Source organism: Garra rufa, chromosome 23, assembly GCF_049309525.1.
Source record: "Garra rufa chromosome 23, GarRuf1.0, whole genome shotgun sequence".
In the NCBI taxonomy this organism is placed as follows: Eukaryota; Metazoa; Chordata; class Actinopteri; order Cypriniformes; family Cyprinidae; genus Garra; species Garra rufa.
This window is the reverse complement of record NC_133383.1, coordinates 29,798,228-29,857,507: the sequence shown is the minus strand read 5'-3', so window position 1 is coordinate 29,857,507 and position 59,280 is coordinate 29,798,228. Positions and strand designations below refer to the sequence as shown.

At 38.9% G+C, this 59,280-nt stretch overlaps 3 protein-coding genes across 3 annotated transcripts; 2 read left to right on the top strand and 1 right to left on the bottom strand.

Annotated features, from left to right (window-relative positions):
- Window positions 1-4,449: 4,449 nt before the first annotated feature.
- On the bottom strand, window positions 4,450-13,258 carry LOC141299302 (uncharacterized). The gene is made up of 2 exons (XM_073829658.1): window positions 13,109-13,258; window positions 4,450-5,987 (listed from the first exon to the last, which is right to left on the bottom strand). The coding sequence occupies exons 1-2, from the start codon at window positions 13,230-13,232 to the stop codon at window positions 5,170-5,172; spliced, it is 942 nt and encodes a 313-aa protein (XP_073685759.1). The 5' UTR covers window positions 13,233-13,258; the 3' UTR covers window positions 4,450-5,169.
- A 10,349-nt stretch (window positions 13,259-23,607) lies between these two features.
- LOC141299000 (uncharacterized) lies at window positions 23,608-24,686 on the top strand. Its single transcript, XM_073829283.1, has one exon. The coding sequence runs from the start codon at window positions 23,608-23,610 to the stop codon at window positions 24,658-24,660; it is 1,053 nt and encodes a 350-aa protein (XP_073685384.1). The 3' UTR covers window positions 24,661-24,686.
- Window positions 24,687-30,164: 5,478 nt separating this feature from the next.
- On the top strand, window positions 30,165-37,353 carry LOC141299303 (uncharacterized). The gene is made up of 2 exons (XM_073829659.1): window positions 30,165-30,699; window positions 35,271-37,353. Exons 1-2 carry the CDS (start codon window positions 30,366-30,368, stop codon window positions 35,867-35,869), a joined length of 933 nt encoding a protein of 310 aa, XP_073685760.1. The 5' UTR covers window positions 30,165-30,365; the 3' UTR covers window positions 35,870-37,353.
- Window positions 37,354-59,280: the final 21,927 nt, after the last annotated feature.

Sequence of the window (59,280 nt, the reverse complement as noted above, 5' to 3'; positions counted from 1 at the left end):
TTTCTCAGACTCCACTGCAGCTACCCATTTCAAAATGCACAGGACAAAGTGCACAGAGATGATTAATGGTGTTCTAGCACCATACTTCCTCAAAAAGTTGGTTGCAGATGTGGGTGATCTGCGTTTCAGCCTCCTCCTCGATGAGTCCACAGATATAAGTGTTTCTAAATACTTGGGGGTTGTGATAAGGTACTTCAGTGACACCAAGCAGACAGTTGTCTCAACATTTCTGGGGCTTGTTGAATTGGAGGGAGGAGATGCCAGATCTATAGCCTGTGCTGTTGTGGGTTTCCTCGTGAAGTGTGGTCTAAAAAAAGAGAAAATCCTGGGGATAGGGACTGACAATGCCTCTGTCATGACGGGGGTTAACAATGGGGTCCATAAAGTCCTGAAGGAAGAGTATGGCCTTCAAGATCTTATTCGCTGTGTATGCCACTCTCTGCAGCTTGCTGTAAGTCATGCTTCCAATGACACCATCCCCCGTAGCGTGGAATACCTGGTACGAGAGACTTATAACTGGTTTTCAGTGTCTCCAAAGCGCAGGGAGGCCTACAAGGCCATATATGAGACCATCAACTGTGGGGAAAAACCTTTACAAATAACAAAGGTCTGTGCCACACGTTGGCTCTCCATTGAACCTGCGGTTTCACGCATTTTGGACCAGTGGGAGGAGCTTAGGCTGCATTTCTCAGTCACCAAGTCCACATGGCTGAGGTGTTGTATTCCATGTATAGCGACCCTCAAAACATTTTGTATCTGATATTTTTGAAGTCAGTGCTAGGTGGGGTACAGTTGGCCATCAAGGTGAACAAGTAGATCCTCTTAAGCTACTTGAAAGCTTGGTTAGCCTGATAAAGTCTGTGAGTAGCAGGGTGCTGAATCCACTGGCAAATATTGATGTTCTTAAAGGGCCAATAGATGGACACATCAGTCCCAAACCGTACCTTGGTTACCTTTTTGAATCAAAGGCAGCTGAGCTCCATCTTGTGCCGGAGCATGAAATCAATGTCCGAAAGCGGTGTGTAGCCTTCACCATCTCTCTCACTAATGAGTTGAAGGTGAGACTGCCAGACAACATCGAAGCATTGCAGTACATGTCAGTTTTTAATGTGGAGGAAACTTTAAAGCACAATAAGAGCCCTGGAGAAATAGGAAAAATAGCCAAGCTCCACGGATACTCCCCTGCAGACATAGACAAAATTGTCCAGCAATGGCGTGCCATCCACCTTAGCAGATGGAATGAGACAAAAAACACAATGAGTTTCTGGAGTGAGATTATGAAGTTCAGAGATGCAGCTGATATCAACCCATTTCAAGAACTTGCCATGTCTGCTGTGTCTGTGTTGTCCTTACCACACTCGAATGCTGAAGTCGAGAGAGTTTTCAGCCAGATGAGTGTGGTAAAAAGCAAGCTCAGAAATCGGATGTCCTTGCAGACCCTTAACTCCATCCTGTACATCCGATATCGACTGAAGCTGTCTGGTGAGGCTTGCTATGAGCACCAGCTCCCAGATAATGTTTTGCAGCTTTTTGGCACATCAGCTGCTTACTCATTCAAGTCAGCTCCCTCAGTTGCTGAACCTGCCATAGAGAGCCTTGTCCAAAATGACGATGAGCCACTCTTTCTGTGAGCCAGCACAGCTTGTCTGTATGTGGAGGGGGTTAATACAATTAACCTGAATTAGGGCCAGACTAGTTACCATTTTCCCCGATTTTCTCTACTATATCCCATTTTCTTTCTATTATCTCTTTTGTTAATCTAGATTGTATATATTTTTTTATACATATATACTACAGTTTAAAATGGTAATGTTTTACTGTGACTTCTTGTAGGTTCCTAAGTGGACCATAAGGTTAAACCCCAAACTTAAGAAAAAAAAAAAAAAAAAGATTGTATACAAAAAATGTTTAGTTAAAAATGGTAATGTTTTGCTGCGAGTTTGGACCATAAGGTTAAAACCCAAACTTAAGAAAAAAAGAAAAATAAGATTGTATTCAAAGAAAATGTTATGGTTAAATTTTTTTTATATTTTAGTGTGACTTGTAGATTTCTTAGTGGACCATAGGGTTAAAAACCAAACTTAAAAATAAAATAAAAAGATGGTTAAAAATGTTAATGTTTTACCGTGACTTATATGCTCCTAAGTGGGCCAGGTAAAAAAAAAAAAAAAAAACTTTACTAAATAATTTAAAAATAATTTATATATTAATATATATATATATATATATATATATATATATATATATATATATATATATAAAGAACAAATTAACTCCGCCAGAGTGTCACTTTTGGGTCACTACTGCCGGTCCCAAGCCCGGATAAAGGAGGAGGGTTTTGAATCGTAAATGAAAAAAATAAATAAAATAAAATACATAAAGAATCGACATTAGAAGTTCATTTGTGGTTCTAAACATATTCAGGGTGGTTTTTACTCACCTTTTGTCTCTCCAGCGACGTTACTCCTCTCTCTACAGAGTCCATCACAATTACATGCACAGGGTCAGTTATACAAATTAGGCGATGACGTCATTTAGCGCCTTCTAGCTACTTTTAGGCCAGCCAATAGCTATTTTCCTTACTGAGGAGTTGGCAACACTGCACGAGATTCGGGATTCAAAACAGGGAATCACTTTGCGATGCCGTTCATTCAGTTGACTCGGATTGTTAAAATACTGCGTTTATCCATCACTATTTGTCAGTAACCGATCTCGTGTTAATGATAAACTGATTCACTATATAGAGTATGAATTGAAATGCACCTGTTCTGTTACTCATGTGCCGGAGTGCTTTACACGCATAAAATGCATCATTAATATCAGTGGATAAAGCATAGGTTAATTAATTTAAAAGTTTTATGTAAAATTCTCTTAATGAGTTTACTTAAACACAGAAAGCACCCACCTTTCACCTGTTGTTCTTTTTATGGAAAGATGAACAAAAAGAAATTACACTACCTACATTTTTTTTTTCTGAATGTTTGTATTTATTTTCATAATTACCCCAACAACATAATCACACTTTCTTCTTTATCACCCAGACATATAGGAATATATTGTCAAATGCAACTGACAAACTAGCATTGATGTCGCTGATGTACAATTTCAATACAGACCCTCCAAAGACAGCACTGCTCTGACTATTGACAACATCAATGCCATGGAAACTTTTCAAATGGTGACTATTTTCAATCTGCACAAATCATTTCTTTGTACCTTATTTAGGGATAGATGATATGGCCAAAATGTACATATAAAATTTATATAAGAACAACAATAATAATAATAAAAAACTGTTAAAAATGCCAAAAAAGAGATCTGTCCTTAAAAACTTGACAAATGAATTTTCCAAGCCTATGAAATGTCCTCCTAAAAACTACACAATATAAAAAAAAAAAAAAAAAAAAAAAAAAAAAAAACAGCACAAATAACTTAATGTTCACCTTTTATTTGTATTTAATCTTCAAAGATGTAAAATACATAAAACTGCTAGCCTTTAATTGTACAATAAAATGTTTTTTAAAGAAATTTATTTTGCTCTAGCTATAGCAAAATCTGTAATATTGTACTGTAAGATTTTTACTATTTAGTAGAATGAGTTTTATCACAAAAATATTCAGACAGACCATGGTATAATTTATATTTATTCCATACAGTAAACCGGCTATTACCTTATGCAGCATTGCTTAATTTGTGGTATATTTTTTGAGGTAAATGTTTTTGGGTTTTCAGATCCTCTTTGACTTTGTGGGTTCACATAATGATTCAACAGAGCTTTTCATGATCAGGGAAATGACATCAGCCTTGTCAGTTAAGAGCACTGCCTCTGGTACACTTCTAGACCACAACATAACTTCTCCATTAAATATCCATGTTCAGTGGTTGCACATAGAGGATATGCAGGTGAAAAACATTTTGGTCAGCTTTTGGTTGTTTTGAATGCATTTAAAGGTTGTATCAGCGATTTCTAGCCTGAAACATAAAGTGTCAAATTCAGCTCACCTTTCATCACGGTCCGCTCGCTGCCTGCCCCATAAATTGTCTGTGAAAAAAACGCGTCTGTCTGGTCAGCCTAGGGTCCGAGATATGCCAAAAAAACAATCGGCACTACCAACCTTTCCACAGGAAAACAAACAGTGTTCCAACCAATCAGCGTCAGGGGTTTGGTGTTGTGGACTTTTGCTCCGCCTCCCTCACATCCCTGCACCAGTAGGAAAGTCCACAACACCAAACCCCTGACACTGATTGGTTGGAACACGGTTTGTTTATCTGTGGAAAGGTTGGTAGTGCCGATTGTTTTTTGGCATATCTCGGACCCTAGGCTGACCAGACAGACGCGGTTTTTTCACAGACAATTTATGGGGCAGGCAGCGAGCGGATCGTGAAGAAAGGTCAGCTGAAATTGACACTTTATGTTTTAGGCTAGAAATCGCTGATACAACCTTTAAGAAGCAAATTAATGAGGTTATCTTTTAACTTTAAGTTAAGTTGACTAAAGTTCTGATGTTCATTACTCATGTTAATGTTCATCTTCATACTCATGTTCATCTTCAGAACACAAATTAGTATGTTTTTAATGAAATCCGAAAGTGTTCCCTCCCTGACAACCCACTCAATTAACACATTTAAAGGGATAATTCACCCAAAAAAGAAAATTTGATGTTTATCTGCTTACCCCCAGGGCATTAAAGCTGGAGGTGACTTTGTTTCTTCAGTAGAACACAAACAAAGATTTTTAACTCAAACCACTGCAGTCTGTCAGTCATATAATGGCAGTCAATGGTTACCAAATCTTTACGAGTAAAAAGAACATACACAGACAAAACCAAATTAAACTATGCGGCTTGTGACGATACATTTTTTGCGCTAAACTCATTCAAAGTTTAGTCGGTTTATGTAAACTGCGAAAACTATTGGTTATTAATAGATGCAATGCATAAGTAGAATCCTTCAAAATTCAAGATGAAAGAGAATTTGTATCATTGTAGGAGCCCTGTATTCGATTCTTATTAGATTGTTTTAGGATTGTTTTGGCAACATTTTGCAGATTCTGAAAGGGGGGTGTACATTTTTAATCTCAACTGTAATTGTGGTTGCAGCAATGCGGTAAGCTAGAAACAAAGAGGTGTAAGTTGTATATATAATTTATTTTAACAGCTTTGATTGTGGTCAATCAAAATCAAGGACTGGAACTGTCAGTTCTAGACATTTTGTTTGAAACTCTGTCCATGCTAAGAATCTCTTATTGTGAATCTTCATGTGCCTGTCAAGGCTTCCTTTTTGACGGAAACTGTTTCCACACTGTTGGCAGGCATAAGGTTTCTCTCCAGTGTGAATTCTCATGTGAATGTTAAGGTATCCTTTTTGACTGAAACTCTTTCCACACTGTTGGCAGGTAAAAAGGTTTCCTGTAATGTGAATTTTCTGGTGAACTTTAAGGTTTCTACTTACACTGCAACTCTTTCCAGACTGAGGGGATTTGCAGGGATTTTCTCTATTGTACATTTTCATGTGACTGTCACGTTGTCCTCGTTGACTGAAACTCTTTCCACACTGTTTGCATGAGTAAGGCTTCTCTCCAGTGTGAACTCTCATGTGAACGTTAAGGCATTCTTTACGAGCGAAACTCTTTCCACACTGGATGCATGTGTGCGGCTTCTTTCCAGTGTGAATTCTCATGTGTCTGTTAAGGCTTCCTTTTTCAGTGAAACTCGTTCCACACTGTTTGCATGTGTAAGGCCTCTCTACAGTGTGAATTCTCATGTGCCTTTTAAGGTGTCCTTGTTCTTTGAAACTTTTTCCACACTGACAGCAAGTGAAATTACTCAAAGTTCCAGTCTTCTGAGCTCTTTTTTGTTTGGAAGTCTTTTCAGACTCTAAGGAACAAAAAGATTTTTCTCCAGACACAAAATTATGAAGATTCTCAAACTGATCTTTCTCTTCAGTTTCATTCAGTACTTCTCTCTCCTCTTTCAGCGCTGTTCGGTCTAAGGTGGAAAAACAAAGAGATAAAAGTTAACTCTAGTTTAATGGCACAAAGCAATTAACATCAAAACATGTAGATATGTAATGCATGTATGCTAGATCCTATACCAGGGTGTCCTAACCTGATCCTGGTCGGCTAGTGGCCTACAGTGATTAAGTTGGCTGTTCTACAATTAATTAAATCTAGGACTGATCTCAATTATGATATGACATTTTATGTCTCTTAGGGGATAAAATTCAACAAATTTAGAGAGAGACTAGGAAAAAAGAAAGGGGACAAACTCCCACTCAACCATCAGATGAAAAATTCATCACACAATAATTCCTTCTTTTTTATTAAGGGGGCAATTGTGTTAGCCAATCATAAAAGTTGACTGTTACACTTGACCTTTTCAATGGAAAACACCAAAACTGACTGTCAGAGGATGAGAAATGGTGGAAAATAGTCATTAATTTCTCAAAAATCTTATTTAAAAAATTTCAAATCACTCAATTTTAAATGTTTCTGTCAAAAGCATTAGTAAAATTATAATTACACCTCTGGAAACACAATATTAAAAATACTTTAAAAGAAAACAGGCAATATTTTCAAGCAAAGTCACACGTGCCAACTGCCAAGTATGGTGAATTGTGCTCTGTATTTAATTAATCAAAGCACACACACACCAGGAACATGCAGCCGCTCTGGGCAACTAATGCTCTGTTAAACTAACCTGGTCCGAGGAAGGCTAAGCTGAATCCTGTAACACGGACCAATAGGAATGCACTGATTTTACTTACCACTGACTCAGTCATATACAAATATTTGACTCTTTGACTCTTGTCAGTTTAAATCTAGATTAAAGACACATCTCTTTAACCTGGCCTACACTGAATACATTTCATAATCCCAATCCGTCAAAGGATTGTTAGGCTGCATTAATTAGGATTATAAATACATAGACTTCATATCCGACAATTACCTCAACTTAGCATCAGCAAGCTTGTTAGCTAGGCAGTTAGCATCAGCTAACAATATTTACTTATTTTTCAGTATGGTTATAAATAAACATTTATATCTGTCTACTAGACCAGTTGATCCAAACAATATTAAAAAAAAAAAATTATACCGTTAACAAACAATATAAAAACAGATGTCACATAGGGCTAAATGCGTAGCATTTTAATAAAACTGCTTATGTTACAGCGGTAGGGAATATGAACGTGCATGAGTTATTAGGGGCCAAGCACCGAAGGTGCGTAGGCACCTATTGTATCCGTTCTGTTTCTTATTATTATTATTCCGCCGCAAGTCTATGGCAGCCCATAGAACCGCTTGCGGGAAAGTTGTATAATTTGGCACACTGATAGAGGGCAGTCTCAACATTAACTATAGCAAGTTTGGAGTCTCTAACTCAAACTCTCTAGCGCCACCACTTGTCCAAACTTTCACTTTCTTTTTGCTAATAACTTTTGAACCGTAAGCCACAAAATCAAAATTCCAATTTTCTCTGAATCCTTGGGTCATGCCGAGTCGAATAAACACCAAATTTCAAAAATCGTAAGGTTTAGGGTTTTTTTCTATAATTAATTGTTTGTAATACCTACTTTTTCGAACTCGTCCTAGACGGTTTGTCTGATTTTCACCAAAATTGACTCAGATCATCTTCAGACCATGCTGGCAAAAAGTTATGGAATTCAAGTTGATTGGACAAACCGTTCTCGAATAACGCGCTAATTAATTCTACGAAAACCGTGCAAAAATGGATGTGAGGCCATATCTCCGTAACGCTTTGGAGTATTGAGACCAAACTTGGTTTGTGTTATAACAACCATGACCTGAGGCTACCTGCAGTGTTTCATAATAGTGCCACCTAGTGGTCAGGAGATATGAAAATGGGCTATTTTTGCTAATAACTTCATAGTGATTTGGCCAAAAATCATAAAACCCATCCCGTTAGATTTGGAGGAGCATGCCGAGTCGAACCATATCCAATTTTTCCATGTCAGCCATTTTGGGTGTTGGCCATTTTGGATTTAGCTTTAAAATGCTGTATCTTGAGAACGGATTAGCGTATGGTTTCGACAATAATTACAAAAATGTTCGGCACCATGCCCTGAATGTACATAAAAATTTTGTGGCCAGCGCCACCTCGTGGTCAAAAGTTATAACGAAATTTCGAAAAGTGCTAATAACTTCTGAAAAAAAAAATGGCTTATTGTAATAAAAGTGATCTCAAAATATTCCTTGGGTTAGGCCGAGAACGTTGATACCAATTATGCCAAAATTGGCCCAACTTCCTGTTCGCCATTTTCATTAATGCAGAAAACCTACTGTTTTTGAACTCCTCCTAGACCGTTAGTCAGATTTTCACCAAACTTGACTCGGATCATCTTCAGACCATGCTGACAAAAAGTTATGGATTTCGTGTCAATATTCAAAACCGTTTTCATTTAACGCATCAACGAATTTGCTGGAAAGATGCCAAAGCGCATCGGAAGCTGTATCTCTGCAAAGCTTTGAGATATTTGCACCAAATTTGGTATGTGGCATTACCACCTCACACTGATTACACCACATTAATTTGGTAGCAGCGCCACCTATTGGTCAAGAGTAATAAACCATTCATTAACTATGAATTATAAAATGGACAAAAATGCTAATAACTGTAGATAGCATTAGCCTATTGTAATAAAACTGGTCTCAAAATAATCCTTGGGTCATGCCGACAACATAGATACCAATTATGCCACAGTTGGCCAAACTTCCTGTCCGCCATTTTGATTTATGCTGAAAACCTACTTTTTCGAACTAGTCCTAGACCTTACGTCCGATTTTCACCAAAATCGAGTCAGATCATCTTCAGACTGTGCTGACAAAAAGTTATGGATTTCATGTCGATAGATGAACCCATTTTCGTACAGCGCCTCTACAAATTTTAGGCTTGATGAAAAAATGACTCGAGGCTTTATCTCTGCAAAGCTTTGACATGAAGACATGCTGTTCCTGCCATCCTTAGCTCCTCATTTTGCCCTTTGAATGCTTGGCCCCGTAATTGCTGCTTGCAGTTATATTTTTATTTAATCTTTGTTATTCTAATGTTTCGTTTTTTGGCCTAAAACATTTAGACAACGATATTGATGTGTCTGCATTCAATCATTTCAGTGGACTTAAATATATCACCCTTTACAGCAGATTTAGTTCGTAAACAACTGACAGTTACAATAATTAATCCTAAAATTCGACATTATAACTTACTTTTCACAGCATCAGTCGCGCGCACCCTCACAAGATCTCCCGGTTCTTATTTGTAAATTCAGTTGACTGGAGACACGCTCTAAACAGCTCATTTGAATCAGTGAGTTGTCAACTCGAGAACAGCTGCAATTGGATCAATCCAATTAGTGAATGAATCGTTTGTTACGATTTGCGAACCGATTTAACAGGTTCATTGAAAAGAATCAGTTTGTTCATGAATCAGACACTGCTTCTGCGTCTCGGAACATGTTATATATTAAAAGGAGTAACGACATGTTTTATGAAATGTAGTGAAGTAAAAAGTACAATCTTATGCTTTGGTATGTAGTGAAGTGAAATTAAAAGTTACTCAAAATAAAACTACTCCAGTAAAGTACAGATACTTGAAAAATTTACAGTACAGAAAAAGTACAGTAACGAAGTAAAACTACTTTGTTACTGTCCACCACTGCATTATTGACATTTTATTTTCTTATTTTAATACTGTATCAGTCCAAACATAAAAGTATATTGAATTTTTTTTCCACAAATAAAAAAATAAAACTTAGGCTGCAACCAACTGAATTTAATGTATTGTGCCCCACATTTAATGACGTTGTTTTAAAATATGAAAACAATTTACCATGGTTGCCACTTGCACATTCAGATGATAGGAAGTTTCTAGCCATGCAGCCTTTCTCTCTGGTTTTAAAGGTCCCATATCGTCAAAATCAAAATTTCCTGGCTTTTTTCATGATAACTAAGGTCTAGGGGCTATCTAACTACCATATGAGTTTCAAAACAGTCAATCCACAGTAAACTGCACACAGCCTGCTTAAAGTAGCTGTTCATTTTCACGAGCAGCTGTGACTTCCGTAACGATGTGACGTCCGATCGACTCAAGTCACCGCCTTCAGTCACAAACCAACGTCCCACCCTCCTTTTGTCAAACCCCCAGACAACAACGCATCCATTCCATTGAGCAACAACAACAGGAAAACAAATTGAGAAAACCCTGTTCAGTCGATAGATGTCAAGCTACGATCATTACACAGGCTTCAGAACAACGTTAATATAAGAGACCAGCGGCACGTCAACTTCAGCCTCTTTCACACAGCGGTTCCGGTAAATACACGGATAATGTGTCCCACGATTTGTTCCGGAATTGTTTAATTTGGTTCGTTCACAGTTGTTTTCCGGAATCTGTGCTTGCTTTACACACAAACCATAAAGACATGTGACGTTTGGATGTGAGATGTAATGCGACGCGTACGTTTCACTAAACTGAAACTAACCTGAACAAACTGTGCTTCAGCGCTGATAGTGAGGAGCTGGCTCTGCCTGATGATCGCTGCTTCATTCCACTTTGCACGTAACGTTATTTTTCGTTGTGAAGAGTCGCTTGATAACGTGCATCATCACTACAACACTGCCTTTAGGTTCTGGCTTTGGTTCACACAGTTCCCGTAATTTTCCAGAATCAGCGCGCATTGTGAAAGGGGCTTTACTAAAGCAACAGTTATGTAGCCTACTGCATTCGGTGTTTGTAAAAGAAAAAACATTAATGATCATTCTAAAATATCCTGTTGAGTATCAGCTCTCTCTATTGCTCTGAGCTCGCTTACGCTTACAGCATACATGACCGTAGTTACCTGTGATTGGCCTGGTTGTGCGTCACTCAGAAAACAACAGGCCAATCAGAAGAGAGGCTCATGAATATTAATTAGATGAGCCAAAATCGACCTGTTTTTGACAGAGCTCCTAAAAAAGGAGCTGTAAAAATATATTGAGATGGATTTTGGCACTTATACCGCAAATATATATTCTTAAGGACATCAACAAATAAAATAAACCTCCAGAAATGTGTACGATATGGGACCTTTAAGTTGGAACATGACCATGGCAGGGGGATCTTTAGTGGCCTTTTTATGTAGATTTAGTTTTCAATGAAGATGCTATGGTGAGTAAATAAACGTGAGCCACAAGAAATGGCTCATAGCTTCTGTGTGCACTGAGTGATATATTTTTTCAAATAGTCTGGTGTTTCTAGTTTCCTAGTATGCTTCAGGTTTCATGACATTTGTAGCAGGTCTCAGTTGCTGGCCATGATAAATCATAAATCATAAGTAAATGATTTATGTTTGTTTTGCAGCAAATCAATTTAGGGTTTAAGTGTTACAGAAAGTCATATAGACATATCAATAGAAATAAAGTGCAAGGCACTAAATTTATCACTTTCAAAAGCCATCCCAATCAATGCAAAGTGACCATTTAGAAGGAAAAAAACTTCCTCACTTACTCTTTAACATATTAGGTACAATCAAGATAACATAAATAAAATTTCACATGGCAAGTACAATGTAAAGACATTTACTTTAACAAGTCCTTAATAAAAAAAATTGTTCTTGTTCCCTCTGTTTTGGTCTTCCATCCACATTGAGATGGCACTTATGTTAAGAAAAACTGGGCTTTTTGAAAATGTTCTCCGAAGTGGATAATTGAAAAAGATGGCCTTTTAGTGTTGTTGTTGTCAAACCCTTGGAATTTATGTTTTGGTTTTCCCAATGCCCATATTTGGTTCTTCCGGCTCATCAGCGTCATTCCCATCACCTAAAAAGGGCCTAACAACATGATGAAACATAACATGATGGGAGCTCCAGAGAGCAGCATGCTCATGTCATGATTGACCCTATAATGAGCACAGAGGCGTTCATAAGGGAGGCCAGTTAAGGAAAGGCCTAATACACCTGGGCCCGTATTCATGAAAAATCTTAGTTCAAAGAGTTGCTCCTAGTGACAAAATTCTAAGAAAATTCTTAGAAATGTGGGTGTTTCCTCTTAAAATTAAAGAAAGTATCCTAGTAAAGAAAAAAGCAATTCATATATATATATATATATATATATATATATATATATATATATATATATAACATATGCGTGTGTCCGTGTGCAGTAAAACAAAAATTTACGCCTATAATTTCAAAGTGAAGGCTTATACTAGACCATACACTTAAAAGTGCTCTTTTATTTCCTTCTTGAACAACCAACCAATCACACTCTTCAAAAGGCTGTGTCATAGCTAGCGACGGCGTCAAACCTTTTGTCTTTTCTTTGCTCAGAGTTGCACTTAGACTGGTCCTGAATCACTCTTAAGCTAAGACTCCTACGTAGGAATTTTTAAGCTAAATTAGGAGCTTTCTGAGAGGATTCTTAGAATCTTTAAGAATATAGGCCCTGGTTTGGTTGCCTCACAAAGCGCCATGGAGCAGAGGACTTAACTCTCAGATGAGAGGGGAACCCAGATACTTTTCCTGGCAAGCTCACTGGAGACCCTCGAGAGTCGAGCGACGTGGTGCGACGCGACATGACAAAATACAATAGAACCTATTACGCTGTCTACACTGGATGCGGTGCGACACAGCAAATCCCCGACAGTAATCTGCTGCCGCATTCTATTTATGACGGCCGGTGTAGACACGTTGTAAGTGTTTAATTGTTTATTTGATTACTAAATACTTTAAATGAACATGTAAACAGCATGCAGTAGTCTAACGTGATTACTCACATTTCAAGATTTGCTGTGTGCAAAAAAAAACCCAATTCTTAGTACTTTTACATAATTAGCCAAAGTGCTAGAAATCAATGGTTTTAATATTAGAAACAGATACTAAGTTTAATGTTACAGGGGGAAAAACATATATATATATATTTTTTTTTTCTCCAAATTCCATATTATTGTTACAACTTAAATGCATGATGTCATAATAACAAATGCAGTGTAAAAGCAGGATATTCTCAGCTGCACTTGAAGGCAGTGTTAGCATGTGATCTCAACACTTGTGTGACATTATTCATAAATATCATTCATTTCTGTAATGATTTCAGTTTTTTAAAATAAAATCCCACCTGTTTGTTCCTCAGTATCTTCATGTTTGACTCTAAATGCTTCTTCACTCTCCTCTTTAATAAACACCATCTTTGTTTGTTCCTCAGTATCTTCTTGTTTGATGAATGTTTCTTCAATCTTCATGTCTTCAATCTCCTCTTTAATAAACGCCATCTTTTATAATAGTGTGTCACGTGGATCTCTGTTGATTCTCCAGGAGTTTTTCTGTGTTTGTACACTTTGTCCTGTTTAATATGAGAATAATTAATAGAGAGAAATATCAATGCAAACTAAATCTCAGGGTGAGTCTCAATCAGCTCCTAGTTCAGTAGTCAGTGCACTAGTAAGACAGTCAGAGAGTTAATAAACTTACATATAAAATGTATAAAATATATACAAATTACACCAAAGGCTCATATTTAGATTATAATTTTAGGCTATTTTGATTTATATTTGGTATTCAATTATTTGTTTATCATATCTAATATAATACACAAATCATTCTCGGTTGTGATTCCACTAGTTTGTGTTTGTTGTTGTCGTTTGTAGTCCGCGTGCCGCTGAATCGAACCACTGAATCATTTCACAAATGATTTGATTCAAATGATTCGGATTCTCAGTTTCTCTCATCACTTCTTATCATCACACGATTGATTCATGATATAGAGAGAGAAATGAGAAGCACTTCTCTGTTACTAAAGGCTAACGTTTTAAGTAACACTAAATAAAGCATTGCAATGTTACATTTAATAATGATGCATTTATTTTACATTACTAGTAAAAACGCTTTGCAACAATGTCCACTGGTTTAAAAACTTTAAAACCACAAACCTTTCTTCAGGCGACTCACAACAGATGAGGAGCGCAGCGCAGCTTTATGACGTCACATCATCAGAGCAAAATAAAAGTCCCATTGGTGCACTGCTCTCTAGAATCACAAACACATCATAGAAATGTTGTATATAGAATAGAATGTCGTACACATATGATGATGCTTTTCTAAAGTTATTAACATTGTAAATCTATTAATAATATTCTCTATTTTATTAATGTACATTTATAACACTATGCTTGCTGTTTATATACCTTGACATTACAATATATTCACATAAAACTAGGCAATGCTGCTGTGTAACTGTTACAAAGTTTGTGTGATGGCAAATTTAAAAGGATATAGTCCATTGATTATTACCTTTTCAGTTTCGTTAATTGGCAAAAACATGCAAACATATTCAGCTGTTACTCAATATCTTCTTTTATTAACAGTGAGAAGTTTGGGTAATAAATACAAGACACAATGAACAGTTTATTAGAAACTTTAACTAGAAGTACATCCATCAGATAAAAATAAAATAAAATATGTTATGTTGTATTAGTGTTATGATATTAGTGAAGTTAAATGTTTTGAAAACAAAATAGCTTTAATACACCTGCAGGAAAATAAAGATCAGGAGACTTGTTTGCAGTGGTGGAAAGAACTCAGTTACAAGTAAAAGTACTGGTGTTAAAAAAAGTACTTAAGTAAAAGTACAAATTACTCTTCATAAAAACTACTCAGAGTACGAATTACTTTTTAGTTGGTGGTATTTATTTATTTATTATTATCCATAATTGCTAAATCAGACAAGATCCAGACAATAAAGCACATGCTGCTTTTATGATGTCATCATGGTACTGATCAATCTTAGATGGTTGTTTCCTCTGGGGAAATAAATCATAGAGGAATTATACAAATTAAATTATAGGTTAATCTGTCACGTTGGAGTAAGGAGATCTGGGTCTAAATGCAGGGTAAGGGTTTTAATTAAACAAACAAAATAAACATAAACCAAAAGGCCAACACGGCACAAACTGAAACACTACAAAACAAAATCAAGAATTCAAAGGCCAGGGATTTCCAAGAACATAAAATACACATAACTAGAGACAAGACAATGCAGACCTGAAAACGGAATGAAGAGTGAGTGTTCTTATACAGAGTCCAGATAGTGAACAGCTGTGTGTGAATCAGTGTTAATGACAAAACAGACGTGATGAATCAGAGTGCAGTGCAGGGAAGGGAAAACAGCGACCTCAGGTGGCTGAGGGAAACCCCACAGCCCAGATCATGACATTACCCCCTCTCAAGGGAACGGCTTCCAGACGTTCCCAAAACAAAAACAAAAAATCTGGAGGGAGGAGGAACGGTGGAAGGTGTCTCAGGGGGAGGGATGGCGGGCCAGGCCCGTGCAGCGGAGGAACGTAGGTGGACACTGCCGCCAGAGGAACGTGAGCTGACCTCGCCGCCAGTGGAACGTCCGCGGGCCCCGCAGCCAGAGGAATGCGAGCTGGCCCTGCAGCCAGGGGAACAGGAACAGAGAGCGCGGTCACCGGCGCGTCAGGAACAGAGAGAGCGGTCACCGCCGCGTCCGGAACAGAGAGAGCGGTCACCGCCGCGTCCGGAACAGGGAGAGCGGTCACCGCCGCGTCCGGAACAGAGAGAGCGGTCACCGCCGCGTCCGGAACAGAGAGAGCGGTCACCGCCGCGTCCGGAACAGAGGGCACGGTCACCGCCGCGTCCGGAAAAGAGAGAGCGGTCACCGCCGCGTCCGGAACAGAGACAGCGGTCACCGCCGCGTCCGGAACAGAGACAGCGGTCACCGCCGCGTCCGGAACAGAGACAGCGGTCACCGCCGCGTCCGGAACAGAGACAGCGGTCACCGCCGCGTCCGGAACAGAGAGAGCGGTCACCGCCGCGTCCGGAACAGAGGGCACGGTCACCGCCGCGTCCGGAAAAGAGAGAGCGGTCACCGCCGCGTCCGGAACAGAGACAGCGGTCACCGCCGCGTCCGGAACAGAGACAGCGGTCACCGCCGCGTCCGGAACAGAGACAGCGGTCACCGCCGCGTCCGGAACAGAGACAGCGGTCACCGCCGCGTCCGGAACAGAGACAGCGGTCACCGCCGCGTCCGGAACAGAGAGCGCGGTCACCGCCGCGTCCGGAACAGAGACAGCGGTCACCGCCGCGTCCGGAACAGAGACAGCGGTCACCGCCGCGTCCGGAACAGAGACAGCGGTCACCGCCGCGTCCGGAACAGAGACAGCGGTCACCGCCGCGTCCGGAACAGAGAGCGCGGTCACCGCCGCGTCCGGAACAGAGAGAGCGGTCACCGCCGCGTCCGGAACAGGGAGAGCGGTCAGCGCCGCGTCCGGAACAGAGACAGCGGTCAGCGTCGTGTCCGGAACAGAGAGAGCGGTCACCGCCGCGTCAGGAACAGAGAGAACGGTCACCGCCGCGTCCGGAAAAGAGAGCGCGGTCACCGCCGCGTCCGGAACAGAGAGAGCGGTCACCGCCGCGTCCGGAACAGAGATAACGGTCACCGCCGCGTCCGGAACAGAGAGAGCGGTCACCGCCGCGTCCGGAACAGAGAGAGCGGTCACCGCCGCGTCCGGAACAGAGAGAGCGGTCACCGCCGCGTCCGGAACAGAGAGAGCGGTCACCGCCGCGTCCGGAACAGAGAGAGCGGTCACCGCCGCGTCCGGAAAAGAGAGCGCGGTCACCGCCGCGTCCGGAACAGAGAGAGCGGTCACCGCCGCGTCCGGAACAGAGATAACGGTCACCGCCGCGTCCGGAACAGAGATAACGGTCACCGCCGCGTCCGGAACAGAGAGAGCGGTCACCGCCGCGTCCGGAACAGAGAGAGCGGTCACCGCCGCGTCCGGAACAGAGAGAGCGGTCACCGCCGCGTCCGGAACAGAGAGAGCGGTCACTGCCGCGTCAGGAACAGAGAGAACGGTCACCGCCGCGTCCGGAACAGAGAGAGCGGTCACCGCCGCGTCCGGAACAGAGATAACGGTCACCGCCGCGTCCGGAACAGAGATAACGGTCACCGCCGCGTCCGGAACAGAGAGAGCGGTCACCGCCGCGTCCGGAACAGAGAGAGCGGTCACCGCCGCGTCCGGAACAGAGATAACGGTCACCGCCGCGTCCGGAACAGAGAGAGCGGTCACTGCCGCGTCAGGAACAGAGAGAACGGTCACCGCCGCGTCCGGAACAGAGAGAGCGGTCACCGCCGCGTCCGGAACAGAGAGAGCGGTCAGCGCCGCGTCCGGAACAGCGAGAGCGGTCACCGCCGCGTCAGGAACAGCGAGAGCGGTCACCGCCGCGTCAGGAACAGCGAGAGCGGTCACCGCCGCGTCAGGACTGCGGATGTCCATCGCCGCCAAGCAGGCGTAGATGAATTCAAATCTCTTGGCCGACGCCGCCTCAAACGACATCCCCGCCGTGTCGGGAACAGAGCTGGTGGTCACTGCCCCCAGACAGGTGGACGCCACCTCCTCAAAAAAAAATCTCCCCGCTGGACCCATCAGTGAGGTCTGCATTCTGTCACGTTGGAGTAAGGAGATCTGGGTCTAAATGCAGGGTAAGGGTTTTAATTAAACAAACAAAATAAACATAAACCAAAAGGCCAACACGGCACAAACTGAAACACTACAAAACAAAATCAAGAATTCAAAGGCCAGGGATTTCCAAGAACATAAAATACACATAACTAGAGACAAGACAATGCAGACCTGAAAACGGAATGAAGAGTGAGTGTTCTTATACAGAGTCCAGATAGTGAACAGCTGTGTGTGAATCAGTGTTAATGACAAAACAGACGTGATGAATCAGAGTGCAGTGCAGGGAAGGGAAAACAGCGACCTCAGGTGGCTGAGGGAAACCCCACAGCCCAGATCATGACATAATCAGCCTATATATTTTCCATTCATTACATAACACATACAATAATAAAAAATAAAAAAACAGTATGCCTTACCAATTTATATATATATATATATATATATATATATATATATTAGGGATGTAATGGTATCAAAACTTCACGGTACGGTAATACCTCGGTATCTATGGCACGGTACGGTATTTATTGAATCATATACAGGAAAAACAAAACTATTGAAGAGACTCGAAAAAAAGTGCCAGAAGGGTTTATTAAATAGTTTACATGAACACTGAACATATCAATGGCATACAAATTTCAATGTTGATGGTCGGTTATGTGCCGGCTAGGATGTTATCCTAGTTAAATTCAGATAAATGTTATTCGTTTTTAATGTCCGTAAAAAATAAAATACACATTTTTAAAATGTAATATTTTGTTGAAGCCATGTTATTTGGTTCTTTAATAAACAAAATCTGGATTGTTTTATGGTATGGTACTTCTACATCTTACATTAATGAAATCTAACATAGCATTGTCACGTTAGAGATGTTGTCTGGGTCCAAATGCAGGTGAGCAAGTATTTATTAATAAAACAAACAAACACAACAAAAGGCCAACACGGCACAACACGACTTGAATACAAAACCAAAATAAACAAAACAGGAAACACGGTCTAGGAGCCAGGATCAGTAACACAGAGACAGAACATACAGGAAACAATGCAGCCGGAATGAGGAGTGGGAAGCAAGGTTATTTTCGTAAACGAAAACTGAAACTAAGACGAAAACTTTTGGTTAAAAAACATTTTCGTAAACTGAAATAAAATTAAAAGTTTATAATAACTGAAAAACTAAGACTAAACGAAACTAGCAACAGCTATTAAAAAATAACAGCAAAAATAAATAATGGTTTTTGTATTTAATAAGCATTCATCCACTACGGAAAATCTGACGTGTGTCTGTTTAGTTTAAAGGAACCGTATGTAAGAAATTTATGTCAGTTAATCATAAAATGGCCCTGACATGTCACTAGACATTAAGAAATCATGTTCATTTCAAATACTTATATCACTGACAACAGTGGTCCGGCCAGGATATTGTCATTTAAAAGTGAGAGTTGCAGCCCTCAACTGATGTTATTGTTGTCATTTTGTGTTTTGGTCTGAGGCTCCACCCTCCAGCTATCGACCAATCACGAAGTCAGTAGAGTTTTGTGATCCGGGTTCCCAGCTCTGTTACAGCTGCGGCTATACGAACGTGTCGGATAAAACATGTATAACGTTACGAAACCTAAAGACCTCGTTATGAATCCGAAATACGTCGTGACAAAGTCCGAAATAAAAAGGATTTGTATAGGATATGCCTTTGAAAGATGGAGACGGCTGAAAACGGAGAAGAATTTGAAGATAGACGCCAACATTGCTAATTTTCTCCTGAACAGGTTAGATCCATCTATGTTTGGCTAACTTTGCTTCCGTACACAGTGGATTTTCCACAGTCGCCCGTGCTAAATGCGTTCATAAAAAGCTTTATATCGCACCACTAGCAGGGTATGAAAACAATCTATGTTCCGACTGAAATGTGGTATTACAGTACATCTTTACGAAATATTTGGCTAATCGCCATCTGTAAATTTTTGCGATACATAATTACTTCGCAAAACATCTCTTGTGAAGCATAAACATATAATTAACAGAAGAAAAACAAATTTCTGTGTAGGACTCGTCACTTGCCATTGGAAGCTCCTTGTAGCAGCCTACTCCTGCAGCTTAGCTGGCAACCTCGAGTCAGGGAGGAGCGGGAGGGGATACACAGTTCTACAGTATTTTGAAAGTGATTGCAGTACCAGTTTTGGCCACAATCCTACATACGGTTCCTTTAAATCAACAGGCTGCTTTATTTGTGCATCACCTGTAGATAGCGAATGATGCAACTGAGGCTGACAGCGAGATTAGTTAACTGATAGATAAAGAAGACGGACATTAATGATGGCTGCCGGTAGGAAACGACAGAGTCCTGTTTGGGACTATTTCGAATTCAATTTAGAAACTGGAAAGAGCAAATGCATTGTTATGTTCAACAACACTGTCGGTTGAAATTAAGGGAAAAAACCCCATAAACCTTATTTTCCTATTTACAGTAATGCTGTAAAACTGTAATCTGTATTGTTAAACGTACTATATAAATAATAGTGACTTGACTTGACATGTACAGTAGAGACCTTAAATGTGCTTAACTTCCTTTTATGACAGCCTTGACTGACCTTTTTCAAGATGGGGACTTGAAGTTTCAGCGCATGCCATGCATGGCATTGCAACTTGCCGTTAAGGATGCATTGAAAGTTCCTAGCACAAGTACCATTCTCAGCAAGACAAGGGCAATTGTTCATGCTGTACAGAAGTCTTCAGTGGCAAATGAACGAATGATTCAAAGGTAAGGTTTATATTTTATATTTCACTTTCTTGCACACAAACTAGCATACTTGGATTATGAGGACTCTCCATAGACCATATTTACTCTCTGCAATCACAGTGAAAACAGACCACTGTTAGAGATGACACAATCCACGTGGTATTGCAGTTTTTAGTAATTACATTTGTAACATCAAAGTGTCCTCACAAACCATGGTTGTCAAATCTTACACACAGACACACAACATTTAACATGAATTTACACAATTTACTTAAATCATTTTAAGTTTAAAAAGTAAATATATACATTATTTTATTTATACAATAACTGATATACACCTGATATAAAAGACATCTACAACACTAGTTTGTAGAGAGGAAAACTATTTTTATATTCATTTTTTAAAAGGTGTGGACGAACACTCATCCGTGATTGCCCCACACTGAGGAATAGTTTGTTTGACATGATCAAACGACTGATTGAAACTAGACCTATCCTCAATGAAATCCTACAGGAGCTTGGGATTGACACTCTCCTGACCAGTGAATGGGCAAAGCTAGAAAATCTCCTGAAAATACTGGAACCAGTACACACACCGATCAGCTTCAGACAGATAGCCAGCCCCTATCTGAAGTAGTGCCATCCCTGCTCAATCTGGAAGCACATCTGCAGGCTACCACAGTGGAAAAACAGACCGTTCAAGTCCTTCTTAGGTCGAAGCGGCAGCGCTTTGCAGGCATACTTGATCCCACACATTGATGGAACAGTTTGCATTGATTTAAAAACATAAAACAACAAACCCGTCTTTCCAGACGATGGCGCCCGCAGCTGAATAATCCATCTGTTCATTTTACAACGCGCTCGTCCACTGCGTAATGCAGCGTACAACACAGGTACAAATTTGTTGTAAATTGATTATTAAATTGTTTAACCAGGGTTTAAACGTAAACTCCTTGACATAGTTCAAGATAAATCCTTTAATCTTACTACTGGAACTGTCCGTTTTAAATGATTGTTAAACAGTAAGCAATACTATGCAAAAGCGGCAGTCCTTCCGGTGCACTTAGTGTCCGAATTCACTCACTCGTTTTCATTCACTCCTTCAAGTGAACTATACGAGTGGACTAATGTAGGGAATAGTGAATAGTGTATAGGGGGCGATTTCGGATACAGCCCAGGTGAATCACAACAGATGAGGGGCGCAGCACATCTTTATGACGTCACATCACCAGACCACAATAAAAGTCCATTGGTGCACTGCTCTCTAGAATCACAAATATATCATAGAAATGTATATAGAATCAAAATGAAATTTCATACCCGTATGATGTTGCATTTGCAAAGTTATTAACATCGTAAATCTGAATACATTTCTCTTTTCTTTCTCTTTCTTTTCTCTGCTTTTCTCTTATTTTTTTCCATTTAATGTACATTTAAAACACTATACTTTCTGTTTTTATACCTTGCCATTAAATTCACATAAAACTAGTTAATGCTGTAACTGTTACAAAGGGGGATAGCAAATGTGATCTATCACTCTTTTGACTATTGTAATTAATCTCGGGCTATTTTGTTTGTTCATTTTTTTATTCCTCTTTTGGAAATTAATTGAAACACTAGGGAGTTTTTTCTATTGCTATAAATCATCATTCTGTCGTTGATGGCCCATGTTAATATAGTCAGTTAATATAACTGACCTTATTTCAACGTTACAGGACATGTGCCAGCTGGAAATGTATTAACGCTGCTTTATGAGCTCATACTCCAGCTATTTTTAGCATATTTCTATTTTTCTTTTTGCATTTTAATATGGTTGGCATTAAAGTTTGCGCCTGAACATTAAAACTGTGACTTCTAGACCGAATCTCACACTCTCTCATGATTTCTTAATATGTTCAGCACATTCAGCATGCATTTATGTATGAACTCTGAATTCCTCATTATGATTTTGAACGGGACTTTTATTTTGGTCTCTTGGTGACGTCATGAGGCTGAGCGCGCTCCCGCATCTGTTGTGATTCGGCTGAATAAAGGTTTGTGTTTTTAAGCATTCACAGTGTTTACAGTGAGACGAAATGTTCAGGCAGTTTTGTAGTTTTTTAAAAGCGATATAGTGGCATATTTGTTATTGAATTTAACATTGTAATGAATGTTATTATGTGTAAATAAATGAGTAAAAGGGGCGTCTCGTTTCGCTCCCTATATCATGCAGCATCAGTTTATCGTTATGAGAGAAACGGAGCTTTTCGAGTTCATGGAATCATTTGCGTCAAAAAATGATTCAGTGATTCGAATCGTTCAAATCAGCGCGCGCTCACCGACTCCGGAAATGAAAACAACTGCAAATGTTTTCATGGAAGTGAAACATTCTATATCATGATCTAAATCTAAATCAATTCCTAAAGAAGAAATATCTATAGTTTGTGTGTGTATTTTTATTAATATGTAGCTTTAATGTATTTTTTTTGTGTGTTTTCAGGCAGTTTCACTCTTATTTCAGGGGATGCTGATTGAGACAATCAAATATTTAATTTTTATTTATTTTTCTTTCTGTTAATTATTCTGATATTAAACAGGACAAAACATCTAAACACACAGAAAACTGAGCAACTGAGATCCACGTGACACGCTATTAAAAAGATGGCGTTTATTAAAGAGGAGAGTGAAGACATGAAGATTGAAGAAACATTCAGAGTCAAACAAGAAGAAACTGAGGAACAAACAGGTAAGTTTTCATTCTCAAAGCTGAACTCTCCTTTGTCCAGCTCTTCAGAAATTATGTTTTTGAAGAATGTGAAATGAGTCCTCTTAGATAAACAACACTTTTCTTCGATTGTAAATGGATCATGTAGACAAAACGAACAAAGTACGCTAATATTACGGCACAGAACTGTTTGCGCTCTACTTGTATATATTCAAGAGATTCCAAAAGTCTTTATTAATTGAGACACGGGCTCCTTCCATTTTTTTTTTTTTTTTTTTGACATAAGCAATGAACATTATTTCAGAACCACTAGTAAATTATGTAATTTTGTTTAGATTTCTAATCCTTTTTTTCTTCAGAATCGTGATGTCCAGTTTATAAAAGAAAATAGTTTTCAGTTTACCCAGAATCATGCAGCATTAGTTTACATTTTTATTACTGCATATAATTCATTAAAATATAAGTTCATATCAAAAATGCACCTACATTTTTTAGCATTTTGTGTTTTTTTGTTGAATAAAATACTGTATTTCATCATTGAGTATTTATTTTAAAAAAATTAAATTAAATCTCGACTCGTTCTCGTTCGTGAAACAATGTGTCCTATAAACATTCCCTTAATATATTGTTATCTCTTGTCTTGTGCCATTTAACTGCTGTTTTAAACTTGTATTTGTTTGTTTTTCACCTTAGACCTAATGGCGCTGAAAGAGGAGGAAGTACTAAATGAGATTAAAGAGGAAGATCAATATGAGAATCTTCAGAGTTTCAGTGAACAAGAAAACCTTAAAGTTCACAGAAGAATTCAGACTGGAAAAAAGCCTTTCGCCTGCCAACAGTGTCGTAAAAGTTTCAGTAGTGAAAGAGGTCTTAAAATTCACATGAGAATTCACACTGGAAAGAAAACTTTCACCTGTAAACAGTGTGGAAAAAATTTCACTAGTAAACGAGGTCTTAAAGAGCACATGAGAATTCACACAGAATTGTGTCCCTTTACCTGCCAGCGATGTGGAAAAAGATTCATTCGTAAAAGAGATTTTGTAAGCCACATGAGCATTCACACTGGAAAAAAGCCGTTCACCTGCCAACAGTGTGGAAAAAGTTTCACTCGTAAAACAGGTCTTAAAGAGCACATGAGAATTCACACAATAGAGTGTCCCTTTACCTGCCAACAATGTGGAAAAATATTCACTCGTATAATAGATTTTGTAAGCCACATGAGCATTCACACTGGAAAAAAGCCGTTCACCTGTCAACAGTGTGGAAAAAGTTTCACTCGTGAAAGAGGTCTTAAAGAGCACATGAGAATTCACACTGAAGAGTGTCCCTTTACCTGCCAACTATGTGGAAAAAGTTACACTCGTAAAAGAGATTTTGTAAGCCACATGAGTATTCACTCTGGAAAAAAGCCTTTCACCTGCCAACAGTGTGGAAAAAGTTTCACTCGTGATACAGGTCTTGAAGAGCACACGAGAATTCACACAGGAGAGTGTCCCTTTACCTGCCAACTATGTGGAAAAAGATTCACTCGTAAAGCAGCTCTTGAATGGCACGTGGGAATTCACACTGGGGAGAAGCCTTTTTCCTGCCAACTGTGTAGAAAAAGCTTCACTTGTAAAGTATATCTTAAAAGGCACAAGAGAATTCACACTGGAGAAAAGCCCTACAACTGTCATCATTGTGGAAGAAGTTTCGATCATAGAGTACGTCTTAACAGGCACATGATGACTCACACTGAAGAGAGGCCATGAAATTGCCCTCATTGTGGTAAAAGTTTCAAAAAACATGGAAACCTTAAAGTCCAGATGAAAATTCACACTAGGGCCATGAACGATCCAGTTTGAAGGCTTTTCCATTGATTTGCTGTAGTAACTCTTAACTGCACCCTGGTATTTTAGCCTAAATATGAAATGTGTATGGATATTAATGTAGGCATGTATTTCTGCAATAAAGGGGACCTTTCACTATTTGTTAATACTCCAGTCGATTTCAGACACTCAGAAGCAAACTGAACCGAGACCAAACCAAGAAGTGGGTTTTCGGCTAAAGGTACGGTTTGCTAAAAAACACATTGTACATTGTAAACACAAATTGTCCCGATGTGGTTTGGTCATCAGATGGCGCTGTATAAATCAGCTGTTCATAATGGCTGCTTCAAATTATTTGCTTACAATGTGCACTTAAAACTTTGAGACGCAGCTGTGTGCTTTGCCAGTTTAAACTTTTTAGGCGTTTTTGCCTTTATTTGATAAGACAGTAGTTAGACATTAAGTGATGTTGAAGAGAGGGGATAGTTGGATCAGGAAACATCCACATCCACAGGACACCCGAAGCACAACTGCATTGCATGTTGACACACCGACACCCAGTTTAAACTTTTTGATACTGGCTACTAGTGTTGGGTCGAGTCCACGTAAGTCGAGTCCGAGTCGAGTCCGAGTCTTTAACCAGTCGAGTCCGAGTCAAGTCCGAGTCCAAAATGGGGCGAGTCGGACTCAAGTCCGAGTCCAAATGGGTCGAGTCCGAGTCGAGTCCGACCGAGTCCAACTAAAAACTACTGTTTGTCAGTATCTTAACCTTGTTTTAATTTGTACAACTACAATAAGGCAATGACAATTTAAATGTAACAAAAGGAAACCTCTGTTGCATATTGCCATTTTGATTTTTTTATTTCACACCATCTCATTAGTGTCCTGCTCAGCAAACTTAAAGTCATGTAACAGAAGTTATGACTGACTTGATATTATGACATATTTCAGAGTGAAACAGCTTTTAGAATGTGGGAAGGACAATGTGGGAATTATAAGGGAAGGACAGGACTGTACCTACGAGTAAAAGAATGAATCTGTGATAAAGGGAGGGGTAGGTGAAGAGATGGACAGCTAGTGACATATTTTTCTTAGATGAAAATGAGGCTGTGAGGGTTAATGACATGGAAGTCATGGAATAAAAGAATAAAATTCTGACTTTATTTTCTCAATTTCGAGATTATATCTCACAATTCTGATAAGAAAATACATTCTCCCTTTTCCTCTCAGCTAAAGTCATGAGTTTATTTTTTCCCTCAGAACTGACAAACTTGCTATTGCTGCGTTAAATTGAGTTCTAAAGTCTTAAATACAACATATAAACGACATAAAAAAATTCTGAATTCTGAGATAAAATAGGTAAATGTAAAATGTTATAGGTTTAAATAGTATTTTTTTACTGACATAACTGTAACGTCTACTCCAAATTGGTCTATTGACAACGGGCCATTGAATTATTAGAAAATAATGCACACCCAAGTAAGTAAGTAAAACATTCTCAAGCTTACTGAAGGAAAATAAACAGTCTAATAATTAATTACAAGCAAAAGCATAAATAAATATAATAATCAAAATACAAATGAAATAGTTTTATACGTTTTTCAGATTGATCTATATAGTAAAGTATACCACAGAAATAGTGTACTACAAACATTTAATGAAGTAATAAATGTAAAAATAAAACTCTCTACAATCTTCACCGTATATAATAAATATAGATGATTCTTATTAAAATTGCTAAACTGCTTCAATCAAGAGCAGTGAGTGATTTTCTCTTTTTATTTTGTTGTTTGATTATGACGCAGTCTGTGGCAGGTTTACACTGCTGTCGCTTTAAGACCGGACGCACAGATCATATATTTTGACACATCTGTATTTCTAACTCAACACAAAACCGATAGCATTTACATGAATGCTCTCCAAGACGATGCATTTTGACATTACCTTTCGTGTAAGTGTGTAGCAATAGAGAAAGAGTTTAATTCAGCATTGTGCGCTGACTGAGAGGCAGGCTTTCAAGTACCGGCAAGACTTTAAAACACATGCCAATAATACTGAATGTCACTTTCGTAATAATGCATCGAGTCAGTAAAATTTCCATCAACTGTCCCTGGACTCGGCTGGACTCGGCAATAATTCCCGAGTCCGAAAAGCTCGAGTCCGAGTCAAGTCCGAGTCAAAATGCATCCGAGTCCGTGACAAGTCCGAGTCCGCTAAAAATTGTACTCGAGACCGGACTCGAGTCCGAGTACAAGTCCGAGTACCCCAACTCTACTGGCTACGGCTTCACAAGCCACACATCCTAGTGGTACTAAACTACACTTATGCTGATGATACACTAGGCAACTTTTTGAGCAATTTTATCGGGCAACTTTTTTTGAGCAATGTTGCTTTGGCACTTTCTCATTGAGAATGGGTAAAACATTCCTGTCTGGAAAATTTAGATCTGTTGTGGGCTCTGTATCACACCAGGCTGCCTATTTACAGCAACATTTGCCAAAGTTGCCCAGCGTATCATCAGCATTAGTGTCAATTGTGTTTAAACTGTCAAAAAAACACATGGTTCACGTAAACACAGTTGGTTTTGTCTTTAATTGTCTCAATCTCCCCATATCCTCCCAAAACTTCAGGAACTACTATTATTATTATTATTGAGATGGGTGATGTGAATTATTCAGGCCCACCCATTCTTTTTGAGGCCCACCCACAAACTAATTTCTGTCTCCACCATTGCTCTATCACTGTTTACACATAGAATAACCCACTGCTAAAATCCACCCGCATTTGGTGGGTTGGCTTTAATAGGTTGGGTAATGGTGCTTTCCCATATTTAAGGCTGTATCAGCGATTCTAGGCTGAAACATAAAGTGTCACATTCAGCTGACCTTTCTTCACGATCCGCTCGCTGACTGCCCCATAAATTGGCTGTAAAAAAAAAACACGTCTCTGTGGTCAGCCTTGGCTCCGAGATATGCAAAAAAAAAAAAAAAAACTTTTGGTGCTACCAACCATTCCACAGCAAAACAAACAGTGTTCCAACCAATCAACGTCAGGGTACAACAGTATATTTTAGGTTGCACTCCTTTTGCTCTGCCTCCCTCACATTTCGTCACTTTCTTTGAGCCGGTCACATGAATGAAAGCTATCAATAAGGTGGCATCCATTTATTAATTTGAATTAGAATTATAATTTACACTCAATACGATAATGGCACACCTTAGACACTACAATTAAAATATATGTGTTTTATGTAGCAAATTGTAATGTACGCGCTACCTTGTTACCATTGATAAATACCTTTTAACATTTATTGTAATACATTTTATTAAACAATAAACATTGCATTAATCACTCATTTGCAGCTACTGATGTTTTAATTAGTCTATGTATTCACTGTGTATCTATCCCAAAAATATGTTGAGCCATGGGTAATGATGAATCAATGAATCGTGAAAGCCCTAAATCTGGACTGATTGTATTTCCAAAGACAACGGCTGAAAGAGAAGAGGAATGGGTAGCATTTAAGAGAGATTTCAAGTAATCAGTCAAAAATAAATAAATAAATAAATAATCCATCAGAAAAAACATGAATTTCCATTGTACAATTGTTCACTCTGAGAAGAGTCAGACTGAAATTTTTCCACCACAGTCTTTCAGACGTGATTAGATTTTGTCAGATCTCCGAACATTTGCAAATCAAAGTACGTGAATGATTCATTTCTCAGTGAAACAATATAGTATTTATATAGGCTAGTCTATTAATTAGATGAAATAAAATAAATGTTAAATTCATCCTTTAAACTGCATTTCAGTAAAAATCCCAGTCTATAGCATAATCAAAGCTTTACTGGCACGTCAAGCATTTACAGTGGGCAATTTTTTACATAATTATTAATTATTTACATAATAATAGAGATTGAAATGAGGGGGGGGGGGGTATAAATGAATATAACCAATAATAGGCATTAATAATAATAAGACAACAATGAGTTAATGGACTTACAAGATTATTTATTTAATGTTCACTATGTAACATTTATTCATGATAAACTTCATTTGAATGCTGCCTACAGCATAGACAGAATTGCCTATGGTTAATAATTAAATATATATTTTTTAATTTTTATAATAATTAATATAATAATTTCACAGTGGTTTAAACTGGTCTCCAGCCCTCTAAAACCAACCAAGACCAGTCTAACTAGCATCGACTATGTAATTTATTTATTTATTTGTAGATTTTTCAAGCATTTCCTTCCCAAAAAATAAATACCATATGCTATTGTTGTTGTTTTTGACAATTGTTGTGTATATTTATTTATAATGTACCCTTCAGAAGCAAGGAATATTGCACATTCATGTTAATGGTCATACAGAACCATATTTGAAAGTAAACAATTCCAAACTTTCTAAACAAAGTTGTGGTTATGTTACTCTTTCTTGATGACACTTTATTTTTATTTACTTAAAACTAAGACATGTTAAGACATGACTGAGCAACAACTGCTAATAAATTACAAATACTAGAGTCAACTTTACATATGTTTCTATGCACAACACCCTCAGAAAAAAAACATAAAAGCTGCCGCAGTACCTTTTGGGTACTAATATGTACACTTTATGTACTAATATGTACTAGATAAAAGATCTGGAAAATGTATTTTTTTTTTTTTTTACCAAAATAAAAGGGATCATACATAATGCATATTTTTTGGGTACTGACCTGAAAAGATATTTCACATAAAAGATGCATATAGTCCACAAGAGGAAATAATATTTGAATTTATGAAAAAATCATTTTCAAAAGTTTACATACACTTGGTTCTTAATATTGTGTACACAGCTGTATTTTTATTTTGTTTGTTTTGTTTAGTGATAAGTTGTTCATGAGTCCCTTGTTGCATTAAGAGCCAGGAGTGTAAACTGTTGAACACATTGAAGATGTGTACATTTTTCTTATTTCACCTAAAATGATATTTATTTCATTCAGAACTGCCCTCCAGAAGCTACAGAAGAGACTTGTTTCCCAGAAGACTAAATAAGTTAAATTAACCCTGATCTTTTAATTCAAAAGGTGTTTTTATAAATTCAACTATTATTTTCTCTTGTGGACTATATGTAATTGTCTTTTATGTGAAAATATCTTATTCAGGTCAGTATACCTGAGTATAGCCTACCGTTTGTTTTTCTCCTCTAATCGTCACTCACGAAGACTGTTGATGCTCAACACCATGATGTGAGTCTATCATTTTAAGTCATTTTCATTTATTTGTGCAGATCGGCTTTATAAAGAAAAAACACCAGCGCACCTTATAGACGCACAAAGTCATTTCCCCCGCTTTATTTTCCCTTCTTTCGGCGCTTCACACTCCAGTCCACCAGGAGGCACTAAGACACAAACTTCTGTTTGACAAACACCATTAAACCTAAGAGAAAGAATGGTTTCACTGCGCTCTCTGTTGTTTTGTTGTGATTCTGTTTTAGTTCAGCCTGTTATAAATGTAGTTCCTGTAAACAGAAAAATACAGTTTTTGAATCCGGTCAGTAAATACCTGTAATATTCTCATCCTCACAGCTGTGACTAGGTTTGGAAGCAAGCAGGAAAATCTGGAGAAGTATCTGCTGAACTGAGATCTGCTGCTGTGAAGATGTTTGTTAAAGTGGAGAGTGAGGAGAACACGAGTGAACTAGAAACCTGGAGAATAAAACAGGAACCAGAACCTTTGAGAATAAAACAAGACGAACCAGAACATTTGAGAATAAAACAGGAGGAACCAGAACCTTTGAGAATAAAACAGGAGGAACCAGAACCTTTGAGAATAAAACAAGACGAACCAGAACATTTGAGAATAAAACAGGAGGAACCAGAACCTTTGAGAATAAAACAGGAGGAACCAGAACATTTGAGAATAAAACAAGAGGAACCAGAACCTTTGAGAATAAAACATGAGGAACCAGAACCAAAACATGAGGAACAAGGAGGTTGGTGTTTAATCTTCATTCATCTTTAATGTCTGTTTGTGGTACATCAGGCTTTCAAAGCTTTAATAATACTGACAGCAGTTTTAGATTTAGTTAATTGTAATAGAAACTATCTTTAAAGCAGATCAGTTTGTTGAAAACTATATATGGGGCAGTAACACTTTCGATGAAGCCCCTATTCATAATACATTACAATGGTATTTCTAAGGCATTATGATGAATGCATAATGCATTATGTATATGTGTGTGTATATATATATATATATATATATATATATATATATATATATATATATATATATATATATAAGTATATGTTATATCATCTCATGAATAATCATAATTATAATACACTATAATACTTATAATAATGAGGCTATAACTTTTAAGATTATGATTATTTATAAGACACAATGGACAGCATATTAAATCTACTTAATTTATAATGGATTATATCATTTATTTTTTACATTATATTACGTTTTATTATGATGGGCCCCCTGGTCTATTAACTAGAAGCAACTTTCCAACTACATGACAACTAACACTCCTTTATTAGTAGTAGTAGTATTAGTAGACTTAGGTTAAGGTTAGGTTAGGAAGAAGATTCACATACTTGCAAAGTTACAAATCGGTTTGTCTTTTGGGGAATGATCAAAATTAGAATATATAATAATATATTTAGCATACTACTAATAATAATTCCTGCTAGCTGACATGCAGTTTTAAATTAAAATCAGTTTTGGGAAGTCTGAAAGGACAAGCCCTTTCCAATTATGTTTAACATTTTCTTTGTTGAATTATACAAGGACACTTTGGATCAGTCTAAAATCTGTCTCGATGTGATGTACTTGGACAGCAGAGGTCAATTTGCTGACACTGTGCACAGATTTCAGCAGCATATTTAGCACATTGTGTTCATTTGTCAGCAGCTCTGTAACTGGAAATGGAGGTTTGTTGGAACCAGCTCCTGGGAGAACAAGAGCGTATAACACTGTTTTATCTTGACTGGGTATTATGCTCAATGTTCCTCCAATTGCATCTGGATAGAGGGATGCTTTGTGGTTTTTCTAGAGGTGAGACACAAAGATTTACATTCTCTGTCTTGTGGACATATGCGCCGCAAAAGGATCAACTTGCAAATTTGCAACAGCAAAGAGCTTGTGTGAGTTTTAAACAAGTAGCAATAATAAACTAGATCATAGGGGTGGGCGGTACACCGGTGTCATAGTCAGCACCGGTGTGACATTGCGCCACGACATGGATTTTCTAATACCGTCAATACCGTAATAAATCAATCATGTGCCTCGAACGGCTACATTTACATCAATAATAGCTAATTCTAAATAAGGCATTAAATTTTCTTCAAACGTTCAGTTGTGGTCTGAATACCTGTCCATATACTATATATCTTGTTGTAAGTAAAAAAGTAAAACATATTCATATCAGCTTTGCAGGTGGTAGGTAAAAGGGGAGTGGCCATTAAACGACTGGTGAAACATCGTGAAGAAAGGTCGGGCCTGTAGCCTATACCAGGGGCGGAGTGGCAATCGGGACGACCGGGACTTTTCCCGGCGGCCGGCAGGAGGATTTACACAGCAGATCACAAATTGAGCGGGTGCGAGCGAACGCGACCGGCCTGTTTACTTTTACTTTCGATTTAGCGATAACACACACTCTGTGTAAAGGGAGCAGCACATCTTATAACGTTAGTATATATTTGTCAGTGAGTACAAGATTGCAGCAAATCCTCCAGTCTATGTTTGTAATCTCTCTTTACTTTCGACCCGTGATCATTTTTTTTAGTTTTCTCATATTTGCCATCCTTATCAAAATGCTTATTATGGATGCGAAAATGCAGAAAATCAAACACGATCTGTTTTTTTTTGTGACGGACGAAAGTTTCAGAGGCAGTGTGTAAACTCGATTAACATAGCCTGTATTTTTTTTTAACGTGCAAAAATCTCGGACGAAAATTTCGTACTCATGTGTGCAATGACATTAACTCCAGCAGCTCGTGTTGGATGCAGGGTTGCCAAGTCCGCATTTTTCCCCACAGAATTGGTCTACTTTTAAACTGTTGCCATGGGTTGATTTCCCCCAGTTATTTAAAGGTTTTAAATATTGCAGAAATTAAATAAAAAAAAAAAGTTTTGTTGTACAGTGTTAAGTAAGATCTTTAGGTTTTTTGCAAAATAAATATGTTAAAGGAACACTCCGCTTTTCTTGGAAATAGGCTCATTCTCCAACTCCCCCCGAGTTAATAAGTTGAGTTTTACCGTTTTGAAATCCATTCAGCCGTTCTCCTGTTCTGGCGATATCACTTTTAGCATAGCTTAGCATAGATCATTGAATCCTATTAGACCAATAGCATCACATTCAAAAATGACCAACGAGTTTCCATATTTGTCCTATTTAAAACTTGACCCTTCTGTAGTTATATCGTGTACTAAGACCGGTGGAAATGCAAAGCTTCAATTTTCTAGGCTGATAAGATTAGGAACTACTCTCCCATTCCGGCGTAATAGTCAAGAAAGTTTGCTGCTGCAATAAGGCTGAAGCAGGAGCAGTAATACCACGCAGCACATGTGCAAATGCTAAACTAGCTGGGAACTCATTTCTGATAATACTCCGCCTGCTTCGGCCATATTACGGCAGCAAACTTCCTTGACTATTACGCCGGAATGGAAGTGTAGTTCCTAATCTTATCAGCCTAGAAACTCGCAGCTTTGCATTTCCACCGCTCTTAGTATACGATATAACTACAAAAGAGTCAAGTTTTAAATACAACAAATATGGAAACTCGTTGGTCATTTTTGAACGCGATGCTATTGGTCTAATAGGATTCAATGATCTATGCTAAGCTATGCTAAAAGTGATATCGCCAGAACAGGAGAACGGCTGAATGGATTTCAAAACGGTAAAAATCAACTTATTAACTCGGGGGGGAGTTGGAGAATGATCCTATTTCCAAAAAAAGTGGAGTGTTCCTTTAAGAATACATACTCTCCCATGTCTTTTTTTGATAAGGATACCTACCATTTACTTATTATATTATACAAATATTACCTTTATTCACATACTTAAGGGAAAGGAGAGGCTACTCCTCCCAAAATAAGTAATACCGTGATATTATACCGTCACCGTTCAAAAGATGACAAATACCGTGATATTAATTTTAGGTCATATCGCCCACCCCTACTAGATCATATGGAGATGCCACAAAAAAACTGTCTTGAGCTGACTGGATATACCTACTACAGTATGGATCGATGTGGTCAGCGACAATAGCCTTTTTGTTAGCATGTCGAGATATAGCACATCTGCGACCCAAGTTTGATTCCTGTCTCGAGTCTCCTCTCTTCACCCAGTACTTTTCTGTCATTCCTCAAATGTTCTGTCCCAATAAAAGCATTAAAAGACCATAAATATAACTTACAAACATGCGATTGGCGCATCAAAACATTAACCTGAATGTGTGTGGAAACAACCTGAAGTTGCAGAAATGTGTCTGTGCAGAAATACACTCTGCGATCAGAGTGCTTATGTTTCCTCAAGACTCCTGTACATTACCAATAGCCTTCTCCCAGATGCTCAGTGTGATAAACTCCATGTACCTGTGTGGCATTTTGCGCTTCAAGGGCCTCTTTATCATTTTCTTTTTATATCATTTGGGTCCTGGAGGGCCAGTGTGCTTCTGAGTTTAGCTCAAACTTGACTCAGCACACCTCCTGAGAAGTTTCTATATGCCTAGTAAGAGCTTGGTTAACTGATTCAGGTGTGTCTAATCAGGGTTAGAGCTCAGCTCAGCAGGACAACGGCCCTCCAGGACCGAGTCTGGGCACCACTGCTTTAACCATTTTAAGCTTGTTTTATTATATAAATTAAATTATTTATTTCCAAATTTAGTTATTTAAGAAAACATTAATTGTGGCACCTGTAGAATTATAAATCTTAATATAAATGTATTATTGCAATAGCAGTAAATGAAAATAAATGGCTAATACAGCCATTATTACTAGCTCAAATAAGTAAATGTCAGTTCCATAGAAGGTACAGCTGTCTTAAAACCAGAGAGAAAGGCTGCATGGCTAGAAACTCCTGATCAACTAATTGCACAAGTAGCATCCATGTTAACATGTTTTCATATATTTTAAAACAACATCAATAAATCTTGGGCATTGGGTGTTTTACATTTAAGAGGTCAGTGTAACAACCCACTTTTATGACTGGCTAACAGCATTGCCCCTTTAATAAAACCTCAGGAATTATTTAGTGATACAATTTTCATCTGACGGTTGAGTAGGGAATTTATCCCCTTTTCTTTTTTCCTTGTCTGAGATCACTCTATATCTAGATTTTTTTGGAATTAATTGGTGGTATATCTAAGTGGTATAACGGCCAGCCCAAACTTTAGGATACTGGCTGACGAGGATCAGGTTTGAACAGTCTGGTATAGGATCTAGCATACATGCATTACATATTTACGCATCTTTAGTTATGTTTGGATGTTAATAGTTTTGTGCCTTTAAACTGGGGTTAACTTTTTTTCATTTGCTTTTCCACCTTAGACCTAACAGCGCTGAAAATGGAGAGGGATGTACTGAATGAAGTTGAAGAGAAAGCTCAGAATGAGAGACCTTATAATTTCATAACTGGAGAAAAATCTTGTTGTTCCTTACAATCTGAAAAGACTACACAAAATAGAGCTCAGAAGACAGGAACTGTGAGTTATTTCACTTGCTTTCATTGTGGAAAGACTTTCAATCACCAAGGAAACTTTAAAAACCACGTTAAAATACACACTGGAGAGAAGCCTTTCTTCTGCCAACAGTGTGGAAAGACTTTCAATCAACAAGGAAACTTTAAAGCCCACGTAAAAATACACACTGGAGAGAAGCCTTTCCTCTGCCAACAGTGTGGGAAGAGTTTTATTCAAAAAGGACAACTTACAAAACACATGAAAATTCACAACAGAGACGAGCCTTTCATCTGCCAACAGTGTGGAAAGAGTTTCGCTCGAAAAGGACACCTTAAAGATCACATGAAAATTCACACAGGAGAGAAGTCTTTCACATGCTCTCAGTGTGGCAACAGTTTCAGTAATTCTGGAAATCTTACAGTCCACATGAGAATTCACACTGGAGAGAAGCCTTTCATCTGCAAATAGTGTGGAAGAAGTTTCAGTAATCCTGGAAACCTTAAGGCCCAGTTTCACAGACAGGACTTAGACTAAGCCAGGCCACAGATCAATTAAGACATTTAAGTAATTTTTTTATAAACATGCTTAGAAAAAAACCTTACTGGTGTGCATCTTAAAACAAAAAAGGCATTGATATATTTTTAAGATCAGTCAGTGCAAGTTTATTTCAGTTGAAACAGCTCAGACTTACATTTTAGTCTAGGACTAGGCTTAAGTCATGTCTGTGAAACCAGGGGTAACAGTCCACATGAGATTTAATCCTGCCAGAGATGTTCACAAGTCTCTAACTTAGAGTCTGATCAAAGTGGAAGCCTTGATGTCCACCAGAATATTTACACTATGGAGAGCCTTTTAATCTGCCAAAAGTGTGGACAGAGTTTCACTCAATAAGGAAGCCTTAAGAGGCACATGAATGTTCACACTGGAGAGAAACCTTACACATGCTCTCTGTGTGGAAAGAGTTTTAATCAACGAGAAAACCTTGACCGGCACATGAGAATTCACAATAGAGAAAATTCACAACAGATCCACTCAGTGTGGAAAGAGTTTCAAAACTCACAATTCTAGTCCTTGATTCTGATTGGTTGAGCCCATAGACTGTAAAAAAAGATGGACAACGCGTTTCCGCTTCTTTCCACTATAGAAAAGTGAAGCCAAAACAGCTCAATATGGCCGCTACCATCTTGGGGGAAGTTACGTCATTTGGAGCCAGAGCATGCGCAGTAGAGGTTTGTTTGGAGCCAGAGCATGCGCAGTAGTGTCGTGAGGCGGAGCCGCGGTGTCAAAGTCCCGCCCAAACTCCCGCAGACCCAATCGCACGATCACAATCATGACAACACACCCCGTTTTTATAGCATCAAATAACTACTTAAATGCAAACTTATTAGAAAAACGAACACCTGAGCATGAATCAGCATTATAAGAACTACCTCACACGATGGAAATCATCTTTGGAAAAAAATTATTTGCCGTGTAATTTGATTATTTAGTTTGGCTCACGTCCCATTAGATTACATGGAGAGGGCGGGGTTTATGACCTATACTGCAGCCAGCCACCGGGGGGCGATCGAAAACTTTTGGCTTCACTTTTCAGGACACCTACGGCACGCTTGGTTGAGCCACATTCGAGCTGTTATGCAACTACTTCTAAGGAGCTACAGTTGATGTCAAATTTTTACATCCCCTTTTCCAGAATCTGCTAAATATTCCCTTGTCAAAAAAATCCTAAAGGATCCCAATAAGAACTGTCTTATTGGATTATCTCAGAGGACAAGACATTCTGTAGGATCGTTTCTACATGATTTTTGTGGGAATCAATTTTATCTTGAATCTTTTACAAATTTTGGAGAATAAAGCTTTTTCATTGTATGTATGACTAACTTAAAGTTTTTGCAGTTTACTTAAACTCACCTTGTTAAAAACATAAATAAATAAATAGGCACTGTATTTTATCTTTGAGTGGTAAACTGTATCAATTACCAGAATGTAAGGGGTTTTTCGCAGGAGAGTGAGGTATGTTGCTTTTTGGAACTAGATGATAACTCACCCTGTTTTTTAGGTTCAGTGTTTTTCAGTTGGAAGGTCATCTCTCTCTTTCCCACCACCAGCCTGTTCGTGACTGATCTGCAACAGATATGACACATTTCTTTGTCTATTTGTGCGACATCCTGACAATGTTTTGATCATATTTGTTATTTCTATTGATTGCATTATTTTATTCCACCATGCATGTTGGATTTTGCGTTGCATTTCTTTTCTTGGTGGCCTCTCTGCCATACCTCAACTTTTTCCATGTTGTTCAAATAGCATGCTGTGGCCATTTTCACTGTTTGTCTGTCTTGTCGTGCCAAGACCATCCCATTTTCAGTGTGCCGCATGACTGTTTCCCCAATCCTAAAGTCAGCGTTTCTGAGATCTTGAATGAATGGTGGTTCATTACTGTTTTTCCTAATTGTACTTTATTTGAAAACACATTTCTGTGGTTCAGAGTTGTAAAAACTACCCATAAATAATATGCAACCAACCATGTCTTTCAGGGCAGCTCTTTCTCCACAATAGGGCTTCTTGGTTTTTTTTTAACAGTACCCCGTTTTAGAATCACACAAGATTTAGGATTTTATTCCATTTTGATGGGTTTTTAAGGATTGTACAGCCTGAAAGCTAGGTGCCCACACCACAGCATCCCTTCATCAATGCAAATGTTTGTTCAGCCTGTCAGTGTCATTGGCTGAATTTGTTGTATATATGATTTCAAACCTGTTGTAAGACATGACCTTGCTGATGTAAGGGGTAGCATTTCAACTATAAACCAGTGCATATAGAGATCAGGTTTATGGTATCAACCAGTTAGAAAAAACAGCCCCAGGAAGTGACTGGCTTTCAAGTGGCTTCATAGTCTGAATACAAAGATCTGCATACAGGTTAGTCTGATATACAATGATCTGTATTAGTACATCAGAAATGAACAGCTCAATAAAGTCTTTAGGTTCTATTGAATCAAGAGCAGCAGTATCACCGACAGGCCCAGGATTCTCAGTGAAGGGAAGATTTTTTGGCTGCCAGTTCAATTAATGCCACTCATGAAGATGTTCAGGATCTTCAGCTGGATATTTCACAGTAGCCCCTGTCTGGTCAGCAGCAGGACCAAGTAGATGTGCTTCACATTGGGAAAATAACCAAACAGTGTGTGCTACCAAATTCTAGTTCCACTTCACTGGATCAATGACTATATAGTCTACCGGACATTCAAGAAAAACGTAAGAGACCACAAAGTTTTTGGATGTATTTTTATTTGGGGAGATAAAATAATGATTACACATTGTATTACAATCATGGTCACAGTGTCAACTAAAATAACTTAGTTCTCTTTCTAGTTTCTGGATTTCCAAGTCCAGTTTCCTCAGTGTCTTGTGTTTAATTTCCATCTCAGGGTCCATGTCCTGCAGCTTTCTCTTGTTCACGTTGATCTTGAGTCTGCCAGCTCTATCTGTCTCTTAAAATGCGTGGTGTAGAGAGGTCTGACAGTTGGTGAATTCTGTAAAACACACATCAATTAGCACAGCAGGATTTGTACATCATGTAGAATTACTTTAGGCAATACTCAATATGTTACCAGGCTGCACTGTTATAAATATGATATTTTCTATTAGCACCACATTGCTGACTTCTTATCCATTCAGATCTGTGAAATGGACATGATACCTCAAGCCTTCTGGAGTCCAGCATCTCATCGTCATCAGAAGTGAACTCCACTGCTGCAGATGTGTCTTCCCTCTGCCATATTCAACAGAACTTGTATTAATAGTTTTGTCAGGACATGCCAAGCCTATGAGTTTAATAAAGAGTACTCACCGGATCAGAGTCTGCTGGCTCCAGAAGTGTAAGTGTGTTACCAGACACTGCAAGGTAAGGCAAAGTCAGACAGTCCACATAACAAAATCTAAACATTTGATTGTTTTCATGTGCAGTAGTACAGTGCAGAGTCAGTGGATGTCCCTCCCTGGATCCCTTCCATTACTGGCTTCTCTTTATTCAACACCTCTGCTGTGGTCAAGTCTTGGGTTGGAGAGACACCCCCTGTGCCAGATAGAAATCCTAAAATCAGTACAGACAATAAAATATGTCAGCAAACACTATTCACCTCATTTGTAAAAAAAATAATTGGAAAAAGTGTTTCTGACTCAAGATTATGCAAAAAAACATAAAAGGTGATATACAGTATTCTCCTTTAATTAATTAAGAAAGACACCTGAAGACTTGCTTTGATCAAAATGTTCCGCTACTAGACAACGCAGGTTCATCTGTTAACATCTGTTCGACCCGGTTGTGGTACAGCTCAGACGACACGTCAAACAGACAAGGGTGCTCCTGCCAAATTACCACTAATTTTTCTTCCATTGACCGAAAAGAAGCCCTTTTCTGAACCGAAGCCATGCTTGTTGATATTGTGGTCTATACCTAAGTAACTCCTCCCCACAACTTCCTGCTGGCCTGGATGTTGCTCTCTCATTGGCTGTAGGTAATCGCTGATGTTATTTTCAGTCAGAACACATTTCACAAGGCATGAGTTTGAATCGTCGACAGGTCCAGATATTTAGCATATCAAATATCTCAGATTGAGTCTTTGATAGTTCACACTTAGTGATTGTCACTCGCATGAACCAGCACCAATTTGCCTGTGATTTCGGGCATTTGTCGGGGATTTCTCAAAACCTGTCGGTGAGTCATAATCGGGGCTACAATCATGCAGAATGAACTCGGCATTAGAGTCATTGCTTACATACCATTTTCATCTTTATCACTTTATTCATCTGCTCTTTATTATTACATATTACCATCAATGCACCATCTTCAAGTACTTTTGCACACGTGATGTTGTTTCAACTCATTAATGCAATTACACTTTTAACTTTTGTCTTGTTTCTGTGAGTCTTTCCACGGTGATGGGACAGCAAAGACCTCTCTCTGGTGTTATTACATGACTCACATCACACTGATAACATAAACATACAGTTCTCTTATGTGTGAAACCTCATGTGGTATTTAAGTGTTGCTTTATTTCTGAAACTCTTTCCGCAGTGACCACATATAAATGACTTCTCTCCAGAGTGATCTCTCATGTGTCTGTTAAAGGAACACTCCACTTTTTTTGGAAATAGGCTCATTCTCCAACTCCCCCCGAGTTAATAAGTAGATTTTTACCGTTTTGAAATCCATTCAGCCGTTCTCCTGTTCTGGCGATATCACTTTTAGCATCCCTGCTGAAAAAAAACAGCATATGCTGGTTAGGTATGTTTTGGTGCTGGGATGCTGGTTTTAGCTGGTATATGCTGGTCCTTTGCTGGTTTATGCTGGTCCCTTGCTGGTTTATGCTGGTCCTTAGCTGGTTTATGCTGGTCATGTTGCTGGTCAAAGACCAACATAAACCAGCATTAACCAGCAACATGACCAGCATAAACCAGCAAGGGACCAGCATATACCAGCTAAAACCAGCATCCCAGCACCAAAATATACCTAACCAGCATATGCTGTTTTTTTCAGCAGGGATAGCTTAGCATAAATCATTGAATCCTATTAGACCAATAGCATCACGTTCAAAAATGACCAACGAGTTTCGATATTTTTTCCTGTTTAAAACTTGACTCTTCTGTAGTTATATCGTGTACTAAAACCAGCGGAAATGTAAAGCTGCGGTTTTCTAGGCCGATAATATTAGGAACTACACTTCCATTCCGGCGTAATAGTCAAGGAAGTTTGCTGCCGTAACATGGCCGAAGCAGGCGCAGTAATATCACACAGCGCATGAAATTAGATCCTAGCTAAGTAACTATCAATATGACCGGCACTAAGTTTGTGTAATTCCGGTTGTTGCAGCTGTCAGAGTTGCAGCTGGTAAATTGTTAGTGGCTGGATTTACCTGTGTGTGATTAGCTATGGTTATGTGCATTGTAAGGGGCTGTGATAGTACACTGAAAAAAGTATATCTAAGAATTTGTAGTTATGACATAATTAAGCCTGTGACTCAAAAATGTCCCTGTGAAGTCCCCAGCATAACTGTGTCACCTGGCAAAGCAGTCATTTTAATTTCCATCAATGGTAATATTTCCAAACTCTGATCTTTTTTCTATATTTTGCTTTCCCCCCTTTTTTGGCTTTGCTTTGCAATGAAAATAACAGTACTCAAAAATTGCAGAATACATCTTGTCACTATGATGAATCAAAAGAAATATACTAATTTGAACTATGCTGGTGTGATTCTCCTCAAGATGTAGTCCAAGTGTCTTAAAGTGTGCCAGCTAATTGTTTTATAAAAGCTCAGGTATCCATGGGTTTGTTTTCTTATAATCCAAGGGCGTTATGACATGCACCAGCCATTGTTTGCATGCCAAATATGCCAGCAGCAGTGGGCTCCAGAGTTCATGGACCTCCTAAACAATGGATACTGGCCAGCTTCCACCAGTTCTTCTACTTTGTATTCCCTCAACCTTTTCAGCAGTGTAAGAGAACTGAAAGTCATCGCGCTGGCACTGTCCAGACAAGCCTTTGCAAAGCTGCTGGAGCATCGTACAAAGTGTGGTGGGCGGGTAAGTGTTCACCATATTATAGAATTGTTTAACATATGCAGACATCTCCGAAGTAACAATTAATATAATGCATTTTTCAGTCAGGACCAGTGTGCGGGGACACGCTGCAGCACAGCTTCCTGGAGTTTTCCTATTGTGCTTTTGAGTAAGATAACTTGTCCTGCGGTGCACCTTTTACCTGCCCCGCTTGCATTTCAGACATGCTGGCAATCTCTGTGGATGGCAACAGGAAGCTATACCGGTTTCTCAGAAACGGAAGGTGATATTTTTTTTTTTCTTCCAGTATAGATTGATCTAGATTTTTTTAGATTCAATATTCAGCATGGATAAATTTTCTGTTTCGTTTGTTCCTCAGCTCCAACTCTTCGTTTTTTGAAGAGGCATTTATCGCAGAAGACACATCTGTGTCTGCATTTGTTGATGTCTTGCATAAAGCTGTGAAACAGGCAGGTTTCAAATTATTTGTTAATTAAATTACTATGCTTTGACAGCCCAGATTTTCTTTGCATTGGTGAAAAACTGCCCTCAACTTCAAAATACAAGGTGCATATACAGTATGTTTATAGTGTGTTTCATTTACATCACAGCTACCTGGACAAGGCAGATGTGGGAGCTCCTCGTGGACAGCAGCGAAGGAGACTTCTAGAAGGACCTTCAAGTTGGACGAAGAGGGCATGGAGGTTGCGGTGTGTCGGCATGGTTTCCTCCTTAAAGCGCTTAATATGTTTAGAGGTGAGATTATAATAAATCATTTGCTGTTAAATGTAACTTTGTATTGTTGTTATTTGTATGTCACTTTGGACAAAAGCTAAATAAAATAATAATATGGAGAAGCATCTCAATTATCACTATTAGTGCAGCTTATACCACTGCTTGTTGAGTTTCCCATTATGATGCTCTCTTTAGAATCTACAATAATAGGATATTTGCATTTCTAATACAATTTGTATATCCCTAGGTGAAATCTTTGCCTACCCCATGTATCTGCACAAGGAGTTGATGAATTCAAAGCCAAGGTGTATCGCCATGGATGTAATGTGTAAATACTAGCCATATTTACACAAATCAGCAAACATCCTTCCTGGGGCCTATACCATGATGGTAGTTAAACTAATTCAGAGTTACAGGATTAATTTCGAGTTGACAAAACTAAACCACTCCAATCCGGCTTTGTTGGTACCATGATGCTGATCATCAACTTTCTTTGTCAACTCAGGTTTTGATCCTGAGTTTGTGGAGCACATGCACATGAATATGTGACATCAGTGGCAAACAGCCAATCACAAGCCTTGGTTGAATTTTAACGAGTTAGCTAAAGTTTAAGAGATGAATTTAAACGCATTTAAACTAAAAAAAAAATTACTTGTTTATAAAAGAGTACAGATAAAATAAATTATCTTGCTCTATCAGTGCACTCACAAGTGAAAAGTGTTAAGTAAATATATATATATATATATATATGTATGGGTCAAAATAATTGATTTTTCTTTTATGCCAAAAATCATTAGGAAATTAAGTAAAGATATGTTCCATGAAGATTTTTTGTAAAATTCTTACTATAAATATATCAAAATGTAATTTTTGATTAGTAATATGCATTGTTAAGAACTCAATTTGGAGAACTTTAAAGGTGATTTTCTCAGTATTTAGATTTTTTTGCACCCTCAGATTCCAGATTTTCAAATAGATGTATCTCGACCAAATATTGTCCCATCCTAACATACCATATATCATACCATATACCATATATGTATACATCTCAGTTTGATAAAATTTAACCTTATGACTGGTTTTGTGGTCCAGGGTCACACACACACACACACACACACACACATATATATATATATATATATATAGAGAGAGAGAGAGAGAGAGAGAGAGAGAGAGAGAGAGAGAGAGATTCTACACCTTATTTATATTACATACGATCTGTATATATTAACATAATTTAAAATAAATGATTCATAATAACTCTTAAACTAAAATTGCTTGTGTGTTATGGACTAATAATTATAAATAATATAAAATAACTATAAGTAATTATCATTAAAGCCAGACCATTATTTTTCAAAATTTTATTTACTAATTTATTTTTTTACTAGTGACCTTTAATTTGCAGCACGAGAAACTAGGGAAGTGACTTTTTTGTGTCTGATGTCAGTTTTAGATCTTTAATCCAGAACATAACCTGCCCTGGAGCAGGTTAGCCGTGGAGTGTAAGTTACTATGGCAATGAACGCTGCTAAAAGCCAAGCCACTTTCATGGTACCTAAAACCCAGGATTGGTGCAAACTAAACTGAAATTTACCTGGCTAGCCAGCTAATCCGGCTTCATGGTACAGGCCCCTGATCTCCAGGGGCTAACATCAATCAGGCCTTTCCTAAGAATCATGCATGCTACAGCACATTCCACTAAGTGTGAGGTATGTTCAGTGTTTATTATGTTTAACTGTATCATCTGAAAATAAGTCCCTCTGCTGCACGTCAGTGTCCGTTTTGTCATTACTTATTATCTGATAATGACCGGCGGACATTACAATATCCCTTACATGTCTTCTTACTACTAGATTACATGGAGTGGCAAAAAACCAAGAAGGAGCAGGGTCAACTGCAGGGGGAGGAAGCTGAACAGGTGAACAGCTACCTCTCCCGCTGTGCCCTAACAACTAAATACATGTCGAAAGGAGGTGATTGTAGTATTTCTCTTCTAATGTAATTTGTATTGCTTATTTGCATGACATTCACTCAACATTTACTCTCAACAGCACGTGTGGATATGCTTACAATCCATGCTATGGCCTGGAACTACAAAAAAAAAAACCCCACAACACTACATCGGGCATTGTCTGCAAGATATGTGAAGGTGTGTTCTCTGTAAATGGTTTCAATTTGTGGTTATTGTGTAGCTTTGTGTAACTGCATTGTTTAACTTTCGCATTAGACTTGCCAGAGACTTCAGGAGGAGACTGCAAGTCTAGCTTGGCTTGCACCGATTAAGCAGTGTGGGTGTCTGATGTGAGGGAATGGGCAGCTGGTGGTAAGTTTGAACCAATAACGTGTTTCACTTTGTGCTTCCTCATTGGCGGCGATCATTTAGATCATGATATTTAAGCTGCCTACTGCTTTCTATGCTGCATGCCACTATCTCTGTAATCCTTTTTTGGCACCCACCTCCTCCCAACTCGTCCTTCTTTACACTATTGTGTTTTTGTGTTGTGTTTCCATATACAACAGGTACTTCCCTAGAGCAGTCCAACGAGGGAAGTTACCTTAACGTGAGGCAGCGGAAGCAGGCTCTATACTGCCAAAATGGTAAAATTACATTGTCTATAGATAATTGCTCACTGTATTTTTGGCCATTGTTTTTACCTTCTACTTCATGTCTTTACAGATAGTGGCAAGTACCTTCACCATCTACGGAGGAAAATTGCTGAGAGCAAGAGACTGCTATTGAAAGACATAGAGACTTATAACAGTCATGAGCCTGCCATGCCAATTGATGTTAACGATGTGGAGCAGTTGCTATCAGGAGACAACCCGTCCCCAACATGGCCATGGGAGGTTCATGGCAGCGGTAAGCGGAGTTTCCTGAGGCCTCTGATTTACTTTGTAAAGACTGAAGTCAAAATTGCTATTTCTACATTTTCTTTACCTCTGTTGTAGCACAAATCGAAGACGACCTAAAAAAATTTAACAAAGCCATGCTGAAAATGAGACTGGGGGATGAAAGGACAATACTTGTTCAGGAGATGGCCCAGCAGTGCTCATGGTTGCAGAAGTTGCAGGCAACTCTTAAAAGAAAAACTTCAGAGGAAGCCAAGTTTCATCTTTGTAACCATACCAATCAAACAAGGAAGTGATGGTGATAAGGACACCATACTTTAACTGTACCTAAGAGGAGATATATCTTACTAGAAAACAGTTGAAAAACATTACACTGACCATCTAATTTTGGTGAGTTATAACAAATATTACAAAGCAAGTGGATATGTCATGGTAATTTGGATTTGTTTATTACTTTTCACTTACAGACAAGCAAAACAAGGGCCTTTCCTGTCTCTGCAGAAGACGACTGTCTAAAGTTTTGGATATGTTGAAAGAGGTGCTCCTTCAACACAAGGCTGTTTTAGGCCCTCAGGGCTCTGCTATAGAACTGGAAGATAAACAGGAGAATGTAAGTGATTTCAGCAGTCCAGACACCAGTGAAAATGAATAGGAGGAGTGCAGGTAATGAATATGTGAAAAGTGTCATTTGAATATCCTTAATTTATGTAACATTAATACATTTGTTTTCCAGAGTTTGAATAGGGACATGTTTAATGTCTACTCCTTGGTCTGTTTGTGTCTGTGTCTCTCACCCAGATACCAAAGTGTCGGCGGACCGCCGGTGGCGCTCCGGCGGCAGTAGAAGCGTCAGAATGGCGTAATTGCAAACACGTTTGACGGTGCACCGCCGGCGGCAGCCGCTTTTTAAAAGCGGCAGCCGCCTTCCTACCGCCATCGTTCCGCGGGCCAACCGCCGGCCCGCCGCCGTTATATCAAATGCGGCCCTTCGGAGGCAAACGCTATTTTCGAGCGATCGGTCGGCGCTTATATATATAGGAAAAGAAAGGAAAGGAGGCCAAGTATGGTGACCCATACCAGGAATTTGTGCTCTGCATTTAACCCATCCAAGTGCACACACACACACCTGGAGCAGTGGGCAGCCATTGGAGCAGTTGGGGGATCAGTGCCTTGCTCAAGGGACTCACCTCAGTCGTGGTATTGAGGGTGAAGAGGGTGCTGGTTATTCACTCCCCCCACCTACAATCCCTGCCGGACCTGAGACTCGAACCTGCAACCTTTGGGTTACAAGTCCGACTCTCTAACCATTAGGCCACAGCTGAATAATGATTGATCAAACCAGACAAATTTCCATTTGACGTTTTAATTCCACATTTCAAAGTACAGTAACTGTCATTGAAACATGATGTCAGATCACTGAAATATAAATAACAGAAAAAAAAAATTTTCACCTAAGTGCATAAAATAATTCTATATATTTTACATATAGCCTAGGTTACTCTATCGCTTCAGAGTTTCAAAGTAATTAATTTAAATGTCATTTCCTAAACCTTACCTTATCATGGAAGAGTCAAGAATAAACCCTAATGACTTAAAAAAAAAAAAAAACTAATATGGGATTTAATTCACATATATGATTTTATAATCGCTTCAAATGTGAAAAGTAGTTAAAATGCTGTCAGTTCCACTTCCATTCTAACTCCCATGGCTGCTGGTCAATTTTAGTAGAAATCCTTGTATTTCAAAGCGGCTTGCCGCCAGCCGGCCGCGGTCCATTAGACGGAGGCAACCGCCAAAGAAAATGAAGCAGTCGGCCCGCCGGCTTTTCGCTGGCGGCATCTCGCAAGAAATGGGAGTGACGTATTCGGCGGCAAACGTTTCATCCCCGCCAGCGGGACGCACCTATAGCCGACAGCTTAGGGCCGGCGGCAAAAAGAAGCCGTGCGGATATTTTTTGCTAGCTGGGCAGTGAGGAGCTACCGGGCAGGTGTCTGTAATTGCTTGATTGATCACTGCCTGGGCAGTGTAAAAAGACTTCATGGGTGCCATTCCGGGTTCCTTCTCTCCTGTATCACATTGGGTGCTTTTCATTTCTTATTTTTGCATCCTCGCTTCCTTTCCTCGCGTCTTAGCTCCACCCCCCTAGGATATGAAGGAAAGATTTAAGGAAAGGAAATGAGGACGGAGGAATCAAAGGAGGAACATTGGAATATTCTTGGCCACTCAAGCATCACTTCAAAGCGTCATCAGCTGCGCTAAAGGGATCTGCCCATATGTTGTTAAAGTTTGTTATTTAAGGCATTCATAATAATTATTTACAAAGCAAGATGCCCTGTTTAAATATATGACATTATATACACTGCAAAGGTAAAATATAAATGTAAATTATTATGTTTTGCTTTTTGTTTGCCTTTTTGTCATATGACTAATTACGCCATATCATATACCATATCATTTATACTGATTATTGCTTATTTTTCATCTCACATATGAACTGTAACAAGTCACTATTATTTGTATCTTTTTCCACGTGTGGTCTCCAATTTCATGTTGCCTGGGCAAAAAAGGAGCCTGGTCAGAGTTACACTGTTGTTAAATTTTTTTGGACTTGTAAGGTTTATACATGAGCTATGTAAAATCACACCTTACACATTCACTGATTGTCTAGTGCCTCCTAGAAATCATATTTCTTCCAATCTTATGCTCTGCCTCCTGACAACACACAAGCAGCTGGAGGTCTAATATTAGACTAACAATTTATCATTCCCTGTATCAAAATATGTGCCACATGCTGACATTTCATGAAATAATGGGTGTAACACTTACCTAGGCCTTTCTGGCCAATATGAGTGTCTGAATTGTAGTTTATAAGTATATCCGGTGCATCAAGCTTGCCACCAACATGTCAAAAATATGCTCTCTGAAAAGTAGTTTAAGAAGATTTTTTGTGGATTAAATGCGCATAAAACATACATCAAATGTATATGCTAACACAGAGCAGCACTACAGGCATTAAATAATAATAATACTAATAATACATTTCATTTGTATACTGCTTTTTAAGACCATAGAGCATTGCTCCAGAAGGACCCCCATCACTGCACATTTTCTTTGTCTCCCTAATCAAACACCTGATTCAACTCCTCAGCTCATTAACCCATGTTATAATGAGCTGATGAGTTGAATCAGGTGTGTTTGATTAGGGAGAGAAAGAATACGTGTTGGGAGACCTTCAGGAGCAGGGTTGGGAAACACTGCCATAGAGAGTACAGGTCCATCTCAATTAGAATGTCGTAAAAAAGTTCATTTTTTTCTTGTAAGTTATTTCAAAAAGTGAAACTTACATATATTTTAGATTCATTGCATGTTAAGTAAAACATTTCTACATTTTTTTTTTGATGATTAGAGCTTACAGCTTATGAAAGTCAAAAAGCAGTATCTCAAAATATTAGAATATTTACATTTGAGTTTCAATAAATGACCATCCCTACAGTATAAATTCACTGTATCTCTTGTTCTTTGAAACCACACTAATGGAGAAGACTGCTGGCTTGGCAATGATCCAGAAGACGAACATTGACACCCTCCACAAAGAGAGTAAATCACTGAGGGTCATTACTGAAAGGTGTGGATGTTTACAGAGTGCTGTATCAAAACATATTAAATGCAAAGAATTTGGGTAGGAAAAGGTGCACAAGCAACAGGGATGACTGATTCAAACACTTGTGAGAGCTTCACAAGGAGTGGACTGAAGCTGGAGTCAGTGCATCAAGTTTCCACAATCAGTGATGATTTGGGCTGCCATGTCATCTGCTGGTGTTGTTCCACTGCGTTTTCGGAAGTCCACAGTCGACGCAGCTAAAATTTTAGAGCACTTCATGCGTCCTTCTACTGACAAGCTTTATGGAGATGCAGATTTCATTTTTTCCAGCAGGATTTGGCACCTGCCCACACTGCCAAAGGTACCAAAAGCTGGTTCAATAACCATGGTGTCACTGAGCAAACTCACCTGACCTGAACCCCATAGAGAATCTATGGATATTGTCAAGATAATTAAGCCCTTCTTGTGGCCGATGCCGATACCCAATACATTCATATTTTTATATGATAATTTTGTGCACCCAGGAGAATACTAAATATAAGATAAACTTATGAAATTTATATTATATATTTGGGTCTAACAATCATAGCAAACATCAGTCCTGATTTAATTAAACGCATCCTGTTTAATGAAGATGAAAACTAAATCCAACAAAGGGGCAAATAAAGCACAGTCATTGCAACAGCGGCCTGCCGCAGAAAGCGCACCTACGGATGAGCGTGACACAGCCGGGATGGATGAGCTAAGCTGAAATACTCTCATCGCTACGCAGTGATTTGGCAGAAATATTTCGCTCTGAATTACGGTCCATGTTAGGCGACGACTTGTCAACCATCAAAAGTGAGCTCCAAGCCGTGAAGGCGGAATTCTCTAACACCATGGTCTCGATGCAGTCTGACATGTCGGCACTGAAAAGTACGGTGAAAGATATGGAACAATCTCTTGCCACCTGTTCGGATGATATCACTGTGCTACAGAAAAAGGTGGACTCACTCTCTGCTACTGTGGTGAAATTGGAAGAAAAGTGTGAAGACTTGGAGGCCCGGTCTCATTGGAACAATATAAGAATAATTGGAGTTGAAGATCAACTTCCTTCCACTGCGGTGGTCTCCAAGCTACTTAAGAAGGCACTCAATACTGATAAGGACACAGTAGCGTGTTTAGGCACCATGCAACCCACACAATTGCGTGGGGCCCTGTGGTCCAGAAAACTTTCTGTCAGGGGTTATTTTACAAACAGCAAGAGTGAATCTCTGCAAGCTGTCTGTCTTTCCCTCTCAAAATGCAAAAATGGCTTTAAATTACCACATTGCGTCTGTACTATAAGCAAGCTGCACATTGCACGGATGAAATAGGAATTGTCACAGTTTACATGCATAGTCACTAAAGATTATAATTTGCATTTCTTTACAAGTTCGGCCAGTATTTAAACCATTCAGCACTTCTGCGCTCACCAGAGACGGTGTGCTCATAATTGGCCTATTGTGAAAACAAAAGTAGGCTGCACAGCATGATTAAACATTTAATTACAGATTGAAAAAAAAAAAAAACTCAACCACAAAAAAAAAAAAAAAAAAAATTCCTCCCCCCAACAAGAGTAACTTAAAAGGGGAATTCACCCCAACTTCCAAAATGAAATTCAGGTCCTGAATGAATGGCTGTAAAAATCCTGGTGGGAGTATCATTATAAATAATACTAGATTTTAACAATAAGCCTTTTTTATCATGTAGATAAAATCAGAGATGAAAATGTCCCTATAAGCGGAACACTTAGGAGCAATCACGCCTCCTTCCTCAGAAAGTCAATATGTTGATTTTATTACATAAAAATAGATAGGGACACTATAATTCTCTATTCCATTGTGTTGTGCTCTTATGCATGATGTTCAAACATGCTGAGGAAACCTCTCTCTTTGAAGAGCATTTTTATTTTAAAAAGGTAATTGTAGGAATTTTGTTAGCTCAAAGAATTTGAAATGATCAATATGTGTGTGTACATGTATGAGACTATGTTTCTCTCATCACCTGTGCACTGCAAGTCTCCACCAGGTCATTTTGACCAATGAATAGGATGAAATTAGTTATTTAAAACATACATTTCAGTCAGGGAAAGTAGTTTAACTCACAGGAAATTGTGTATAATAATCGTCATTAAATATGCGCAATTTCCAGTTTCTGATCAGTAACAGTAATGATGATATCGACTTGTTTCTTTGTCCAGCAAATTCTTCAGTGATATCCATTACTCTTACGTTGGCTCGTCGTCACGGCAACGTGTTTTACTAATCAGAACGGAGATAAAACAATTGAACAAAATAGGGCTTAAGGTAGCAATATGAGATCAAAACAGTTTAAGTGACTATTGTAATGTAAGCATTCAGCACAGAGAATCATTACATGTGAATATATGGTTCTTTATTAAGCTATTCTACTTACAAACGATCGCACATAGACAAACATACATAAAACACAAATAGACAGAGAACGCGTGAGAGAGAGAGTATGAGAGAGAGAGAGAGAGAGAGAGAGAGAGAGAGAGTTGCATGGTACAGGAACGAACGGTTCTGAACAACCTGAAATCGTTTTTCATAAAACGCCTTAAACGCAGCTATCCACGTTTGTAGAAAGAACGGATACTTGCAAGCTCTTGTTGTTGTGCATTGGTTCCGTATGTGTTCAGTTCAGAAAGTCCTTTCCAGTTCCTTGAGACCGCATGGCTTCGAAGAAGGGTGAGTAGGCCGCATGGCTTTTCAAGTAAGTTAGGCCTCATCTCCTAATGCTAGGTGAGCCGCTCATCCCCCATGGATATGGGGGAGGTGGCAGGATGACGTGTGTTCAAGTCCAGGAGAGAGGAGAAGAGAGAAGACTTTTTAAACCTGTAGGTCGTTCACGCCCACAGTTGGACCTTGTCCAATCCGGTTGATCTGAGTTTTGGAGGGAAGATTGAAAGTCTTTGTCTCCCACCATGGTGTTTCCATTTGGAAGCTGATTGGTTGTTTTGCCACAAAACTTCCAAAAGTTCAATAATACCTATCAAGCAAGGAGTTATTAAGATGCCACAAACATTAATAATAACACAATAATTCACCTAATGCGGATTAATGTTTGAGACAGACATACATAACAGAAACAACAATATAAGAAAAGGTAAGACATTGGTACGTGTACATTTCTATATAACTGTATGTGGGACTGTATGTCTGAATAAGGAGGGTGTATCTCCCGGCATTCTTGTAGGCTGTAAAGAGTCTTATCTTGATGGTGAGGGGATGAGTTGGATAGAAACCAGAGGTCTGGCTCATAGCAACTAGGTGTTAATCGCAGATCAGGGGAGAAGTTATTTAAGGAATATAACTAGTTATTTCATGTCTGATGGGCTCCATGCGCTACATACTTTATGTGCCATTTTCTGTTTGTTTAGAGGAATTTGTAAACTGCAGTAACTTGAAATTTTCAACATCTTTTTAACATTTATTTTTGCACCAACTTATAGAAGGTAGTATAACGGTATCGATAAGCAGTATTGTATCAGTATTGATACAATGAAAACGATACTCATCCCTACCACAGAAACACCTAGGGGGGCCCCCTGGGACCACTTGCTAAGGGCCCCCAAAACACAAAACACGCCCCTGTAAGGACATCATAATTGACAGATCGCATCGCACATTGCAGCCGAAGCCTAGACCGGGCCAGCGTCCACGAGCTATTGTGGCAAGACTTCATTACCACTCGGACTGTGTCGAGATATTACGGCGCGCGCGCGTGAGATGAAACAAAGTTGGTGGTACGAGAATATCCATCTTCCCTAATCTCACTACAAAAATTGCAAAAGCCCAATCAGCTTTTAATGATGTACAAATTTTACATTTGTTTAATGTGATTAGAACTCAAATTAGGTTTCCATTTTCCCTATTGTTATACTGTAAGTGTGGTGTCATTGGTCAAAGCAGGTTTTCTGTTGTAATGTTTGAACATACGTTTATTTTCATTTTTATATCACTCAGTAGTATATTCTGCAGATCTCAAGCTTTTGTTTGAGGGTTTTCTAATCGTGAGTAGTAATTATGTTAAGGCTCCAGTTGGAGTCGGCACGAGTATGAAGAGATTAATTCCATTTTCAAATCTTTTTATGCTACTCTGTATACATCTGAAGCTCCATCTGATTCACATGTTATGTCTTCTACTTTACATAATTTAAATGTCACAACAGTTGATTCAGCTGATGCCACAATTCTTGATGCCCCTTTAGATATTAAAGAAATTATTCAGGTAATTAAAACTATGCGCTGCAATAAGGCCACTGGGCATGACGGTTTTCCAGTCGAATTTTTTAAGAAATTTCAGAGTAAATTGACCCACCTACTTTTATCAGTGTACATGGAGTCCTTAGAGCGTGGTTCCCTACCAGAGACACAAGCATTCATAATTCTCCTTTAAAAAAACAATAAGAATCCTAAGTTATGTAGTTCCTATAGGCCTCTTTCATTGCAAAATGTAGATGCCAAGATACTGGCCAAAGTATTAGCTTCTCGCCTTGAAAACATACTTTCAAAAATTATATAGGAACAAACTGGTTTTATTAAAGGTAGACAATTATTTTTTTTTAGTGTCCGTACACTATTAAACGTAATTTATTCTAAACACTCTTCAAACACACCTGAGGTTGTGATTTCATTTGATGCTGAAAAGGCATTTGATCGTGTGGAGTGGGGGTACATGTTTGCAGTGCTTAAAAAATTTGGGATTGGGGGGGCACTAGTGAGCACCGCATGGATCAGACGCTTCCTTGAGAGCCTCCTGAACATCCTCGCTAAAATTATGTTTAAAATCAACATTTGCATCACATTAGTTTAACTATGAGCAGCTCCAGCAGATCTCAACATAGGGGGAAAACTATTAACCCAAAAGTACCCACCAAAAAGGACAGCGAAGCTACTTTCACCGCTGAAGAGGGCGACGAAGCTAACATCCGCACTGAGCTAGCTACTTGACCAAGCAACAGAGGACAACATCTCCTCTCTTCTATGTCTTGATGTGGTGTCTTAGGCAACAAAAGTGTAGAAATTAGTAATATTACCCAATAACAATGAAAAATACCAATCAAATAATAATAAATATAATCAAAATACCTGCTGAAAGGCACCCATTTTTTTCTTCAAAATCTGCCAGAGCACTCCTCCTTTGCAGAAAAATCTTGTGAAAAGTTTAGGAGTGTAGAAATCCAACATCTTAATAAATGTTGGCTCAAGATGCAGAGTGATTCTCCTAAGTGCTTCATTAATCTAAAAAATGAAACACAAACACTGATTATAAATATGTTCAGTTGACAACCACATTATTATCTGAGATGGTGTTATATTAGCCTACTATACAGAAAATGTAAAATTTCTACCTGGAGAACATCAAACAGAGCAGGCCAGCGATCTTTAAATTTAATTATTTGTGGACATAGCTGAGATTCCTTCGTGAACACTAATAATGCCTTAATTATCGCAAAGATGTTTGTATTATTCAAACAGTTAAAACGTCTGCAGATATATGCAGCAATTTTCAGCATGGTTTTGTAACGTCGTTTTGCTTCTATGGCTCTATGGCTTTTGCGATTTGCTTTGTGCGAGAGAGCCCCCTCTAACGTCGAGTATGAATGAGAAATTGAAAATAACGCCGGTAAAATCTAATCCTTTTTACAATTTGAAGCGAATATATAAGCACATAAATATTTTTCATAAATAAGTTTTTAAGTTTAATCATAAAAACTGACCAGTATCTTGTTTGATGCATGGTCATAATCAGTAGCGTAGCCAGAAAAGAGACTCTGGGTGTGCATCAGAAAAACTGGGTGTGCCTCGTTTATTGAATAATCTGCAAAAACCCCCGATTCTGCATATTACTATAACGTTACAGAACAGACTGCGCTGATATAGCCTATACTCATAACTCATACGTGCCCCTCGATCATCCACACAGGATACTTATTTATTTTGTGATAGCACACACAATCTAAAAAACGTTACTATCGTCAATCTATGATGAAACTGCGGTTGGGTTTTCTCTGTATCAGAGTAGTTTTGAACTTACTAGGGTAGAGCGGGGCACAAACTAACGCGGGTTAATTGTAACACGCGTGGTTTAAATATTTCCACACATGCTAGCATAACCAAATTTACGGGGTTCACTACTTTTCATTTCAGTTTTTAGTATTCACTTAAGATTAGACAAATCTGCTATTATTTTAATGTCCAGTTTGTTATTTATCAATTTAGATAGTTTATTAATTCTTCGCAAACCAGCAGAAGACACTAACCTGCTTTAAAGTCCAGTCATGCAGATGGGGAACGTTGTAACACTGTGTGACAATATGCCCCGCTGTTATTAAACTATGCTATTCTATGACATTAGCGATGCAATTTACACTATTTACTTCTAAGGATTTTGATAAGAAACCACAAGAAACAGGTGAATAAAGGCTGACAATCAATGTTTACTGTTCAAATCAGAAGTTATTATGAACACTTTATTCGCGACACACACTCTGCCAATTTTAAGTCATAAGTTAAAACTTGCAGAAAAAAGAAAGGAGAAAAACGCATTGCATGTTGCATTTAGTAGGCCTACTGGCCTAAATAAGCTTTTTGCATCATAGGCGTTTACACACAAATTAAGCAGTTTAAAAGTTTACGTGCATTCTCCTTTGAAATTTCTTTTGGTGCAATAAAAATTCCTGAATAGTTGTCTTGCAAGACACATTAGAGAAAGCATTAAACTATTATTTAAATGTATTTTATAACTATGAAATTGAATTACTAAAAGTGAACCATTATGAATTTGCCAAAAAAATGCTCTTTAATTCAACAGTTAATGAATAAATTCTGATCAACCACTGTAAAATAATGCCCCCCACTTACGAAATACTAGTACCTGGTCTATACATAACCATGGAAATATATTAACAATATATAACTATATATTACATTCAGGATCGGCAACAACATAGGACAGTATATTTAATAGTGCCTGTTAGCTGCTTAAAAGGCGAGACGACGTGGCCTGGCTTTGAATGCCTCAATTATGTCATCTGGGTCCAGTGTCTCTGCAAGTTCTCGTTCAAACATCAGCAATGACAGGCTGTTTAGTCTTTCTGTGAGCATGGTTGCTCTGTTGCTGGATTTGATTCGGTTCACTGTTGAAAACAAGCGCTCCACAGAACAGCTTGTAACTGGCAATGTGATCAAAACACGCAGTAAACTGTTCATGTTGGGGAAAACGTCCTTATTAGATGAGTCTAAGACTTCTATTAAGGATGGGTACAGGTGACCCCCATCCACCTTTCGTTTGAGCAGTTGCACAAACACTGTAAGTTCAGGACCTTCCAGTTTAAGTCCATAGTGCTTGCTCGGTACCTGTAATATTCCCATCTGGCCAAACGCATCAGATCCGGGCAGCAAGGAGGCGGCAGCCTTCATTATTCCATAAGAATCACTCTGAAAACGGTTGTTAAGTTCCATCAATTGTCTGTCAAGAATGGAAATCCACAAGGATTGCAAATCCAAGTCACTCCTAATGGGCGCACACCTGCCCACTGTAGAGGTCACATGTGAGTCGGAAAGCCTGGCAGGTAATTTTCTGTTACGTGTGCCCACTGTGTCCCAGTTTTGCACATCATTTTTTTTCATGACGTCACCAGTAAGCTCAATGATTCTCTCAAATTCCCTGTCTGAATTATTCCTAAACAAAGAAAAAGTTTCTTTTAGGCCCTCAATCATGTGGACACAGTCAGTAACAGAAACAGATGGTGACTGTAGGCCTTTTGTTGCAAAATCACTTGCACTGAACAGCTTCGAAAATGCAACAAGGAGAAAGATGAATCTCTTGGTCTGTATTTGTTGCAAAAGAGACTCTGCATCTATTTTGGTCTGGCCTGAGCCTTCTGCAAATTCACTCAGTGTTTCCAGTATGACATCATACAAAGTCAAAACCCGACTCACAGACTCAGATTTTGAACTCCATCTAATATCTGTGGAGCGCACAAGCTCCAGACAGGGTTTTTTGGGGTGTAGCTCTTTCTGAATTTGTAGAAACCGTGCATGTCTGTTGGCTCCAGTCATGAAATGGTGCAGTGAATTTATAACATCAAAAAAAGTGGCCACAGTAGGAGACACTTTTGAGGCTGTTGAAAGAACAAGATTCAGGCGATGCGAGTGGCAGTGTACATACACAGCATGGGGGAAAGTTTTTTTGAGAAGCACCTGCACCCCAGCTCTCCCACCTGACATGACTGCCGCTCCATCAAAACTGAAACCCACACACAATTCAGGATCCAGCTGCAGTGGTTCCAGTACTTCCAAAATTTTGTTAGCGATGGCAGATGATGTCATATCATCTGTTGCCACAAATCCGACAGCTCTCTCCCTTAGATTGCCATTAAATATATACCTCACACAGACAGCAATTAGTTCCTTCTTTGAGTTGTCCTTGTATTCATCAGCTAAAATGGCATAATAGGTGTCAGTCTGTGCATGCAATTCTGCTCTGATTTTGCGGAGGAGAAGTGATGCTGCGGTTTCAAGGAGGTCATTTTGAATGTCTGGACTCATCATTTTTGCATTAGCTGGAAGCTCATCAAGGCGTTGTTTTATCTCGGGGTCATACTGACAAAGCACTTTAAACAATTCAAAAAAGTTTCCTCTATTCAAACTTTCTGTGTCTTCCTTGTGACCACGCAGTGCAATGCCTTGTTTTGCACAGAAAAGCAAAATGTCAATGATAACTTTGATATGTGCCCGGTTTCTTTCAATCAGGTCAGTAAAATGCCCCTGTGCGTCTTTTGTAACCTGATGCATGATGTCACCTTTTCCAGCCCTTTTTACTTCCATGAAACCTTTGTGTCGGGCCACAGCAGCAGAATGGGCTTTACTGGCTTCGTGTTTTATACAAAACTGACCAAGATGCCCCCAATCTCTCAGTCCTGCTTTGCTGAATCTGTCCTCCTTAACATCAGTACTAAAGTGGCGACAGGACTGGCAAAAAACAGCATCCATTGAGATGTTGTACCGGTCATACCACTTAGCAGAAAAATTCCTCCTCTTTCCACTGACCGTTTGTGTGACTGGAAAAGCATACAGTTTTGGCTGGCATGGAGGCTCATCTACTGCAGAAAGGTTGGTAGGCTTAAGCTCTGAGGTGGAGGCCATTTCAGTGTCTTCTGATTCAGCAGTTTTTTCCTCAGCCTGCTGTGCTGGAGAAGTCGCACCTGTTGATGCTGGGCCCGGGGAGAGAGAAACATCCTCTGCAGGTGCAGGGCTTGTGTCTGGCTGTCCATCAAGCCGAGGTTTTTTAGAGAAAAAATTAAGCAGGGAGCTCTGCAACATATTGCTAGCTAGCAGAATTAGTAAACAATTCTCTATTTTGTTTAGAATGCGCGGCAAAGATGCGGCGGTTACACGTCAGTGACGTCACAGTCAGCGGCTGTTGCGGATTGGTTGGCAGTCTAAACAGCGGCAGATTTGTTTATTAACTTTTTTTATTTTTTAACAAAAATAATTAAAATTTTAAATTAACAAATATTGTAAACACTGCTTAATCTGTAAACTGCGAGGTTCCGGAACAAAGCGGGGTTACGGATCCGTCACTTGATGAGAGGAGGAAGAGGTTAACGAAGCATTCATCACATTGGTGGACCAATTTGAGTGATTACTAGCTTGCATCAGTTGATTTTATAGTGTGCACATGTACTCTAAAAAAATCTATTATTTTAGGCTATTATATTGTGTATTTGGGTAATATCGTGTAGCGCAGCTCAATCAAGCGGTTTTGAGCGCAGATATTTTGCTTTATAGTCCGCAGTGCGCAGACTTGCATTTCTTACATCATGTTTATTTTAATCTGATCTATTCTTTGCTGTAGAACTTTTTGCAAAACAATCTAAAGAGACCTGATGTCAGTTACCTAAACTAGTCGCATTGAACTTTTCACGACAATGAAATGAAGTTAGGCTACTTTTAAAATTCTTATTAACGAATTTAAATGTAAGAAATACTGTATACTAGCCTAGAATCTAGACGCGCCCCTAGCGGCAGCAAATTACATTTGCTTCTAAGGTCAGTCTAGTTACTCTCAATTCACTTAAA

Excerpts from the sequence above, each read along its gene's own strand:
- LOC141299302 (XM_073829658.1), bottom strand. The coding sequence starts at position 13,232 with ATGAAGATTGAAGAAACATTCATCAAACAAGAAGATACTGAGGAACAA. Across the intron at positions 5,988-13,108 it reads AGATACTGAGGAACAAACAG|ACCGAACAGCGCTGAAAGAG; the intron begins GTGGGATTTTAT and ends TTTCCACCTTAG.
- LOC141299000 (XM_073829283.1), top strand. The coding sequence starts at position 23,608 with ATGGCGCTGAAAGAGGAGGAAGTACTAAATGAGATTAAAGAGGAAGAT.
- LOC141299303 (XM_073829659.1), top strand. The coding sequence starts at position 30,366 with ATGTTTGTTAAAGTGGAGAGTGAGGAGAACACGAGTGAACTAGAAACC. Across the intron at positions 30,700-35,270 it reads AAAACATGAGGAACAAGGAG|ACCTAACAGCGCTGAAAATG; the intron begins GTTGGTGTTTAA and ends TTTCCACCTTAG.